This window comes from Spinacia oleracea, chromosome 6 (assembly GCF_020520425.1).
Source record: "Spinacia oleracea cultivar Varoflay chromosome 6, BTI_SOV_V1, whole genome shotgun sequence".
Classification (NCBI taxonomy): Eukaryota; Viridiplantae; Streptophyta; class Magnoliopsida; order Caryophyllales; family Amaranthaceae; genus Spinacia; species Spinacia oleracea.
The window spans coordinates 87,471,181-87,543,269 of record NC_079492.1 but is presented as its reverse complement, the minus strand read 5'-3'; the positions used below and the strand labels follow the sequence as shown (position 1 = coordinate 87,543,269).

General features: G+C 38.6%; 2 protein-coding genes and 2 long non-coding RNA genes across 9 annotated transcripts; 3 read left to right on the top strand and 1 right to left on the bottom strand.

Annotated features, from left to right (window-relative positions):
* Positions 1–33,234: 33,234 nt before the first annotated feature.
* Positions 33,235–40,411, bottom strand: LOC110798575 (uncharacterized). Of its 2 annotated transcripts, XR_008924640.1 has the most exons (8): positions 35,829–40,411; positions 35,537–35,762; positions 35,100–35,427; positions 34,865–35,014; positions 34,464–34,793; positions 34,226–34,375; positions 34,053–34,151; positions 33,235–33,971 (listed from the first exon to the last, which is right to left on the bottom strand). XR_008924640.1 is itself a non-coding variant. In XM_056833736.1 (7 exons), the coding sequence occupies exons 4-7, from the start codon at positions 34,650–34,652 to the stop codon at positions 33,912–33,914; spliced, it is 498 nt and encodes a 165-aa protein (XP_056689714.1). In that variant the 5' UTR covers positions 34,653–34,793; positions 34,865–35,014; positions 35,100–35,427; positions 35,537–39,834; the 3' UTR covers positions 33,235–33,911. The 2 variants fall into 2 exon arrangements, 1 of the variants encoding a protein (XP_056689714.1); XM_056833736.1 differs by having other exon boundaries at positions 35,537–39,834.
* On the top strand, positions 38,598–42,451 carry LOC130464266 (uncharacterized). 2 transcript variants are annotated; one of them, XR_008924641.1, is made up of 3 exons: positions 38,598–38,769; positions 41,225–41,291; positions 42,168–42,451. It is a non-coding gene; the product is annotated as an uncharacterized lncRNA (long non-coding RNA). The 2 variants fall into 2 exon arrangements; XR_008924642.1 differs by lacking the exon at positions 38,598–38,769 and adding an exon at positions 40,418–40,798.
* Positions 42,452–44,168: 1,717 nt separating this feature from the next.
* Positions 44,169–49,344, top strand: LOC130464082 (uncharacterized). 2 transcript variants are annotated; one of them, XR_008924385.1, is made up of 5 exons: positions 44,169–44,641; positions 45,513–45,619; positions 45,705–45,860; positions 47,774–47,860; positions 49,086–49,344. It is a non-coding gene; the product is annotated as an uncharacterized lncRNA (long non-coding RNA). The 2 variants fall into 2 exon arrangements; XR_008924386.1 differs by lacking the exon at positions 45,513–45,619.
* Positions 49,345–57,502: 8,158 nt separating this feature from the next.
* On the top strand, positions 57,503–68,671 carry LOC110798578 (uncharacterized). Of its 3 annotated transcripts, none has more exons than XM_022003763.2 (10): positions 57,503–57,628; positions 57,713–57,845; positions 60,103–60,154; positions 61,034–61,107; positions 64,096–64,194; positions 64,820–64,960; positions 65,755–65,806; positions 66,158–66,231; positions 67,161–67,250; positions 68,261–68,671. In XM_022003763.2, the coding sequence occupies exons 1-10, from the start codon at positions 57,613–57,615 to the stop codon at positions 68,271–68,273; spliced, it is 744 nt and encodes a 247-aa protein (XP_021859455.1). In that variant the 5' UTR covers positions 57,503–57,612; the 3' UTR covers positions 68,274–68,671. The 3 variants fall into 3 exon arrangements, with proteins under 3 accessions (XP_021859455.1, XP_021859453.1, XP_056688926.1); XM_022003761.2 differs by having other exon boundaries at positions 57,504–57,628; positions 68,256–68,671; XM_056832948.1 differs by lacking the exon at positions 57,503–57,628 and having other exon boundaries at positions 57,697–57,826; positions 68,256–68,671.
* Positions 68,672–72,089: the final 3,418 nt, after the last annotated feature.

The following is a 72,089-nucleotide window of genomic DNA, read 5'->3' as shown; positions in this document are numbered from 1 at the left end:
AAACCGATCTTAGGTTCCCTTAAATTAACTTTAAAGCAAAGTGGTCACAATACAAAGTAGAAATTCTATTTGTTCTAAATTCAAATCCACATAGTCTAAACTAGGGTATTTTCGAAAATGTTGTGTCACGCACTTGAATTATTTCTAAAGCACGCGGAATAAGCATCTCGTTCCCTTGCCCGGATCTCACCCATCCGTTTCTAAGATTTAATGCCTTATCCTAATAGAGTCATTTTTTGGTCTTTCCAAACGAGACCCTAAACAATGTTTGGTGGCGAATCCTTCAAAATACAAAAATACAAAGGTTCTAATACCGTCCCGTAGGAAGGGAAAAAGGCGACGAAAAAACCCTCTACAATTCTGGCGACTCCACTAGGGAGTTCCTGATTTCAACTTCGAAAATACGAGCAGACTTTGAGCAGCAAGCCACTGATCTGCTTAAGTTTTTGATGCCAGCACTGGGGCCAGGCGCAGGCCCCTGCGCCAAACGCCACTGCCTGCATCTAGCACAGTGGCTCACAGTGGCTTGTTGCCCATGTTGCTCGATTTTTCAAGTGGGAGTAAGTCTATTTCTGGATTTTGAAGGACGCTCCCAAACCTTGAGAACGAATGTCGAAAAACGAGCTTTTCAAATATAATATTCAAGTGCGATTTCAATTTTCAATTTCTAGGCATTTCATGCATATTTCGAAAACCATATTTGTGCAAAATGAATTTCTACCTTGCCCAAACGGATGTGTTCTACATTCGGGCTAGCCCCGGGGGCAATGAAATGGTGACTCTCCATACGGTTCCCGACCAAAGTGTGTGACCATTTCCGCGCCCACCGAAACTTGGCATTTGCTTGACATTCCCGATGTCAAGTATGGAAGTCGTCTGCCGACACACACGTCCCTTAGGTGGATGTGCAAGTTGTCGCCAGATCTGCCTCTTAGTCAAGTACCTTTTGACACCCAAAGCTGACCACTTGCATCATACAAAACTTAGACCGACCTTAGGTTGAGAACTTTTCATGTCGCATTCATATCCATGTTAGTGTGACAACATGCTATTTGTGCATTGTGTGGGCGTCTTTGCACGCGTGAATGGCTAACCTCGAGTTATAGCTTGCCAAAACCAATTAGCCTCCAACTAGGAAACCAAACCCCTAGGAGCATCATTCAAACTTCATGCATCCAAAATCGCCGATTTAAGGTCTTCTAGGAGTGCCACTCCATTTGATTCAAAACCCTTAAACACGCCTCACGCAAAAATGCCAAATTCAAAATTCAATCCAACGGCGTCATAATGCTGGATTTTCTAGTCCAAATTCCGAGTTTCAAATTCAAGTTCAATTCAACTTCTAGTCCAAATTTCGAGTTTCAAATTCAAATCCAATCCAACGGCGTCATAATGACGGATTTTCTAGTCCAAATTTCGAGCTTCAAACTCAAGACCAATCCAACGGCGTCATAATGCCAGATTTTCTAGTCCAATTTTCAAATTCAAAATTCAATCCAACGGCGCCACGCCGTATTTTCTAGTTCAAACATTCAATTTCCAAGTTCAAAAATTCAATTCTAGTTCAAGCATGCAAAGGTTAAATTCCATCCTTCAAAACCTCAAGTTTAAATCACCAATTTCAATCTCAAAACCTCAAGTTCAAATGTTCAAACTCATGTCGTCGTAATACCGACTTTTCAATTCAATTTCTCAAACCTCAAGTTCAAATCACCAATTTCAATTTCGAAACCTCAAGTTCAAATGTTCAAACTCATGTCGTCGTAATGCCGACTTTTCCATTCCATATTTCAAACCTCAAGTTCGAAATTCCTATATTCAATCTTTCAAACTTTAAGTCCTATACTCAAAATTTCAAAATTCCAAATCCGTGCCGTCATAATGCCGACTTTTCCATTCCATATTTCAAACCTCAAGTTCGAATTTCTAAATTCAATCTTTCAAGTCTCAAGTCCCATATTCGAAACTTTCCAATTCCAAATCCATGATGGCGTAATGCCGAATTTTCCTCATTCAATTTCAAATTCAAAATTCCATGATCAAGCACTTCAAAATTCCAAATCCACGGCGGCGTGATGCCGGGCTTTCCAAATTTCAAATCCAATTCCAAATTCATGATGGCGTAATGCCGAAATTTTCAAATTCAATGCCTCATGCTCTATACAAAAGTGCCTCTTTCCCATTTCAATGTTCAAACTTCGAATCAAATTCAAACTTCAAGCTCATCTTCAAGCTACAAAAAATCCTTGTCTTCCATTACTCTCAAATACAAAATTCCAAACATTTCCAATGGGTTGAAAATCCCTTGAAATAGTACAATTCCAATTTTCCAACGGGTTGAAAATCCCCAGACATAATACAAGATCCAATGGGTTGAAATTCCCCTAAAATATTCCAAGATCCAACGGGTTGAAATCCCCCTAAAATACTTCGAAATTCAACGGGTTGAAACTCCCCAGAAATAATACAAATTCAAAATTCAATTGAATGGGTTGAAATTCCCTAAAATATTCCATAATCCAATGGGTTGAAATTCCCCTAAAATATTGACGGGTTGAAATTCCCTTGAGACAATACAAAATAAATTCCCTTTCAATCGGGTTGAAACTCCCTTGAAATAATACAATATCCAATCTCCTAAAATATTTCCAATGGGTTGAAAATCCCTTGAAGCAATACAAGTCCAATTTTCAAATTCCAATGGGTTGAAATTCCCCTAAAATAGTCCAAGTTCCAATAAGTGAAAATCTTCCTTTTCAATATTGCAAGTTCTAGTACAAGGAGTTAACATCCACAAAAGAATGAAGTCTCCTCTCAAATATTTCCAACGGGTCGCAAATCCCGAACACCAATACAAAATCCAAAATCCAAAATCCCGAATCTTCGGAGTGGCACTTAGAGTCAAGTTTAGGTCTCATTCATTGCATGCGTATCATATCGTGTGTCGGGAAGTTCAAGTTCTAAATCATGTCATGTGTCCTAACTAGGAGTCCAAAGATCCTGTGGGTTCACCGAAGAGGAGAAAGGTTGAAGAGAACTCCATCAGCCCTAGCCTCCCTCATAGCCGGCATCGAACAAGCAGCCAGTTCACCTTCTAAAAATCAAACTTCTAGTCCCTTTCAAGAATCAGTTCAAATTGTCACTGTCGATCAAATCACTCAGCCTATGGCCGCCGTAGCCAACCTCAATACCAACCTGGAGAAAGTAAGCAACCGCTTGGGTGTTGTGGAGCAGGCCGCACCCATGGATGACCTAACCAAGAAGATAGAAAGCCTAGTTAACAAGGTTTCCAATCAAGAGAACTATTTCGATAACTCAATGGAGGACAACCTCAAGGGGAAGGCAAACCTGCCAGAAAAATTCTCTGCCAATAACATTCCAAAATTCAAGTCGACTGACAATCCCAAGTATCATCTCAAGAACTTTAGAGCTACAATGGCCATTAAGGGGGTCGAACTCGAGCTATACCCCGTGGTATTCCCTATGTCTCTAGAACCAGTCTACCAGAAGTGGTATTACTCACTCAAAGAGCATCAAACCAGTACATGGGAAGCAGTTGCTCGAGCATTCATGGAGCAGTATCAGCCCAATATTCAACTTCAAACTACTCAGCGAGAATTGGAGGTTCTCAGGCAAGGACCCCAAGAAGGTTTCACTAACTACCTCAACTGGTGGAGAGAAATGGCGTCCCAAATGGTGACTCGACCCTCCGAGAGAGAATTGGTCAAGATCTTTATTGCTGGACTTCTTCCAAAATACAACACTCACATGAAGTACCTAGGCTTGGAAAGCTTCAAGAGAACATTTGACATTGGGGTCGATATAGAAGATGACCTGATGAAAACACCAATAGCCCCGGTTCCACAAGATGAAAAGTAGAAGGGTAAGAAAGCCGAAGCAACTCACAAGGTCCACGAGGTCAACGCCCTAGAAGCTCCTCAAGGTCCGAAGCCGAAAAATTTCAAGAATAGCACCAATCAGCGAGACTTTCAAGGGAGACCACAAAGGGTCTTTACTAACCTCGGAATGTCTTATAGTGAAGCATTTGATCGACTGGTCGAAAAGCGAGTCATTACCCCAATCGGCCCTACACCCGATCCTCCAATCGACAAGAGATCCAAGAGCTGGGATCCTGCAACACATTGCAAATACCATCAGGGGAAGGGCCATGAAATTGAAGACTGCTACAAGCTTAAGCATGTTATCCAGAACATGGTCGACAACAAGACCTTACCCCTACCTCCAGGAGCCAAACAAACCCCCTCGGTGCAAGCCATCTCCTATGATTGTGAAGACGAAGGAGAGGATTTCCCATGCAACCTAATCTCTACAATATAAAAGCCAGGTTACGAGGTAATGGTTCCATGTTTCTGCCATCTCATTCCAAATGCTCAAAACTGGGTGATCCCCGAACCTAGGGTAACCACCGACATTCAAGAAAACATCTGTCCCCTTGCCACCCTGAAGGCTTTGGGCTTCTCCGATTATGATCTCATGCTAACTACCCAGAAGACCGTCCAGCTCCAGGGTGTCACATACAAAGTCCTGGGGGTCCTCGATTTGGTCTTTTCCTTCGACACATACTACAACATTGCTGAATTTCTAGTCATCGATGTGCCTGCCGACTTCGATCTACTATTTGGAGAGCCTTGATTCGAGGAGATATTGGACGGCCCTGCCTGTCTCACCCTCAAAGGTTCGAGCTTCCATGACACTTCTATCAAGCAAAAGTCGGCTCTACGCCAGGAAAAAGATGAATGCATCCAAGGATACTACCACAGGTGGAAAATCTCTGCTCGTACAATCAAGCCTGAGCTGCCAGAGGGCAAAATGGTGAGAATGTTCCTCTTAGGGCTCAATATCTCATGCAAAGGTTGCTTCGCTGCATTTCCCTACAACACGTGGGACCAAGTCTGGCGTCAAGTCCTGCAGATCTGTGCATGTAGCCCCGGCTATGATGATGATGCTGATGGCGTGGACGTCTGGGAATACCCCGAGAACTATCTTTATGATTAGTGTCTTTGTTCAAGTCCAGAGTCTGTCTTTCAATTTTTGAGTCTAGTAATGAGTCTAAGAGTCTAGGGCTAGAGTCTTGCATCAATCAAGAGCCTCTAAAGGCCGAACTTCAAGTCAAAATTGTCGATGTAAGATTGCTGATTTCAATAACACTTCAATTTCCTCTTACTCTTCAAGTCCAAATTCAAAACACACTTCTAATTTAAACAACTTTGTTTCACAAGAAACTGACTTTAAAATACTAAAAGCTACTGAAAATCATGAAAACAGGATGCCCATAATTGAGGAAACAGAAAAGGTTAACCTTTCTAACAACAGTGATCCAAAACTAGTTCAGATTGGGCTAACTCTATCTCAAGCAGAGCAGGATGATCTTATCAAGCTACTTTCAGAGTACATAGACGTCTTCGCATGGTCCTATCATGATATGCCAGGGGTTGATCCAAGCATCGGTCAGCATACAATTCCCCTCATCCCAGGTTCAAAACCCATCAAGCAGAAACTCGGTCGCATGAAACCGGACGTTTCCCTTAAAATTCAAGAAGAGGTCTCTAAGCAGCTAGAGGTCGGGTTTATTCGAGAAGCCAAATATCCGGAATGGATTGCTAATGTCGTCCCAGTTCCAAAGAAAGACGACAAAGTACGAATGTGTGTGGACTACAGAGATCTTAACAGGGCCAACCTTAAAGACGGTTTTCCAGTGCCTCCCATCGACATCTTGGTCGACAACACCGCAAATCATGCCTTACTCTCTTTTATGGATGGTATGCAGGCTACAATCAGATTTCCATGGCAGAGGAGGGCATGGAGAAGACAACCTTCATCACTCAGTGGGGTACATATTGCTATACAGTTATGCCGTTCGGACTGAAGAACGCAGGGGCAACCTATCAAAGAACAACCACATCTATCATGAGCGATATGATTCATAGGGAAATTTAAGTATATGTCGATGACATGATCGTCAAGTCCAAAGAGAGACATGAGCATACCTCAGTACTCCGGAAGTTCTTCGATAGGCTTAGGCAATACAATATGAGGCTCAATCCTCAAAAGTGTGCATTCGGGGTAACGTCAGGCAAGTTACTCGGATATGTCATCAGCTCCCGGGGCATCGAGGCTGATCCTTCGAAAATCAAGGCCATTCAAGAGATGAAGCCGCCAACGAATGAGAAAGAGTTTCGCGGGTTTCTCGGCAAGCTGCAATATTAGTAGGTTCATTTCAAATCTCACTATGATCTGCGAACCGGTATTTCGAAAGCTCCGCAAATGCGAGCCCAAAGTCTGGGACGAGGATTGCTAGCATGCATTCAATACTATCAAAGACTACCTTTCCAACCCGCTAGTGCTAAAGCCAGCCATGCCAGGGATTCCCCTCAGGCTTTACCTTACAACAACAGATTCAGCAGTTAGGGCCATGCTCGCCCAAGAAATTGAAGGCAAAGAAAACGCCGTATACTACATCAGTGAAAAGTTAATCCAGTACGAGACCAGATACACTCAGCTCGAGAAACTCAGCATCGTCCTGGTTTGGGCCACAAAGAAACTACGGCACTACATGCTCTCGCATACAGTGTATGTAGTTAGCAAAGCAGATCCTCTCAAGTACTTGTTCGAAAAACCGGCTCTCAACGGACGATTGTCCAGATGGTTGGTCATGCTAGCAGAATTCGATCTCAAATACACCCCTCAAAAGTCTATCAAGGGTTCAACAGTCTCGGACTTCCTAGCCGACTGTCCTGTCGAGGCAGAAGAGGAGGATTACGACTTACCCGACGAGAAAATCTTAATGACCAGTGATGAAAGTTGGTCGATGCATTTTGACGGTGCTTCAAATCAGAACGGATGTGGAGTTGTAGTAATTCTAGTAGCCCCGGACGGGACCCACATTCCTATATCAGCAAAACTGCAATTCAACGTCACAAACAATGCGGCAGAATATGAAGCATGCATTATGGGACTGGAAGCCGCCTTAGCATTGGGTGTCCAGAAGCTTCGAGTGTACGGGGATTCCTCCCTAATCATGAATCAGATTTCCGGCTAATGGAAAGTAAGGAGCGAAAGCTTGGCCCCATACCAGTCCTATCTTGAGAAGCTGTCTAAGCAAGTAGAAGATCTTCGCTATACATACCTCCCGAGAGAGGAGAATCAATTCGCTGATGCACTAGCAAAGTTGGCTTCAATGATCAACATTCAAAATGGCAAGGCTGAAATTCCACTTACAATTTAAATACGTCAAGAAGCAGCATATGTCCATGCTATTGACGACCTCGAGCCTGACAGAGAGGAACCTTGGTTTACAGACATTCAAAGGTATCTGCAAAACTCTGAATATCCCCCGCACTTTTCAAGCAAGAGTCAAAGGGCTTTACGATTACAATCAACCAATTTCGTCATGGAAGGCAGTGTTCTATACAAGAGGTCCCCTAGCGGCCCCAATCTCTGATGTGTTGACAAGCACGAAGCTCAAAGAGCCATGGACACCCTACTTGCCGAAGTCTGTGGTACCCACATGATTGGGAAGATGTTGGCCCTTAAAGTCATCAGGGCTCGATATTACTGGACTACCCTCGAACGGGATTGCTACTTCCTTGTCAAGAAATGTCCTACCTGCCAAAAATGTGCAAATCTAAAGCACATTCCCCCATCCTTGATATATTCTCAGTCATCACCATGGCCATTTGTAGACACCTACTTTTGTCCCCATTCCCGAAAGGGAAGGTTCGATGATGAGAACATAAATCTCCACTTGGCAACGCATCTCCTATAAAATAACAAATCTCAATCACCCTTTTCATTTCACCCGAAACTTGCTATTTATAGAAACCTACTATTTATGGAAACCTGCTAAAAATAGTAACTGCCGTAATGGGTAGTTGTTAAAAGTGGCAAGACATAAAAGATAGAAACCTGTCAGAATTAGGTGTTGCACTCCAACATAAATCCTAAAAGAGATAGAATTTGCAAGAGGAATCCTATTCCTAGTATGATTCGAAAATAAGAGTTACGTATTAATTAAAATCCTAACGAACCTAGAGTTCGTAACGGGCCCAGACGCATTCCGTCACAAAGTTAATACGCACTAAAAGATTCGGATAAGTCTCAAAACACTCTGGATTCTAAGAGTCCAAATCTGACAAAGAACTCGGCCCAAACATCATTTTCAACGCCCAGCCCTGGGCGCTGAAATTGCCTGGATCCGATTTTCAACGCCCAGAGTTGGGGGCCGAAATCTTTAACGCCCAGCCCTGGGCGCTAAAAATACCTGTGACGTGTTCTCTCCTAATTCTTCTTGGATTAGAGCTCTACAATTCTATCTTTCCACGAACTCTTCCCTATAAATACAGCCCCAAATTCGACGTGAAAGACACAATCAATTCTTCTGAGTATTGACTCCAACCCCTAAGCCTAAGCCACAAGCAATTCTTCTGCGAAATTGATCACGCGTTCTGTCGCAATCGATCAAAAAATCGAACAGAACGTATCCTGTCCCGTAGTTTGAGATTCGTTAAATAAAAGGAGAAATAGCAAAGTCAAAGTGGTTAGTTTTCTGAGAACCGTGACGCACCTCTCAAGGGTGCGTCGTAATGTGCCCCTTCGCATGATTTAATTGCTTTCCTCGCCCTTTTATGAACTGTTAAACTAATCAAATCTGATTGTTCTATGACGCCTAATAAAGATAATATGTTGGGAAATTGGATTATCATGCTAGGTCCCTTGAAACAATCTAAATCAGATAATCGCGATCGATCTAGTATTATATGTTGCATATTGTTAAAATCAACTCAGATTAGTTTAATAGTTAACGCGTGTCCCTTCAATACTTTATGCTGAGCTAGTAAGGATATCCTGCCTCTGGAGTTATCGAAGAGCGAGTACTCCTCTCGGTAGTTACAGTCCCCCGAACCCTCAATCTCTACCTTGCGGGTGTATGTTGAGAGATCCCCACACCAGGGATCACAAGGGAACCTACGGCCGTCGTGGTCAAACATAATTGCACTCCCTTTATGTCACGATAACCGGGTTTTGTCAGTTTTTCTCATTGTCGTTAAAAACTGAATGGCGACTCCTATATTACTAGTCAATTGGGTGTAAACTCACAGGAAATCCAATTACACTTGATTTGACAAAAAGAAACGTCACACCCACGAGGGACGAGGTCACGCATTAGCCTCGTGCTTTTTCGACCCCCTCACACCATTCTCAGCTTGGGGTATCGACGTCATTGGCAAAATCACTCCAACAGACACCGGGGGTCCTGGGTTCTTACTGGTCGCAATCGACTATTTCACTAAGTGGGTCGAGGCCAGATCATTCAAAGTGTTGGGTTCCAAACAAGTGGCCTAGTTCATACAAGAAAACATCATATGCAGATACGGAGTTCCTCACGAGTTCATTAGTGACCAGGGAACCCACTTTCAAGGAGATGTGAAGATCTATTCACCGAGTACAAAATCCAACATCATCGTTCTTCGCCTTATCGCCCGCAAACTAACGGGATCCAACAAGAATGTAAGACTATCATCATGAAAATGACAACCAATTACAAAGACTGGCCCCAAAAGCTGCACTTCGCATTGTGGGGGTATCGAACTTCAATTCGCACTTCAACTGGTGCAACCCCATTCTCATTAGTCTATGGAATGGAGGCAGTACAACCTATCGAGCTGGAGATACCTTCTCTAAGGATAGTCCTCGAAAGAAAAATGTCAGAAGCTGCATGGGTACAAGCAAGATATGATGAGCTAATCATGCTCGATGAGCGTCGACTTCAAGCTGCTCACCACGTACAAGTCTATCATCGCCGAGTGGCCAGATATTTCAACAAGATGGTTAGAACCCGAAACATCAAGGAAGGCGAGCTTGTCCTGAAATCCCTTTGCAAGAGCGTCATGGACCCAAGGGGAAAATTCAAACCCAACTGGGCCGGACCATACATTGTCAAGAAAATCCTCTCCGGGGGAGCAGTCGAATTAACAGATGTCGATGGAACAGAATTCCGATCCCTTACAAACCTCGATCAACACAAGAAGTTCCATGTCTAAGTTTTATGTTCAAATTCAAAATACAATTCCAAAAGTCCTGTAAGGATAGAACTACGTTCGGCCTGATTCCTTAACAGGACACGTAGGCAACCTCATTTCGAGGCCCGACCACTTTAATACAAAAAAATTCAAAATTTCCTCAATTGAGGGAATCCTAAAAATCAAAATCAAAATTCAAAATCCAATTGTTGTTGTCTTTATTCCAAATGTGCCAATTCAAAGCAAAGCATGTTCAAGCGGAATTTAACACAATAACTCTTTATTTGGCTCTAAGGCCTTCAAAGCTAATTCAAACACAAGGTTGGGATCAAGTGAATCAAAGTTCAAAAGCCTTTTCACTTCCTAAACACATTTTCTAAACACATTTTCCAAACACATTCTTAAAACACAATTCCTTCCAGTACAACATCAAACACATTTAGCCTACAAAGATCTAGGGTCAGGCGACTATGCTCTCGAGTCTTGGCACCTTGAGTACTATCCCCTGACTCTTCCTGCAATCAATCATCAATCTTTCCCTTGCCCAAGCGGCGGGAGAAGGAACTTGCTAGTCTTCCAAGACGGGAGGATGATGAACCTCCTTTGGACTCAGATCGGTTAAGCACCGGAAGGGACACACTCCCGTCACCTTCCTCATAATCAGTTGATGCAGGGCGTCTAGCCCTAGAACCTCAGACTCTAGCTGGTCCGAAGAGAGAAATGCCCCACTGGCTTGGGCCTTTCATGCATACAATATACCCCGCAAATAGAGTAACTGGCTCAGGTGGGAACTGAATACTCAAGAATGGTTTGGCGACCCAATACCGCCTCCAAACTTCAAGTCGATTTGCATTCAACGCAACAGGTTTCGGGTTCTCTTCAGCACAATCTGGGACTTCTTGTTTCAAACCATGTTGTCTCATCACTCGGGCAGGCGAGTAGAAGACCAACATTGTGAGGCTTGGTACCCTCAAAGCAGTAGAGCCGGGTGCATATCTCATAGCAGTAATTCCCCTCCAAGGAACTACGCACCTTATACAAGATTCAACCTCAGAGAGTGCGCATGTCCACTCATCCAATGAAAGCCGACCATACATCATGGGCCGCACAGTGAACCCTTTTCTATTATAGCTTTCCATGTTCTCCGGTGGTGCCACCAGCATGAGCCTCTCAATAAGCCAGACCTTGGGGAGTATACAAGAAAAGCATTTCAAAATTGAACATTCAAAATTCAACATTCGAAATACAAGTACAAATTCAATATACAAGAAAGCTCCAGATCCTTACTTGGAGTAATACCGGACTTCCCGACGGCAAAGAAGAGGGGTCCGACTTCAACGTATCAAGGCCCATCAATGTCTCGCCAATAACCAGCGGCATTGGGTCCCGGTGAAGGAAATAATGCCCTTGGTCCAAGTATGCATTCTATGTTAAGTCTAATAAATGCGGTTCAGTATTAATTAACAAGTTAATAATTCAGTGAGATCAAGTGAGCTGAATGCCTAGCTAGAGGCCGCTTCAGTTCAAGTGGAATTAATGATATTAATCCACAGCTTACTCTTGACTGAACCCGTAGGGTCACACAAATAGTACGTAAACGGATCAAGTATTTAATGGCATTAAATACTCCATCTATGAATATTCGGAACCGACGGATCTTGGTTTCAGTGGGAGCTAAGATCGTCACAGGCAAGAAATGAATACTCCGGAAACGATGATATTGCCGGAAACGGAAATATGGATCGTATCGGAAATATAAATATTATCCAAGTCGTAGATGTTGCCGGAAACGGAAACATGGTACGTATCGGAAAATATTATCGGAAATGGAAATATTGCCAGAATCGGAAATATTGCCGGAAACGGAAATATTGTCAGAATCGGAAATATTACCGGAATCGGAAAATAATTCCGGAAACGGAAATATTAAATATTTGTTCGAAACGGAAATTAATTCCGGAATCGGAAATATTAAATATTGTTCGTATCGGAAATGAATTCCGGAATCGGAAAATTTAATCGGAAGCGCATCGTACGAATAAGCATCGGACGAGGCCTGCCGGACGAGGCCCAGCACGAAGCCAGGCCATCGCCCAACAATCCAAGCGCGCCGCACAAACAGCCACGCCAGGCCCAGCGCAAGGCCAGGCCCAGCAGGCTGCACAGCGCGCACAGCGCGCACAGCACGCGCAGCGCGCAGCGCGCGCGGGCGCTGTGTGGGCTGCTGCTCGCGCGCACGCATGGGGCCCATCGTGGCAGCCGTGCGTGTGTGTGCAAGTGTTTGTGTTCGTGCACGTTTCCTAAAACATGCAGAGTTCGGTTAATGATTAAATTCCTATTTCTATTTGATAAATTAATTAAATTAGAGTTCTTGTAGGATTCTAGGTTTAATTAATTTGTATCTGAATAGGATTTCGATTCCCTTTCCATACCCCTATAAATATGAGGCTAGGGCTCACAATTTATAACAAGTTTTCAAAGTATTCAAAGTGAGTTTTTGAGAAAAAATTCAAACACACATCTTGCTCAAATTACCAAAATTTTCTAGTACCTTAAGGGCGATTCTAGTTGGTCAATCTTAAGGCGGATCCGGACGTGCTGTGGACTATCTACGGAGGGACGACACTTGGAGTCCTAAAGACTTGTTCTTGTTCGGTTCGGGCGCAGCTAGGGAGGGCACGCAACAAAGAGTATGCATCTAAATTATGCTATATGATTATGTGTAAATAATATGTTGTCCTGGGTTAATGGTTGTTTCCGCATGATCTATGTAATATCATATGTATCATAACCTAACAGTGGTATCACGAGCCCCTTATTATTTTCATAATCTAAATTGCATGAACATGGTTAAATATTACATATTTGCAAGAATTAAAAGGGGTGATTAATTTTCGTAATTGTTAATTAATTGCAAATTGCGTTTATTTAATTATACGTACGCAGTTTTTCGGCAGTTTCTTCGTTACTCATCCAAATCGAGTGATTTTTGTGTCAATTCCGCATGTAAAAGGCATTCTAAAATTTTGACAAAAAGAGTATTTTTCTGCCGAACCCAGAATTCTCAAATTCGAAGCCTAACTATGACTTTTCGAAGGTTTTAGTTTTTCGAATGCAAAATTTCGTAAATTTAAGATGTTAAATTAAATATTTGCGATTCTTGTTGATAAATCTTGAATTTTTGATTGACCTACTGCATATGTTTAACAAGTTTGAATGCCTAGTCTTGTTAATTATGCAATCTAATTTGTAATTATGATTAATTTGTTGAAAATTAGAATAATTTAGAATTAATTTGATTTTCATAATTAATTGTAATTTAATTAGAAACCTATGATTAAAAACCACCATAAAAATTGTAAATTTATGATAAATTTTAAATTTTTATGACCTAGACTTGAATCCATAACAATCGGAAATCAATTGGATAATAAATTTTCGATTTTTTCGCCCTAAAATTATGAAATTAATATTATTTATTAATTTGTCATTAATTTTAAATATAAATTTTAAATTTTATGCGATTCGTTCATAAAACTTGCACGCACGAAGCAATGGACGCTTCGTGTTACCCTTAAGGGGTGTTGTATAATGCGGGCATGCGACTACGAGCAAGGGAGCTCGTCGCCCGTGCGGCACGAATGCAATAAGCAAGGGCGTAGTGCACGAGCACAAGGCAGCAGCCCTGCCTTGTGTCGTATGCCACGAGCAATGGACGAATGGGCATGGGCGAAGGGCGAGCCAAGGCAGTCGCGTGTGGGCAGCAAGCGAGCTGCGCCACAACGCGCGCTGCCTCGCACAAGAGCGTGCAGCCTCGCGCGCAGCGAGCGCAAGCTCGCGTGCCACGAGCGCTGCGCCCAGCATTACTCGCGCGCACAGCGACCGATGTCGCGCGCCCAGCGAGCGATGTCGCGCGCGCACTGCGAGCGATAGCTCGCGTGCGATGAGCGCTGGCGCGCACAGCGAGCACCAATGCGTGCGGAGGCTTGCGATGGGGATGCAGCAGCTATGCGACGAGCGCATGGGCTGCGCGCACATGGCCAGCAATGGCTGTGTGCGTGCGGCCCATGGGCGTGCAACGCGTAGGGTGTTTGCGTTACGATTAAAGATCGTTTTGAACGTTTAATTTGAAAATTCCAGTTCAAGTAATTTTAATTAATTTTAAAATTAATAATTTAAATTATTTTCTTGGATTTTAACTTTGAATATTGTAATTATAATAAATGTTATTTATTCTAATTATCTTACTAAAATTAAAATCATGAATTAATTTAAATACGACTGAAATTAAATTAAACTTTTTGGATTCAATTATAAATTTATATGAGCTTTAAATTTTAATTAAATTTGTATGTTTCCGGTTAGACTAGAAATACATTTTTATGTTTAAAATCAGTAAAGCATATGAATTTATTGGTTTAAGTGGGAGCGCTTTTTAGTCATAAACTCTTGATTAGGTCTACAAATCCTTAAGGTTAAAACAACTTGATTAGAATTAATAAGGACTGAATAATTGGTAGATTATTGGTGCCCTTGATTAATTGCTGCAAATGTTTACGTGATGCATAATGTGTTTTACTAACCAGCTATGTGGGCCATTCATGATAATGAATGGGTGAATGGTATATATTGTATATGTACTGTTTTGCAGGTTATGAAGTGACTAGTATGGCCCAAATAGGATAGAAAATATGGTCTGCGTACCATTAATTTGAATGTAATTGGTCTAAAGTACCAAAGTTATTTTTCAATTCAAATATGGTCTGCGAACCATCAAATAGTTGTAATTAGTTATAGCTTATCCTATTTGAAGAAAATGGTGCCTCCCACGGAGATTTTCAAGACGGACTTTGAAGTCAAAGCTTCAAGATGAAGTCGGGCCATACTAGATCACAAATATCTTATGCATGTTTTAAGTTATTTATTGCTTTTAAATATGTCTTAAAATGCATGAGATCAAAAGCTTGATTATGTTGCATGATTAAGGATTTTAGTTCACTTAAAATCTAACCAACATAGTAAGAGCCTTAAGTTCCAAACTTAAAAATTGAGTTAAAAGGTGCCATGCCAAAATATACACTTGCTTGGATATCCTTTACATCAATCTAGTAATAGTTTTCGCTCAGCGAGGTGTTACTTATTGGTCCTAAAGGGGCAAGGTACACAAATAATTGTGAGTACATGTTAGTTTTGGTGAAACTCAACGATATAAGTAAGGAGTCCTTTTATGTCGTGGCAAATTCGATAGGTTTACCTAATAAGTTCTTAGACGTACCTATCAACCAAGAATAGTTTCTAGACTATTAGCAAAAGGCTTTTGCTTACCTAAGATGTTCTAGGATTAAGTCGACAAACTGTGCTTAGTTCTTCAATGATTTTAGGATCTTGGAATCATTTTATTCACACCTGCCGGAACACATAATTTGAATAAAATGCTTAATAAACATTGAATTATGCATGTATGCTAGAATTTAAGTTTATTAAGAGAAACTGTGAATGGTTATTTATTTGTTTATTCTTTTCAATTGTAGTATTAATATGGCAAACAACAATCAAAACATCATCATGGGTTCTGAGCTTATGGTCAAGCTGAACCTGACAAATTTTCTTGAATGGGAAGCTAAGCTAGTTGAAATAGTCAAACTCAATGGACTTGAGTATGTACTGTCACATCCCATGCCAAGCTACTATGCCAGAGACATGACCCCTGAGAGATTTTACGCCTGGGATGCGGATCTCAAAAAGGTTATGAGTCTCATGCTGAACAATATCCCTGATGATTGGGCTAAAAGGTTTGTAGCCTATGAACCTTTTACGTTCATCAAGAATCTGAGGGATATCTGTCGTGGAAGTACGGAGGACAGGGACCTGAACGTCCATGAGTTGATTGAATCAATGTCTGGTCTAAAGGTTAGTTCTCCCAACAGGTGTTATAGGATGGAGGTCCAAGAAACACATGTTCAGCTCCTTCGCACTAAACAGAGGGTAGGCGTCCCACTGAGGTTCCATGTGGATCTTATGTGTTAATATTTTGATCGCCTAAGTCTACTAGGAACACCAATAAGCGAAAGGATGGCAGTCTCTGTCTTGCTCAATTCACTACACAGTGGGTTTGGTCGCTTCAAGCAACTATACCTAAGTGAACCAAGAGAAGAAACAGTTGCAGAATTTATTCACCTTGTCAGAAAGGCTGAAATAGTACTGGACTGTGAAGCCAAAGATTTACTCAAGGCTAGAAAGAGACCATTCAAGAAAGGTGGAAAGTCCAAGGGCAATGCTAAATCAAAGCAGGACAAGTCCACATCAAGCTGTCTTTATTGTGATGGAATAGGCCATTACAAAAGAGAATGTCCAAAGCTAAAGGAAGATCAGAAGAACGGAACAGTCGTTCCATCTTCAGGTATTTTCGTTATAGACTGTATACTTGCTAATTCAACTTCTTGGGTATTAGATACAGGTTGTGGCTCACACTTATGTTCCAATCCACAGGGACTAAGAAGAAGTAGAAAGTTAAGGGTGAAGTCGACCTACGAGTGGGAAATGGAGCACGGATTGCTGCATTAGCCGTAGGAACTTACTATTTGTCGTTGCCCTCCGGGCTAGTTTTGGAACTGGAAGAATGTTTCCATGTTCCAAGTCTTACTAAAAACATCATTTCAGTTTCTTGCTTAGATGCTAAGGGATTTTCCTTTTTAATAAAAGACAATAGTTGTTCGTTTTATTTTAAAGAGATGTTTTATGGATCTGCTAGATTAGTCAATGGACTTTATTTATTAGATCACGACAAACAAGTATATAACATAAATACCAAAAAGGCCAAAAAGGATGATTCAGATCTCACCTATCTGTGGCATTGTCGATTAGGCCATATAAACTTGAAACGCTTAGAAAGACTTCAAAGGGAAGGAATTCTAGAACCATTTGACTTAGAGGATTATGGTAAATGCGAATCATGTTTACTTGGAAAAATGACAAAGCAACCTTTCTCTAAAGTTGGAGAAAGAGCAAATGAACTATTGGGTTTAATCCATACAGATGTATGTGGACCAATGAGTACAAATGCTAGAGGTGGTTTCAGCTACTTTATCACTTTCACTGATGACTTCAGTAGGTATGGTTATGTCTACCTAATGAAGCATAAGTCTGAATCCTTTGACAAATTCAAGGAATTTCAGAGTGAAGTAGAGAATCAATTAGGCAAGAAGATTAAGGCACTGCGGTCTGATAGAGGCGGTGAATATCTGAGCTATGAATTTGATGACCATCTGAAAGAATGTGGAATTCTATCAGAATTGACTCCTCCTGGAACACCACAATGGAACGGTGTGTCGGAACGGAGGAACAGAACCTTGCTAGACATGGTCAGGTCAATGATGGGTCAGGCCGAACTTCCATTAGAATTTTGGGGACATGCACTAAATACAGCTGCACTCACTATAAATAGAGCTCCGTCTAAAGCTGTCGAAAAGACTCCATACGAATTATGGTTTGGAAAGCCTCCAAATGTGTCTTTTCTTAAGATTTGGGGATGTGAAGTATACGTCAAACGATTAATTTCAGACAAACTTCATCCAAAATCTGACAAATGTATCCTTGTGGGCTATCCAAAGGAAACAAAGGGGTATTACTTCTACAATACATCTGAGAACAAAGTGTTTGTTGCTCGAGATGGTGTCTTTTTGGAGAAGGATCACATTTCCAAAATGACAAGTGGGAGAAAAGTAGACCTCGAAGAAATTCGAGTCGAACAACAAACTCTAGAGAATGCTCAAGATGACATTCAGGATGAAACTCAGAGATCTTTAGAAGAATCTGGTGAGAATCATGGTCAATCTAGAAATGTTACCTCGCGTAGATCGCAAAGATATAGATCTCAACCGGAAAGGTACTTAGGTATTTTGACGAACGAGAGCTATGACGTTCTATTACTTGAAAGTGATGAACCTGCGACTTACAAACAAGCTATGACGAGCCCTAGCTCCAAGCAGTGGCAAGAAGCCATGCAATCTGAATTAGACTCCATGTCTGAAAACCAAGTATGGGATTTGGTCGATTTGCCAGATGGCTACCAAGCCATTGGAAGCAAATGGGTTTTCAAACTGAAAAAGGACAAGGATGGGAAACTTGAAGTTTTCAAAGCTAGATTGGTCGCAAAAGGTTACAGGCAAGTCCACGGTGTGGATTACGATGAAACCTTTTCACCAGTTGCAATGCTAAAGTCTATTCGGATAATGTTAGCAATCGCTGCATATTACGATTACGAAATATGGCAGATGGATGTCAAAACTGCTTTCTTAAACGGCGTTTTAACAGAAACTGTGTTTATGACACAGCCTGAAGGTTTTGAGGATCCAAAGAATGCTAAAAAGGTATGCAAGCTAAAGAAGTCAATCTACGGATTGAAGCAGGCATCCAGGAGCTGGAATATACGTTTTGATGAAGCAGTCAGTGACTTTGGTTTCATCAAGAACGCGGACGAATCTTGTGTATACAAGAAGGTCAGTGGGAGCAAAATTGCTTTCCTAGTATTATATGTCGACGACATATTGCTTATCGGAAATGACATTCCTATGTTGAACTCTGTCAAGATTTGGCTTGGGAAATGTTTTTCGATGAAGGATCTAGGAGAAGCACAGTACATATTGGGCATCAAGATTTACAGAGATAGATCTAAAAAGATGATTGGACTTAGTCAAAGCACTTATATCAATAAGGTACTTGATAGGTTCAAGATGGCGGACTCCAAGCGAGGCTACCTACCCATGTCTCATGGAATGACTCTAAGCAAGACTCAGTGCCCAAAAACACTTGATGAGCGTAGACGAATGAATGGGATTCCATATGCATCATTGATTGGTTCAATAATGTATGCTATGATATGTACACGCCCGGATGTTGCGTACGCACTCAGTGCTACGAGCAGATACCAGTCAGACCCAGGAGAGGCGCATTGGACTGCTGCCAAGAATATTCTGAAGTACCTGAAAAGGCACAAAGATGACTTCCTGGTCTATGGTGGAGATGATGAATTAATTGTTAAAGGCTATACGGACGCAAGTTTCCAAACCGACAAAGATGATTTTAGATCACAGTCTGGGTTTGTCTTCTGCCTCAACGGAGGAGCAGTAAGCTGGAAAAGTGCTAAGCAAAGCACCATTGCGGATTCTACAACTGAAGCGGAGTACATTGTTGCACATGAAGCAGCAAAGGAAGCTATATGGCTAAGGAAGTTCATAGGAGAACTTGGTGTAGTCCCCTCCATTAAAGGACCAATAGCCCTGTATTGTGATAATAACGGAGCTATTGCACAGGCAAAAGAGCCTAGACACCACCAGAGAGTCAAGCATGTACTTCGTAGATTTCACCTTCTACGAGAGTTCGTTGAAAGAAAAGAAGTCGAGATAAGAAAAATTGGAACTGATGACAACATATCAGATCCATTAACTAAACCTCTGCCGCAGGCGAAGCACAACTCGCACACTGCAGCTATGGGAATCAAGCATATTGGAGAATGGCTTTGATGTCTCTGTTTAATGTTTTAAAGTTTTAGAGTTTAAATCTTTGGAAAACATTATTGGTTAATCATTCACAATAAATGAAAAGAATTCATTTTTCCATTTAATTTGTTCAATTTGACGATATATTCAAGATAGACTGTCAGGACCAGTCCTGTGACTAAGAAATGTCTATCAAGTGAACTTGAATGTCAAAGGTTGAAAATGGTCCCTAATCGGAGTTTTCTATAAAATTGGACGCATAGAAAACGTTAGACGATTAGAATGCAAGATGACTAGTAGTTCTGTTTCTTGAACTATGTGGACATGGCAATGTCATAATCATTTGCATAGATACTTACTTTGGGAAGACTAGTATCGGACAAGACCTATGAAACTTTACTGTAAGAGATGAAAATCTGTCATAAGTAAATTTCATTAAATTATTAGACACTAAATCCTCAATACCTGAGTGATTTGAGATTACTTGTTTGAGAACTGGTTGCTTTGACGTTGACCAACCGTCGCACCGTAAAAGGAGGCTATAAAGGCAACGCTCAGGTAATCACCTATCAAACGAAGTCTAATCTCAAGATCGCAAGATTGGGATTGTCCTCCCATAAATCGGGATGAGATGCTTAAAAGTTGTACAAGGCCACTCGGAGAGCTAGAAACTGTGAAATGCATGGCCGTGCTCGGATGAATCATAGGCTATGATTATCTGTTTATTTGATCAGTTGAACTCTGAAACCGAGGAACACCTCTGGACATAATAAGGATGACAACTCTTACCTTATGTTCAAGAGCAAGCATCGAGCGACAAAGGAATTAGGAAATGCACACTTGTCCCTAAGGACAAGTGGGAGACTGAAGGAAATAATGCCCTTGGTCCAAGTATGCATTCTATGTTAAGTCTAATAAATGCGGTTCAGTATTAATTAACAAGTTAATAATTCAGTGAGATCAAGTGAGCTGAATGCCTAGCTAGAGGCCGCTTCAGTTCAAGTGGAATTAATGATATTAATCCACAGCTTACTCTTGACTGAACCCGTAGGGTCACACAAATAGTACGTAAACGGATCAAGTATTTAATGGCATTAAATACTCCATCTATGAATATTCGGAACCGACGGATCTTGGTTTCAGTGGGAGCTAAGATCGTCACAGGCAAGAAATGAATACTCCGGAAACGATGATATTGCCGGAAACGGAAATATGGATCGTATCGGAAATAAAAATATTATCCAAGTCGTAGATGTTGCCGGAAACGGAAACATGGTACGTATCGGAAATGGAAATATTGCCAGAATCGGAAATATTGCCGGAAACGGAAATATTGTCAGAATCGGAAATATTACCGGAATCGGAAAATAATTCCGGAAACGGAAATATTAAATATTTGTTCGAAACGGAAATTAATTCCGGAATCGGAAATATTAAATATTGTTCGTATCGGAAATGAATTCCGGAATCGGAAAATTTAATCGGAAGCGCATCGTACGAATAAGCATCGGACGAGGCCTGCCGGACGAGGCCCAGCACGAAGCCAGGCCATCGCCCAGCAAGCCAAGCGCGCCGCACAAACAGCCACGCCAGGCCCAGCGCAAGGCCAGGCCCAGCAGGCTGCACAGCACGCGCAGCGCGCAGCGCGCGCGGGCGCTGTGTGGGCTGCTGCTCGCGCGCACGCATGGGGCCCATCGTGGCAGCCGTGCGTGTGTGTGCAAGTGTTTGTGTTCGTGCACGTTTCCTAAAACATGCAGAGTTCGGTTAATGATTAAATTCCTATTTCTATTTGATAAATTAATTAAATTAGAGTTCTTGTAGGATTCTAGGTTTAATTAATTTGTATCTGAATAGGATTTCGATTCCCTTTCCATACCCCTATAAATATGAGGCTAGGGCTCACAATTTATAACAAGTTTTCAAAGTATTCAAAGTGAGTTTTTGAGAAAAAATTCAAACACACATCTTGCTCAAATTGCCGAAATTTTCTAGTACCTTAAGGGCGATTCTAGTTGGTCAATCTTAAGGCGGATCCGGACGTGCTGTGGACTATCTACGGAGGGACGACACTTGGAGTCCTAAAGACTTGTTCTTGTTCGGTTCGGGCGCAGCTAGGGAGGGCACGCAACAAAGAGTATGCATCTAAATTATGCTATATGATTATGTGTAAATAATATGTTGTCCTGGGTTAATGGTTGTTTCCGCATGATCTATGTAATGTCATATGTATCATAACCTAACACCCGGCCACTAGCAAACTGCTCTACAATCTCTATTACGGAGGCATCACCATTGCCAAACCCGTGCTTCGAGAAGAAGAAGTGAGCAAAGATACAAAAACTCAAGGCCCTCAAGCGGAAAACCTTGGGAACATCAAGCCCAGCAAAATAGTTGACAAGGAGGGACAAAACCACCCCTCTGCCATATACAAAAACACTCAAAAGTGGGGGCTTTAAGCCCAAATATCTTTCAAAACCCAAGAAAAAGTGTTCTTCAACACTAGGCATGCATGGCTCCGGCATAATGGGCCACCCCAATATGGCACTAAACTCTTCAGGGAGGGGACATACCTCATTATTTCCAAAGTGGAAGACATGATGATTCGAATCCCAAGCCTCCAGAGCAGCAAGAATGAAGTGCACATCAAGCTTTACAAACCGAAAGGAGGCGAGCACCCCAAGATGCATGCCATCGAGCTCCCTTTTCTCTAATTTACCTAGCGAACCAAGCCAAGGGTTCAAGGCATTTCCAAAAGACATGGCCATCTGTGAGGGGGTCGAAAAAGCGCGAGGCTAATGCGTGACCTTGTCCCTCGTGGGTGTGACGATTCTTTTTATTCAATCAAGTGTAATTGGATTTCCTGTGAGTTTACACCCAATTGACTAGTAATATAGGAGTCGCCATTCAGTTTTTAACAACAATGAGAAAAACTGACAAAACCCGGTTATCGTGACATAAAGGGAGTGCAATTATGTTTGACCACGACGGCCTTAGGTTCCCTTGTGATCCCTGGTGTGGGGATCTCTCAACATACACCCGCGAGGTAGAGATTGAGGGTTCGGGGGACTGTAACTACCGAGAGGAGTACTTCGCTCGTCGATAACTCCAGAGGCAGGATATCCTTACTAGCTCAGCATAAATAATTGAAGGGACATGCGTTAACTATTAAACTAATCTGAGTTGATTTTAGCAACATGCAACAAATAATACTAAATCGATCGCGATTATCTGATTTAGATAGCATTAAGGGACCTAGCATGATAATTCAATTTCCCAAAAATATTATATTTGTTAGGCATGATAGAACAATCAGATTTAGTTAGTTTAACAGTTCATAAAAAGGGCGAGGAAAGCAATTAAATCATCGAGAAGGGGCACATTACGACGCACCCTTGAGAGGTGCGTCACGGTTCTCAGAAAACTCACCACTTTGACTTTGCTATTTCTCCTTTTTATTTAACGAATCTAAAATTATGGGACGGGATACGTTCTGTTCGATTTATGGATCGATTGCGACAGAACGCGTGAACAGTTTCGTAGCGTGAGGCTTAGGCTAAGGGTTGGAGTCAATACTCAGAATATAATTGTGTGTTGTGTGTCCTTTCACGTCGAATTTGGGGCTGTATTTATAGGGAAGAGTCCGTGGAAAGATAGAATTGCAGAGTTATAATCCACAAAGAATTAGGAAAAAACACGTACCCAGGTATTTTCAACGCCTAGGCCTGGGCATCAAAGATTTCGGCGCCCAGCTCTCGGCGTTGAAAATAGGATCCAGGCAATTTTAGCGCCCAGGGCTGGGCGTTGAAAGTGCTGCTTGGGCCGTTTCTTTGTCAGATTCGGATTCCTAGAATCCGGAGTGTTTGAGATTTAATCGAGTCTTTCATTGCGTATCAATTTTATGACGGAATGCGTCTGGGCCCGTTACGAACTCTAGGCTCGTTAGGATTTTAATTAATACGTAACTCTTATTTCCGAATCATATTAGGAATAGGATTCTCGCAGTTTTCTATCTCATTTAGGATTTATGTTGGAGTGCAACACCTAATTCTGACAGGTTTCTATCTTTTATGACTTGCCACTTTTAGAAGCTACCCTTTACGGCATTTACTATTTTTTAGCAGGTTTCTATAAATAGCAGGTTTCGGGTGAAATGAAAAGGGGAATTGAGATTCGTTTATTTTATAAGAGATGCGTTGTCAAGTGGAGATTTATACTTTCATCATCGAACCTTTCCCTTTCGAGAAAACCCCCTTGTTTTTATGGGACGTAAAACGAAGAAAAATCCAGCACATCGCTCTTTTTGGAAAAAACGGAAAACTAATCCTTTTAATTTTTGGAAAAGGGAAAACCAGAAAAAGTTATCGCTGCAGCGACTAAGGACCTGCGCGGTTAGTGACGCAGACCCCGCCGGCTAAAGATGGCGAGCCTGTCCGCTAAGGGTGGACGCCCCGTCCGATAGAAGTGGACGAATCTTGTTTTTTGAGTTTGAAAATAAGGACCTACGCGGCTTGTGACGTAGACCCCGCCGGCTAAAGATGCCGAACCTGTCCGCTAAGAGTAGACACCCCGTCCGATAGAAGTGGACGAATCTATTTTTGAAATTTGTTTTGTGTTCATTTTTGAAAATAAGGACCTACGTGGTTTGTGACGTAGACCCCGCCGGCTGAAGATGGCGAGCCTATTTTGAATTTGAAGACTTTATTTTTCGAAAACTGAGGACCTGCGCGGCTAGTGACGCAGACCCCGCCCGCTGAAGGTGGGCGAGCCCTTACCGCTAAGGGTGGACATCCCTGAATTCGTTTTTTCCTTGTTTTAGAACTTACGTGGTTCGCGGCGCGATCTTGCCTAATTGAGGCGGGCAAGTCTCTATTTTTTGTTCATTGTGATTTCTCTTTTTTTTTTTTGAGAATTTCTTTTGTTCATTCTTGCAAGAGCGAATTCTTTCGAGGGATGCTCGAATTTAGTTGTAACCTGAGCGTGGGCTGACAACGTGTTCAGACGGACCTTTGTCTTGCGACCGTCTGCTTTCGTGGTTTTAAGCTAGTCTTTATGGCTCGATTTTTGCCACTACTTGGCCTTTGATTATGGGACTATGTATAAGTATCGACTGCGACCTTTGTCTTGAGGTCATAAACTGGTTTTATTTTTTTGAGACATCCAAACACGGGACTTCGTACAACGTAGTCTGGGAATATTGTTTTAACTTTTCATACTCTCTTTTGAAATATATATTTTCTTTCGAGCCCCCAAGCACTCGTGCTTGACGGTCATTTTTTGTCAAAGAGGTTCTTACGCATTTTGTAATGTCTTTGATCGTGTTTGGGATCGTGCTCGTAAGTGCAAGCGATCTTTGTAGTGGTGTGCTACTTTGACAAAGTCGTGAGGTGCGACTTTCGGCAATTTCCAAGTCGAATGAGTATGGCAGGGCCCACTAGAAGTTAGGGCCTTTTTTGAGCCTGGGTACATTTTCGGCGCCCGGGCCTGGGCGTTGAAATAATTCACGCCCAGATGGGGCGTTTGAAAGTGTTGTTTGGGCTGGTCTTTTGATGACACAGTTGGCCTCTTGTTCATTCGTTTATTTCACTTGGAAGTTCTATGTATTCTCTCCTCTTTTGTTTTTTCTTTATTTTTAGAACGTGATGATTTTCTTGAGAAGCCGTAGCCGATTGGTGGACTACGGTGCTTGTCGCTTTGGGGCGATTATTTTAAGGAACTGTTGCTCTTAAGGCGTACAGTTATTGTGATAGTTGGGCGAGTCTATATGGCCCGAGGAACATACCTTGAGGCTTAAGACTTTGACCGCTCTTGTTGTTGTATATTTTTCCTTTTGAACGCGTTCGTGAATGTTTGATACTTAGAATGATGATATGTATGTGCGAACGAGCGTTCATAGAATGGCCGTTGTGTGCGGTCCATTAATCAGTTTGCTTGAATCATATTTTTTTTGAGCAATGACTGATTTTGAATAGTTTGCTTAGAAGCTTGATAGGGTTCAGGCCCATTCATGAAGTGGGCTCAAGCATCGTGCCCTTCTTGATCGTTCAAACACTTGCTTCGAGTTTTTTTTATTTTGCTATGTTCGTTTCGTAGCTTGGAGCCCCCAAGTATGCATGTTGGGATGCTTCCTTTTGGCGTACGATTTTTGTAGGTTCTTTCGAAAAAGATGCCTTGGGGTTCCGCTCGTGTAGGTGCGAGCTATCCCTTTCGTGGTAGGTAATATTTTGCTACCTTTAATCCTTAATGTAGAAGTCGTGTGGCTTGCATTTTGAATTTGGGCGATAAGTAGTCTTTGCCTCTTTTACACATGCTCTTTGGTCGTGCCCGCATTAGTGCAATATGCCTTACTCTCTTTTTTAGACTTGTACCGTGGGATGGTTGAACTCATGGTGCGACGTAGGCTTGTGTGGCCTACCAACATGTTTTAGAACATTTCTCCGGGTGTTGGGATATCCTCATTATTTTTTGCATTGGAGTACCTCATTACGCCTCGTTCAGGTGTTCGAACAAATGTAGCATCTTCTGCGTGGGTTTGCACGGCTTATTACTTCGTTCGATGCGAGGATTCATAGGTGTTTCTTCCCTTATTTTTATATCTGGGCAAAACTTGGCTAGCAGAAAGATTCAGCACCCAGGCTGTGGCGTCAAAGATATCGGCGCCCAGCTCCTGGCGTTGAAATTGATTTCTGGGTATATTTTGATAGTTCTTATCCTTGATTTTTTTCTTTCGCTTTTGCCTTGGAACGAGGTAAACTGTGTAACGGGCGCTTGTAGGGCGAGCGTTATGTGGAGTAGTTTGATCGGAGTTTTGGTGACTCGCGATTTTCAGTTACCCTTGTTAGTGGGGTGACTTTTATATATTCTAAGTAGCGCTTAGAATTTGGGAGGGGTTGTAGCCATTCTAAGGTTTGTTTTACGCGATTAAAGCTTAGGATTGTGCCCCTATGACATATGTATAGCATTAGCGTCGAGAATTTGCGATGAAATCGTCATTTCGAGCGTTTTTAGAGTGTTTTTCTCAAGCCTCCAATTGTAGCTACGGGATTGGCTTGGTGCTATAATGCCTTGCATACGTTTTTATGCATTCATGGTGACACGGATCATGAATAGTTTGAACCAGACTCGTTTAGTGCGAGGTACGTTCGCGTAGTGATTTGCTACTTCTCTTGTAAATGTCGTATTGTGCGACATTGCTATGGTCAAGGTAGGCACATGTTGAAGTGTGCCTTGACCAAAAGCTAGGTGCCTTTCTTTACCCATAATCATATTCAGAAATTTCTTTGACTCACTTTGCAACATCGAGATAAACACATACTTAGCTTAAACCAACGTCACTTCATTATGTTCGAAGAAATTATTTGAAAATTATTTGAAATCCGAGTCCTACTGTGCACAATCCGAGGTGTCCTAAGTAGGTTGACTTATAGAAGGGTTCGTACAGGATTACATGAATGAATCAAAATACTGTTACGATTTTAGGAATGCTGTCTAAGGATTTGCTGGAAGCCGGGGTGCAGACATCAAGATATACTTGTGCCCGTTCGGTATATGCTTTAGGCTTTTAGGGCCATCTTTTACAGAATTGCGGGAATATAAACCGTTTTCAAATTGACTTAGATTTACTTGGTGTATGTCTTCACAAAAGGTCAAGGTATACTTAGTTCTTTCCCTAGCTCTTTCATTTCAATTTTTTAGCCCCCAGTTGCTGTTATGTCTTCCCATTAATGATGCTTTCAAATTTCGATTTTAGATGCCCGTGTCACATGTCTGAGTAGGGTGAGCCTTGGTTAAGTGCCAAGTCCTATATATTGACAATGTCTGATTTTTTTCAAAGGGGATTTGCAAGTATTTGAATTACCATGAACGGGTGCCCTGAGTTCGAAGGAACGATGGGGCGATGCCGTAAAATAATCCTCTTTATTGCAAGTTTTACTGCCTTTACTACTTGTTGGCGATTATGACCGTGTCTTGTGGTGAAAGAAGGTCTTTAAGCGAACGACTATGTCTAGTGGTGAAAGAAAGTCTTTAAGTGAGTTAGTTCGCTTTAGGGAGGGTCAAGTCGAGTACTTTAGAGGTCATGGACGCTTGCGCTAGCCCCCATTCAATTGAGGCAAAGCGATCTTTTTGAGTCTTGGCTAAGTGCCTAGGAGTGTGAGTGCTCCTTCTGGCAAGGGTACATGCCCATATTATTTTTCAATGTGTGCTCATTTTGGCATCTTGATGACTTGGATTCTTCTTCGTGCTTTCAATTTTTCTTTCGACTTGGATTGCAAGTAATTAAATTTCAATAAGGGACTTCTATTTTTATTCTTGTTTTTCTATAGGCTTTAATATTGGTTGGACCGAATCATGGATTGCCTACGTATCCGCCTTAAATAGATTTAATTTGGAATCAGGTCTTGCGTAGTTCTTGGCCTAGAAAATGGTTTCTTAGAATGCTGATTTTAAACAAGTACGTTCTGAGGTGGAAACATATTATTTGAAACGGTGGAATAAGTGAAGTTTATTATTATTTTAATCTGCTGCCTTGCCATAAGCCAAAAGTTTGTTACATATCATATTTTTTTTGAGTACATGTATTTTTTTGGTGGTACGTATATCTGAATACGTGATGTACCCCTCCAAGTGTTCGTTATTTTTCCGTGCATGTGCGGATAAAATGACGAGCACTTCTGGACAAAATTTTAGCAAGCAGAGAGATTCAGCGCCCAGGCTGGGGCGCTAAAGATTTCGGCGCCCAGCTCTGGGCGCTAAAAATAATTTCTGGGCGGATCTTTTTTGGTGCGCTAAATGCTTCTTTCTTTTTAGACTAACTTTAGAGGCGCTTTGCAAAGTTTGCTTTTTTATTATTTATTGTGTTTTTTTTGTACTTTTCATTTGTCTTCTTTTTTGTTTGTGACTCAAGACGGCTTGAAAGATGGGTTGAATGAGATAGGATAATTTGTATAGGTGTTGGCTCACAATTTGCAGCTTCGTGCTAGTGTCACGAGTTTACATCAACCGAGGCCAATGAATAGCATGGGGACAGCACAAGGGTATGGGATGTATCCACACAAGTTATATGGTCATTATGCTAATGGTGGCGTAAGAACAGGTTTGGGCTTTGGAAATAACGGGTATGACGCACGTGTCAGTGACCGTGTGTGGTTTGCGGTTGACAACAAGTTCAAGAACAAGAGTCGAGGTAATGGTTTCTTGGGTTATGGCAATGAGAACATGGATGGGTTAAATGAGCTGAACAGGGACCCCAGAGCGAAGGCGTCTAAGAACATAAGGATTGGAAAGGGTAGACGTCGTAGAATTTTATGATTTGGATTGGTTGACTTAATTCTTTTCTTCGTTTGCTTGGGTAAATTCCGCACTTTGGGAGGTACGGGCTAACTCAATTCTTTCCCTTTGTTTACTTGGGTTAATTTCGCACTTTGGGAGGTACGGGCTAAGTATTTCATGGCTCTTTTCGCTCTCCCTTTTCTCTTTCTCTTTTTTCTTTTCGCTTGGGATTCCTCCCCAACATAAATCCTTCAATCAATTTTTTGTTTGGGCTAAAAGGTAGATGGTTGTGGTCTTTGAGTCACGAGGCGAGACTGAGTGAGCCTCGTCTGGTAGGCCTATAGTGGACCTTTAACTTTAGTAGGCCTAGGGTGGACTTTTAGCTTTAGTGGGCCTAGGGTGGACCTTTTAAATTGTCTTACTTAGCAAGCGTATTTAGTCGTTTCTTAAAATGTGCAAATAGCGTAGATTCAAAATGATGTTTTTACCTTATTGAAATTTAACGAAAGAATTACATAGAAAATAATCTTTTTTTTGCTTCTTTTCAGATTCCAGTTTTCGGGATTTAATTGGAAGTTGTGATTTAGACTCAAACTTTCATTAATCTTTCTGATTATAACCCGTGTATGAATACAAGGAGGTGGCCTAGACTCAAAATAATGACGTGGCATAAGCCTATAATACTTGACCAAGCGACTCTCAGACTTAGGCTAATTGGACCATAACTTTTGTTGGTTGACACTTTAGATTTTAACCCCTGGGTGTTCATTTGTCATGCGCCATTTTGCTTAATGTTGGCAAGGTAGTTAATTAGGGAGATCGAATTTTTATTTTTGCAAGACTAGAATCATTAGTGCGGCTTCTCTCTTAGTGTGTATTGCTTTACCCCAATGGTAGCCTTATGGTATGCCGATTTGGGTATTTTCATGGTTGGTCATGTTGCATTCATGGAAAATCTTTTAGTCCGTACTTAGTAGTATTTCAAGGAGCGAGTGACTCGAGAGGACTATGATAGTCGTGACCCAATGTTATTATAAGCCTTGGGGCCATTAATTTTTCTTGCCAATGGTATTGACACCTTAGGTTCACTTTGGGGGTTGTGCGACTATGGGGGAATGATTTTCATAATGTGACCGTTTCCATTTTGCAAATACGTAACATATTCTTTTTATGGGTGAGAGAGAGTATTGAGGCCGTGGATTCCTAGCAAGGGATGACAATTACATATGGGTGCTCATTGATTTAAATGTTAGGAGGGGAGACTCAATATGGTTTAACCTTTTAACTTGCGGAACGACACCAAGCATTAGGACCGATTCTATGGGTAAGACAACTAAGACTTAGGATTTGGATTGTATTTTGGCAAAGCCTAGTCTAGACTCAGATTTATTTGAACATTTATTTTTTTCTTGAAGACTTTATTCGAACATTATTTTTTGAATATTTTGCCCATTTGACATTCAAGGTCGTTTAATTAGCATGCTCGGTTTTGGAGCCGAACATTGTCGTCATAGGAGGCCTAACAACGACACAAAGAGTTATTTTATTTTTTACAAGTCGCTTTTAGAATCGAGTGCCTTTTCATACGCCCTCGCAGCAATTTTTTCGAAAAGTTTTTTTTTTGCTACGTATATTTTTTTTATGAGCGGGCACCGAGGCTGCTGTGCCTGACCAGAAGGCCAAGCAGCAACTTCAGCGCCCAGCGAGGGGCGTGAGAAATTCTGGCGCCCAGCCAGGGGCGTTGAAAATGCGTCCCTGGCTAGTTCTCGTTTTCTGTTTGTGTCTACTTCTGTTTATGCGACTTCGATTTGCGTGCTTGCCTAATAACGTCCTTTACGCGTTGTGCAGCGTTTGTGGGATTCGTTACAGGCCATCCCGAGCGTCGCTTATTTTTGTGGCGATCGTTCGGGTTTGCGGAACACGTATTTTGGTATAACTCTTTGGCCAATTGGTTTATGAACGTTTGGGCAACTTTTAAGGTCGTTGGTTTTCCAGCATTGTTTGTCACACACAATCACATATTTCGCTACACATAACTAACATTCATCATGAGGCGATAATAACATGTCATGTAGTTTATGATAGGCTTCTATGGGTAGTTATTTGCGCCTGGCTTGGTACCGCTTCTATCGTAGATCCAACACATGCCCCGGTCGAGGTAGTGTCTTCAACAGACGAATTTCGCTCAAGAGGCCGACCCGCAAGTGCAAGCCAAGGGGGCATGCAGGCGAGAGGGACCTAATGAGCGAGCGATTGGGTTCGGGATCGGTGTACTACCTGCACAAGTACCGAGTGGGCAACATGCGCGGCGTATGCACCCCCCTATTGGCGAAAAAAGGTATCCTTAGTCCCAACTCCCGAGGGAGCCGAGATTCGTTATGCGGTTCTGCCCGTTCACATTAACATGCTGATTTTCAGGTCGTCCCAACTTGATTGGGAAATAAACGCGGGGTAGGATCGTTTCACCCTTCGGCTATTTTGATTACCTACAAGCACGAGTATTTCCTTCACTATCCCCAGTGGAGTCGCCACTGTGAGGGGGTCGAAAAAGCGCGAGGCTAATGCGTGACCTTGTCCCTCGTGGGTGTGACGATTCTTTTTATTCAATCAAGTGTAATTGGATTTCCTGTGAGTTTACACCCAATTGACTAGTAATATAGGAGTCGCCATTCAGTTTTTAACAACAATGAGAAAAACTGACAAAACCCGGTTATCGTGACATAAAGGGAGTGCAATTATGTTTGACCACGACGGCCTTAGGTTCCCTTGTGATCCCTGGTGTGGGGATCTCTCAACATACACCCGCGAGGTAGAGATTGAGGGTTCGGGGGACTGTAACTACCGAGAGGAGTACTTCGCTCTTCGATAACTCCAGAGGCATGATATCCTTTCTAGCTCAGCATAAATAATTGAAGGGACATGCGTTAACTATTAAACTAATCTGAGTTGATTTAAGCAACATGCAACATATAATACTAAATCGATCGCGATTATCTGATTTAGATAGCATTAAGGGACCTAGCATGATAATCCAATTTCCCAAAAATATTATATTTGTTAGGCGTGATAGAACAATCAGATTTAGTTAGTTTAACAGTTCATAAAAAGGGCGAGGAAAGCAATTAAATCATCGAGAAGGGGCACATTACGACGCACCCTTGAGAGGTGCGTCACGGTTCTCAGAAAACTCACCACTTTGACGTTGCTATTTCTCCTTTTTATTTAACGAATCTCAAATTATGGGACGGGATACGTTCTGTTCGATTTATGGATCGATTGCGACAGAACGCGTGAACAGTTTCGCAGCGTGAGGCTTAGGCTAAGGGTTGGAGTCAATACTCAGAATATAATTGTGTGTTGTGTGTCCTTTCACGTCGAATTTGGGGCTGTATTTATAGGGAAGAGTCCGTGGAAAGATAAAATTGCAGAGTTCTAATCCACAAAGAATTAGGAAAAAACACGTACCCAAGAAAGATAGAAAGGAGTGTTTGAGATTTAATCGAGTCTTTCATTGCGTATCAATTTTATGACGGAATGCGTCTAGGCCCGTTACGAACTCTAGGCTCGTTAGGATTTTAATTAATACGTAACTCTTATTTCCGAATCATATTAGGAATAGGATTCTCGCAGTTTTCTATCTCATTTAGGATTTATGTTGGAGTGCAACACCTAATTCTGACAGGTTTCTATCTTTTATGACTTGCCACTTTTAGAAGCTACCCTTTACGGCAGTTACTATTTTTAGCAGGTTTCCATAAATAGCAGGTTTCGGGTGAAATGAAAAGGGGAATTGAGATTCGTTTATTTTATAGGAGATGCGTTGTCAAGTGGAGATTTATGCTTTCATCATCGAACCTTTCCCTTTCGGGAATGGGGACAAAAGTAGGTGTCTACACCATCTTTTTCTCTTCTTTTTCGTGAGGAAGTAGTATGCAAAGGAAAGCAGGGAAGGATTGATGCAAAGAATGATCCGAAAAGCTCCATATTTATACAAAAACTGGATCTCAAGACAGTACGCCGGCGCCAGGCGCCGAGGCGTGCGCCAAGGGCAGGGGCCTGCAACGAAGGACGAGGCCACCGTCCCCTTTATGATTCCGAGTACGCACTCTTTAGTGCTTCGGACAGCAGAGTACAACCTCAATTATTCAAGATTCCAAAGCCGCAAGCCGCGCAATTTCAAGCAGTCCGAATCAACACCTCGAGTCGATGTCGGGTCAATCTGTTCAAAATTCAAGCATTCTAGTCCTAGATCGGCGTCCTAAGTCGAGTCTGCATATGCATAAGCAAAAGTTGAATATACTTTGACTTGCGCTTTTTCTAACCAAAAAACCTCAGTCAAAGTGGGGGCTTACAGTGGGTATGTACACCCGAAAAAATGGGCAAATTTTTTTAAAATTTTTGCAAATTTTTCATGCATGCATATAGCTACAAATTTCAAAGGCACACACAACGCATACAAAATTCAATTTCCAACTGTACAAAAACCAATATTCAGCCATACAAGATCCACAATTCCAAACCTTGCAAAATTCAAAGCCATACAAAAGTTCAAATTTCAAATTCAACCATACAAATCCATACAAATACAATCCATACAAAATCAACCAAGGCAAGCTGGAACTCGCTACCATGCAGGGTCAGTCCGAGTCATCATCAGCCGTAATGTCAACCATAGGATCTTTGTTCCTGTTTCGGCTCCTAAGGCGCTCCAAATCCCGATCCAGCTCTGCCCTAGGGGTACCAGGCTCCTGCTCCGAGATACGAAGAGTACTGGGAGAGTGATAAGCTCTCTGCTGAGGGGAAGGGTACTGATAAGGCTACGACATCGCCGTGAACTGACGCTGCGCCTCAAACATCTGGGCCTGACGCATCCTCTCCATCTCCTGCCAGTAAGTCCAAGGATTTGCACCCCAAGGCTGAGAGCCGCTCCCTCCGAAGTAATAACCGGGAGGAGGAACAAAAGGCCTCAAACTGCTCGCACCCCCAAAAGATTGCCTGGTGGGATCAACATATACAAAAGGGGCAGCTCCCCTATCAGCATCAGAATGCCTCTGATAAGTACCAGCACCGGACCCCTGTCCCAAATCCAAGCTCGGTCCATCCTGCCTCAACGAAGTCTCCACCTGGGGCTCCCTGTCAACGGAACTCTGCGACCTCGACGGCGCTCCTATACAAAATACAAGTTTCAAGAATCAGACATCCAAGTTCAAGTTTCTAGAGTACAAAATTTCGCAGTCAATGAAAGCACCTCTCTGTCCCGGCCAGAAAGCTTCTTGGTCAGATTGGCACAATGCCTCTTCAAAGAATCAATCAAAAGCATCCAGCGACGCACTCTCACCCAAGGCGCCTGCATACAAAATTAAAGATCAATCTCCAGATACAAGATTACAACCAGTTCCAAGGAAATACAACAGTACTTACATCTGCATAATGCTCCGGTACAACATCATACGACCTCCGGTGCGGAGGAGAAGCTACAGGAATGGTCACCTCCACCTGCTCCCCATCCGAGTTCTCATAGCGGACAACCCTGTCAGCATAGGGAATGTCCTCGGGGTTGACCTCCTCCTCCTACAAACACTCATACAATGATTCAAGAATACAAGAATACAAGAATACAAGAATTCAAGAATACAAGATACAAAATTCAAAAGCTCACCGGCAGTACGAAGCGTACAGGTGGAGCAAGCCTCTTCAAAAGTTCCTCACAATGGCCCCTCCTATCTACAAATTTCTCCCAAGGGAAACAAATAACATCGCCCCTAGCATTCAAATAGAGTTGGGCAAGTTCTTCGTCTGGCGCTAGCATGGACTCCAGTGGGTCCTTAGGGACAAGCCTGCCCCCCATACTATGCTGAAGGGACACTCACTCCCCCAAGTACCACATATGGCGATACACCCCCGGGAGCAAGACCCGCCTCCCGGACAAGAAGTGGGCACGAGTAGCCGGGACAGGTATAGGCGCATCAGCAAAAGGACGCCAAACCACCTACAGAGAAGACAGCTCAGGAAACTATACAAGTGCAAATACAAAAGGACAAAACAGTACAAAAGGTTTACCTCATCAACGGGTAAAACCCGCCAAGCTTTGCGGGAGGCCGCTAGAGGCACCCTTCTGCGCACCGCTCCTATCCAAGAGGCAGCATACGGGTAAGCCGCATCTCTAGTACGAGCTGGCACCAAAGTCGGGAAGTGCTCGTATATCCAAATCTTTCAAAAAGCAAACAAAGCATCAGTCAAATTCAAGATACAAACATACAAGTACAAGATACAAAGAACAAGGAGTCTCGAATACCTCCAGCACACTCCACAAAGCAGCAATACTCGGGTCACTCTCCGGCGAAGTCCGGGAGGCCCACTTCATCTCATTCAAAAGGTGGCTATATGCCAGACCACCCCAGTTGTAGCTCGAAACGACCCTCAAGTCCTGCAAAGCCGTGAGGAAGCCAATATGCACCCGACTGTTCCTGCTCGGGGCCATCACTCTACTCATTAGAGCCAAGAGGAAGAGCCGAACCCTCTGCTCCGCAGATACGTCCACGCTACGGATCGCAGCCATGATCACCGTCACAAAAGCGTGGGTGTCATCATCCTCCAAGTCAACAATAGGGCCGAGTAAGTTCCTAACACCAAACGAGTGCCATGTCAGCTCAGAATAAAAAATCACGTTCCTCTCAGAGAAGGGAAGACCCGTAATCATTGCAAACCCGAAAGGGGTAATGGTGATCTCACCCCATGCCATATGAAAGGTGTTGGTGGTATCCCACCACCGCTCCAGCAAGGCCTGTAGCCGGGGTTTGATGCACGTTCTCCTATGAGTATCTCCCATGGCACGCCAGAAGTCGACTAGGCCCGTCTGCAACCAGATCTCCATGGCCTCCTCATCGGCACGAACAGCCGGGAAAACTTTGTGAAGGTCCGCCAAGGACCAAAAAGTGCGCAACGGATCTTCATCAGCCTATGGATAAGCCGATCAGTTCAAAACCTATACAAGTTCAAAGATAAAGCACAGTACAAGACTGACCAAACCAGCGCGAGGCCGCTGATGCAAATGAAACTCCGGTCGAAACACTAGATCGGAAGGACTCCAACCAGTGCCAACGAAGGTGGGTACTCTCCGGGAAACCATGCCCTCCTCCGGCACGTTTGTTGCAGCTGCATCATCATCCGAACCGCACCTTTCAATTCCGCACCTTTCAATTACGCAATTTCAATAACACATTTCAATTCCGCACTTTCAATTATGCAACTTTACTTGCCTAGTCCTTCTAGGAAATGTGGTTTCCCACCTAGTCCATTTTTAGGTGGTGATGTATTTTACTAATTCCGCACTTATTTTCTATTGTGATGTTGCTTTACTTGTTTATTGCTTTCATCACCTCACATGATAAATACAACAAGATACAAGGTTACACCACTCTTAACAAAGATAATTTCTTGGACAAACCGAACTTAGGTTCCCTTAAATTAACTTTAAAGCAAAGTGGTCACAATACAAAGTAGAAATTATATTTGTTCTAAATTCAAACCCACATAGTCTAAACTAGGGTATTTTCGAAAATGTTGTGTCACGCACTTGAATTATTTCTAAAGCTCGCGGAATAAGCATCTCGTTCCCTTGCCCGGATCTCACCCATCCGTTTCTAAGATTCAATGGCTTATCCTAATAGAGTCATTTTTTGGTCTTTCCAAACGAGACCCTAAACAATGTTTGGTGGCGACTCCTTCAAAATACAAAAATACAAAGGTTCTAATATCGCCCCGTAGGAAGGGGAAAAGGCGACGAAAAAACCCCCTACACAAGCGCTTCAGGGAATGGAGTTGAGCCAGTAGGGCATGATTTTTCATCAACAACTCATTATTTTGCTCAGCCACAAGAAGACAATATATCAATTCAAAATATTTCTTAGAACCTTTCTCTCGATACTATGTCTGCAGGACAACATTGTTTGCATGAAAAGTGGAGTATGTTTTTTCTAACATATCTGCATCAGTAATTTTCTCTCCACATAATTTCACTTGAGAAGTAATTTTAAACATGGCTGAGTTATATTCACTCACATATTTAAAATCTTGTAATCTCAAATGCAACCAATCATAACGAGCCTTTGAAAATATTACAGTTTTCTGGTGGTCATACCTTTCCTTTAGGTTGCTCCAAACGATTTGTGGATCTTTAACTGTCAAATACTCAGTTTTAAGTCCTTCATGGAGGTGATGGCAAAGAAATATCATAGCCTTAGATTTATCTTGACATGTTTCTTTATTTTCTTCTTTTATTGTGTCACCGAGCCCTTTTGCATCTAAGTGTATTTCAGCATCTAACACCCATGATAAATGATTTTTCCAAGTAATATCAAAGGCCACAATCTCAAGCTTTGCAAGGTTCAACATAATTCCATATATAAAATAATGGTACTACAAATTGGGACTTGAAAATTATAAGTAAAAATATCCATACCAAGTTGTAATTGATAAATGGTATACAATGAGACAAACGTCTACAGATTAAATAAGTTTATCCTTATAAGTTGATTATATGAAAATAAAACAACAGAAGACAATAAAGTTTACGGAAGTTCGATAATATATGAATTAAAGTATTTGAATGATGACAACAAAGGAAATTATGATATATATTATCATCATGATAATATCATCACTCACGGATTTAAAATCAAAGGAATTGAAAAACATAACGGAAGTTCGACGGATTTTAAACATGATGATAATATATGAATAGCAGTACAACAAATTATAATTCAAAATATAATATAATGACAATAACACGGAACAACAAATACTTTGTTTGTTTGTTTGTGTATTTACGCAATTAAAGAAGTTCAAAAACATACTTGCATCATGATCAAACGCCATAACTGCAAATAATCATAATAACCGCAAGTAATTCCAAGGCCATAACCGCAAAGTAATCGTGCTTTATTTAATATAAAGTACTTGTGATGAGAAAATTGAATAAAGTTTCAGATAAATTAACTTAAAAAATTAATACATGTCAGTGCCAAGAATAAGAGTATATTTATCATGCAAATCCAAGATTCCAAATCTAACAATTACAACATATAATTAATAAATACTATGGAGTAATTAATCTATATTATCATAAGGGTTGCGACAAATACCAATACTAATAGACTAATGCAATTAAAATATAATAAAGTTACCACGATTCACAAAAAAAGAATGTCAAATTTTGAATAATCAAACAGTTAAAGTAAACTCACATGAATGTAGAAAATTCACTTTATTTTTCGTTTGTAATTTGACCCCGTTGCTATTTTCCGTTGATTAGCGATGGTGCTGATAACGTATTATGAAAGTAGGGAGAAAGGGAGAGAGAGGAAGAGAGAAAACCGTCAGTTAGGTTATATCAATAGACATAATATGTACACATACATATATAAATATATGGTAAGGATATAATGGGCATCCACACTAACGTATGTTTTATAACACTAATATATAAAGTATTAGTTTTGTATAGACGAGTGACTTATTAACCGAAAATAGCACTAAAGAACAACATAATTAACAATACTCCATAGTATATATTATATTTCTCTCACAAGTAACAATAGTAAACAAAGTTGGAAAGGATTTTAAGTACGCAATTAAAAGTTAAAGACATTAAACTATTTTACGACGTCGCATTAAGTTTGACAACGAGAAATTAAAATTGAAACTATGGACTCTAACTACACTTCATATATTGGAAGACCTATAGTATGAAGTATGTTAACCTCTCTTGGTCTCCTTCTCCTTAGAAGCAGAATCATCACTCACCCTTCCCAGAAATCGCAGGAGAGATAAAGAGGAGAGTCGCAACGCAAAAGAGAAGAAACCTCACCCTCGCCGGATATCGTAGAAGAGATGAAGAGGAGATTCGTACCGCAAAATAGAAGAGAAGAATAGCGTAGCTGCACTTCCGTCGCCCAAAAAGAGAGGTAAGCGTTAATTGTTTTTAATGCGTGGTACCGCACATAAGTTGCTTGGCTGATATAATGGTTCCACACATAATATGCATGGTTGACAAGGCGGTGACACATATCATACGCGGTACCACCGTGTGTCCGTGTTGGCGACGCACATTTTGTGCTGTAACACGCAAGTAAATTTTTGTTTTGTATTGATTTCAGAAAATGTTTTTATGCTATTTATATATTTATTTAATTTTCGTTAATTATTTCATTAATGTTTGTCTAATGCTAGTAAATGTCATAAAATTATTGTATAATGTTGTTAATTGTCATGAATGTGTTTGTAACAAAAATACCGAATTAAATTATACTTTGCGTCAGACCACCCTACCCACGGGTCTCTCGCGGGTCAAGTCAGCTATCACGGGTTCAAATCCGATTCTTTCCGCCTCGCGTATAAAACTTTCTTTTCCACTTCTTTTCTTCATTTTCAAATCAATGTTATACTGAAGAGAGAGAAAACACTTGGCTTCTTCAACTGCTTCCATTTTGAGGAGAGAGAAACCTTCTTCTCGTTGATTTTCTACATTTTCGTTCAATTTCTGTAATTTCTTTTGTAGGGTTATGAATAATATAAATATATAATTCATGCGGAAATACCATAAAGCCAGGAATCCAAATTGATTGCCACATAGTCAATTAGCATAACTAGTATACATACAATGTGATGCGTGCCTTCCCTATCTGCTCCCGAACCGAACAAGAACAAGTATAGGACTCCAAATGTCGGCCCTTCGTAGATAGTCCACAGCACGTTCGGATCCGTCTTAGATTCAACCAACTAGAATATTCTCTAAGGTTTTATGTGCACTCGGGAAACTCACAATGGTAATAGACAAGTATTAAATTCTCCCTTGAATTTAATGTGCTAGAATAGTATATTGAATTTGCATTATAAATTGTGATCATGAACCACATATTTATAGGGTGGAAATAAAGGAGTTTCAATCCTAATAGGAATCGATTAACTAAATTCATTAGGATTCTAGTTAATTAATAACATTAGAATTCTAGGGACAATCAAACACTAAGTATTTCGGATTAACCCTAAACATCTAATTTTAGTAGATTTAGGAAAACACAACTTTACTTGGTTCGCAAGCAACGGGCCGGCCAAGGGCTTGCATCGTGTGGCCTTGAGACCACGTTGCTGCTGTGCTTGGCGTCCAGCAATCAGCACGCGTCCCACGGCTGGGCGCTGCTGCCTTACTCGGCCCATGCTGTAATAACCCGCATCTTTTAACATTACTAATAAGTATTACCTTATTATAATATCTTACTTTGCCATGAAAATATTTTATAAAACATATTTTACTAAAGATAATAATAAGGTTGTTATTATTTTATTACTTGATAAACTTATCAGAATTTAAATTGGGCGGAAAATATTTCCATCTTATTATCTAACAAAAGCTACGGTTATAGATTTTGTTTCCATAATCTTAGAACAAAATCTCATACTTATCATAACCAACCTCTACCTCATTTTCTTATGATCAAACAAAATCTCCTACTAATCATAACCGATCAAGATTCAAATTTTCACCTCTATCTTATTTTGCTAGTGATCTTATCACCTCTATCATCTAACAAAAGATCATACCAAATCTCACCTTATCATTTCCATGCGGACTGATTCAAACTAACTAAAGATAAGGGTTATCACTTCCTAAATCTCACGCTAAATAATAGCAGCTCATCCCAAATTGTATTTCACTCTTCATCAAACTCTTGGGTTGCACTACTTATAAATACACCCTCTATTGCTAACCTACAAGCTTTGCAACCCTAAATACTTATTCAGAAACCATTGGAGATCACCGTACAAAGAAATCAAACTCAATAGTCGATCGCCGAAACAACTCCAACCAACCTTCGGCACATCCGAATCACCATCAAATTGTACCGGAATCCACCGCGAAAAACACCAGCTCCTAGTCCTCACGACCCTCTTCGTAACCGAACTTTCATCTCTAAGAACCGTCGATAATTAAAGGTGCGGTAAATAACCTAAGTTGGCTGCTTGTTTATTCATATGTCGCACCGTATATTATTTTGTTCAACTAAGTATCTATGTTTTGGTAACAACATTCCACCTTAATCATGATCCAAATTCCACGTGTAGTACATGATCACAAATTCACCAATTATCTCCTCTATTATTTTATTATTCTTTTAAAGTAGTTGTATTTTGGTAAAAATAAAGGTATTAATACTAACAATATTGCTAATGACATTTCTTCTTATCAATCTCTTTTTTTTTTTTAAAAAGAACTAGAGAACACCTACTTCGTATTATAATATAATATAATATAGTTTATTGTTTTAACCTATATATATACTCTTACTAATATATGTACGTTTAGTGTACTAGAAATCCTAGATAGATAGTTACTAATATACAATGTATATATGTTTGTAGAGTCCGTAGAGCGGGAAGATATCTACTAGTGTTCATGTGTTTGATTTGTGAAGCTAAGCTTAATAAGGTAAGCTACTACGTTCACCACTTTACTAAACCCTGTAAAGAAATATGGTTTTGACGTGAATATGTGCGACATGCTATTTGTATAGTATATAAATATGGAAATTATATATATGATATGTGGTTCGTATAATTACATGATACATGTTTTATTGATGGGGTTTGATAAACAATGACAGTAGTCAAATTGGTGATTTACTTATGAGCTATACTCCTAGATTTAATATATTGCAAGTACGTAATTTGGAATGTGATGAATGTTTAAAAGTGGTAGCAAGCTAACCCTCCCTTGCGCCCACCTTAATCATTCAATGGAGGATAATAAGTGGGTGATCTTGGTTTTATGATGATACGATGGAATTATTAAGCTAGTTGTTCGTATATAATCACCGGCACTCCCTATTAAAATATAAGTACTTAAAATGTAATACACTTGGTCGGTAAGACATCTTAGGCAGGATCCCCTAAGGTGATGAACACATTGGTGGTATGACACATTGTGTCTTAATATTATAGTCGGAGCTAACTAGCACGGCCTAGGCTTATTCTACTCCTTTGAGTTAAAAACACTCACTGGGGGGTGTACACACTTAAGGAATAAGACCTATTTTGGTGGTTACACCCATTGGGGTGGTAGTCTCGAACTACAATTATGGTGGAATTATCTTGTTCTCTTACCTCTAAAGAATTAATTAACTGTTATTTATGGACTGAGTGCGTGTGCCTGTTACGTGCTATTTGTGCATGAAATGTTTTCAAGATAAAATGTTTTCCAAAGTAAGAAAAAGGTTTTCGAAAATGTTTTACAGGGTGAAATAGTACTTACTCAATTTCCACTGATTTGTGGTTTCCTTTCTGTATATGTTTTTCCAATTTACAGGTATGCATGGCACGTCCTGAGCGACCGTTTCCCAACGACTAGTAGCAAGTTATTAATAACGTAGATCACCTAAAGACAATCAGTTGTGTTTTATTCAATTCAGTTTATAACAATATTTTGGGTAGTTGGTTTAAGTTATTTAATTACGACAATATTGGTTTATTTATAAAGGTTGGATTATTGATGGATAAAATAGCCTTACATTTGGGTTGTAGCCTAAATGTGGCGGTAATACCCTTAATTTATTGTTTTATGCTTCCGCTATAATTCCTAATCAGGTATGGAAATTAGGGGTGTTACACATGCGCGCTTGGCATCCAGCAGCAGCACGCGGCCCATGCGATGGGCGTTGCTGCTTTGCTCGGCCCAAGCCTTGCTGCTCCGCGAGGGCTTGCTTGGCGCTGGGCCTGGCGCTTGTGCTGGGCCTTGCGTCTCGCAAGCTCGTTCGTCGAGCATTCGCACGTCGCGCTTCCGATTCGTTTTCCGATTCCGGAATTCATTTTCGATTCGAACAATATTTCCGATTCTGGTAATATTTTCGTTTCCGGCAATATTTCCATTTCCGATAATATTTTCCGATACGAACCATGTTTCCGTTTCCAGCAACATCTACGGCTTGGATAATATTTATATTTTCGTCATGATCCATATTTCCGTTTCCGGTAATATCATCATTTCCGGAGCATTCTATATTTTTCCTTTTGACGATTTCAGCTCCCGCTGGAACCGAGATCTGTCGTTTCTGAATGTTCATAAATGGAGTACTTAATGAGTATTTAATGAATAATATATTCACTTAAATACTTGACCCGTTCACGTACTATTTGTGTGACCCTACGGGTTCAGTCAAGAGTAAGTTGTGGATTAATATTATTAATTCCACTTGAACTGAAGCGGCCTCTAGCTAGGCATTCATCTCACTTGATCTCACTGAATTTATTGACTTGTTTAATTAATACTGAACCACATTTATTAGACTTAGCATTGAATGCATACTTGGACCAAGGGCATTATTTCCTTCATCTTTCTCATTTTTACTTCTTTTTCTTTGTTCGTCCTTTCTTCGTACTAATTTTGTCTTTTTTTTTCGATCTAGGGTTTCGTAACTGCGGTTTGTGATTTTCTCGGTTCTTCTTCAATTTTTTTCCAACATTGTGAAAGTTCCTTTTCTTTTCTTCTTCTTTTTGTTGATTTTTTTCATAATTTCATGTCTATTTTTGTTGTTTACTGTATTTGGTCTACTTTTAGGGTTTCGTAGCTAAGATTTGTCGGTTCTTCTTTAATTTCGTCAAGATATTGTAAGTTCCTTCTCATTTCTTCTTCTTTTTGTTCAATTTGTTCATAGTTTGATGTTCTTTTTGGTTTTTGGTCTACTTTTAGGGTTTAGCCTAATGTTTTGTTCATTTTAGGTTTTTGCTTTTGGTTTTCTTACTGTTTTAAGGTTTTCGTCGTTTTTGTTGTAATCGGACTTCTTTTTTTTCTTTGATTCTACTTGTTTTTGTTCGTATTTTTGTTCGCTTTCATTTTTATTTTAATTTAGATTTTAAAACTCTTTTCCGTTGATTTTAGTGTTTTCATCTGCTCAAACTTGCTTATGTTTTCACTTTTTCGTATGATTTTATCACTATGCAGTTTTTTTAGTTTGGAATTTTGTGTATTTAGTTATGATATCAGTAGTTTTAGTTTTGACCTGTTTCATACCTTCCATTTTATTCTTCTATAATATCATGTATGTATTAGACTGTAAAATATTAACAGTACACATGTATTAGTTACGTATTTATTCTTATTAGTTGAGTATTGACATTCACCAGTTAAGTATTTAAACGAATTAGTGAATTATTTAACCTATAAGTTTTCAGATCAAATAGTTACGTTTTTAAACCAATTAGTTCATTATACAACCCATTTAGTTAAATATTCTAACTAATTAGTTTAGTATTCAAAAAAATTAGTTGCACACTAAAGTTGTTTTACGTTGGATTTTGGTGCAGTCACTAGTGGAAAAAACCCCTGTTGTAGCCCCCTTGTTGAGGGGGGCATATATAAGTGGGCCTCAACAACCACTTAGTCAACACGGGTCAAAAAATTTACTAACAGGTTGGGGCGGGCTTTTTTAGAGTTCGCTTCAATAGAACTTGTTGGAGGGGGCTTTATATTGCCCGCCTCAATAGATACTAGTCTAAAGGGGCGGGCTTTGTTTTGTTCGCTTCAACCGATATTCACGAAATTTAAAACAATAAAAACATAGCTTCTCATCGCCAAACCGATAAAACAATCCCTTCAAATCTCTATATTCAAACAAAGCAAGTACGCTTCTAGTGCAATCTGCAGGCGAGTTCGCACCGCTCCTCACCGCGCGCCTCCACCACCACCACCACCTTCCTCGCCTCCTCTTCCATAGTAGTCGCCCCCGACCGTCGTCTTCCCTATCTCGGTTGACTCTGTTTCACACAGTGACGCAATCTGTCAAGGTGAGCTTTTAATTGATTCTTGTTTTGCTTGGTCTTAAAATTCAGTTTCCCTTCAATTAGTTGAGCATAATGAGTTGATTATGCAGAAAGTTTAGGCTAATGTTCCAATATTGGATGAATTTACAAATTAGGGTTTGATATTTGTGGTTTTCTAGTTCAATTGTTAGTTTATAATTGATTCTTTTTTGTTTTTGTTCTGGCCGGGGATGGGGATTGGGTGGATGGGGTCTTCTTTTATTACTGCTTTTTTTGTATGATGAGATGATGGTAGTTGTGGGATTGACTTATCTTACTTTCATTGGCCAACTCGGTTGGGTTCTTGATACTATCGTCTCCCTTTGGGTAACACTCCTCAAACTACTCTACTTGTTTCAATCTTCTATTTCAAACTTTGTTTGTCCATTATTTTGGGTTTAGGATTGTTGTTTTGATGTTAATCTGTCTGATGAGTATTTGATAGTTTGTGTCAGCGAGTTAGCGGTTTTGTTGTTCGTTTGCGTGAGATTGATCATTATCGGATATGAATTTCACTTGCGTGACCCGCGTTGACAAACAAAGTCATTCTTAGTGGTTATGAACTTATGTGCTTGTATATGTTCAGAATAAGGTGATCATTGACTAGAACTGATGCTGCCAGGAAAGTTTTGTAATCCTACCAGTCTAGAGTATATTAGATTTCATACAGAAAAGAGAAGGTTTTGACTTTTCATTGATTTTGTTCCTTAACCACTTATGTACACTTTAAGATGGTTGTTATGGTCCATTCGGGATATTAGGTATGCTGTATTGCTGGATTGAGGTTGATTGCATGTGCAACACAGTTATCCTTTTTAAGGCACTAAACTAAAGTTATGTGCCTTGCTATATGCAGTTTTTGGCTATGAGCCTCATTCGGTGTTGCCAATTGGTGTTGTTTCTCTTGCTGATCTTACAGTTTTTCTTCCTTTCTCGAAAATTAACGTCTTTGCTAGTACTGTTGTAAGTCCTACATGCCTAAGTCCTAAATTTTCTGACCTCCTATTTTTCTCTCTTATCATTAGTCTTACCTCTTTCTGATGGCTAGATATTCTACACTCCTTTTTTGAGGCATATATGGACATGGTTGGGTCTATCTCCAGCAACTAGAAAGAATTTTAAATCTCGTCTGGCTTCAGGTTACAGTTGTATCATAGTGCCTGGTGGAGTACAAGAGACGTTCCATATGGAGCATGGCTCTGAGGTACGTTATGTAGATTATCTGATTGTTTTTTGTAATCCTGGTTGTGGAGTTGTCAACTTGTGTGAGATTAGACTTTTGTTGTTCGTGTGTGTGACATTGATCAATATTGGATATTAACTTGGAATTTCTTGTCGACTTGCCCATTTTGAAATTTGAATCCATGGTTTTATCTTGTTTTTTTTATTTTTGTCCGTTTTAACTTTTTGTTACAAATTGCGAGTTTGTTCCTTATATATTTGGTGGTCTGTTGAGTGTTTTACTAGCCTATTGTTTCTAGCAATACATATTTTGTTGCTTTCACGTTTGAACTTATAGTTGCTCCAATGCATCAAGTTCTAGTTGGCACATATGATAAGTTACTCTTTTGAACAGATTTGACCAGAAGTTGTTGTTGATTGGTATAGGCTTCAATCCCGAATTTCAAGTTAGTCCTTTTCATAGCCATTACTGCTTTTTAGAGATTCATGTATGTTGCAGCTTTCATAGCCATTACTAGGTTGTTCTATTTGTCGTGCTCACATTGAGTATTATACTATTATGGGTTGTCTGGTCGTTGAGTCCTTTTTCTATTTGGTTCAGGCGGGGAGGGTATCACCGATGGTTGTGAAGATCTTCAAAATTGCCTCTATGTTTGCATTCTTGTGTTTGGTTAAGGATATTCTTTAATCTTCTAATTAACATGCTTCTTCTAGATGGAATTATATGTTTACACTGGCCTTATTTTGTTGATTTAAGGTTTCTGATTTAGACTTGATAGGCTGAGGAGTGAGGACGAGATACTGCAAGGTCTAGCCTTTTGCTATTGTTTACAAATCAGAGTCGTGTCTCTGGCCAAATGAACAATTTAATGAAATCTAAATATTACTACAGTACTATTCCTACTAATATACTACTAGAGACTAGAGACCTATATATTACTACAGTACTACTCCTACTAATATATATTCACAGGAACTAAATGTAACAATTTAATGAAATCTTAATGTCACCAATAATAATGTTATCCCATGTTTTATTTTTATTTATTTTTCTTTAGAATTTCACTTTTTCTCAGTTGAATTCCAATAAGTTCAGTTTAACTTAACACTACTATAACCCATTTTTCGATAAGTTCAGATTGAGCAGTGATGTATAAACGTGCTCTTTCATTTTGCCTTATTTATATTCCTGAATAGCATTATTTATCAAGGTTCTGCCTTAATAATGCTGGTATTGAAGTCTGAATGGTGTATGATGTGGAAAGACGTCAAGGGGTTTCTTTGGGATGGTATATGATGATGTGTTGCTGTTGTTTCGATCTGATAAAATCGAAGTAGTTTCTTCTTCGATCCGTTTTCTAGGTTTTGTTAAAACTTTGGACGTATTGCAGAAAGCAGATCGTTATTTGTATGATGTGATTAAGTGTATTCATGTTGGACTTGTGTATTTCAGAGCGCTAGTGTTTTCTGCTGCTTGAGAACTATAGTGCAGAAAATGGGTTTGCTCTTACATTTATTGAAGGAAATTATTCTGTGTGTTTGTTGAAGTTTCCTTTGCAGTAAACAGCTAGTTCTTTCTAATCGAAACCTGTGATTTAGGACATTAATGTTGTCTATTGTGAGTGAGGTTATGTTGCCTCAGCTGATCTCAAGATATACTGCCGGTGATGCCCACGTATTCTGGTGCTAAGTATAGCAGATTGGTAAACTATAGCAGCAAAGCAAGGAAAAAAAATATTATCATTTTGTGTGCTAACTGTTTCCTTCGTACTTGCTTGGTCCGTCATTGTGTTGAATTGTTTTATCTGTTTGAATTTGCAAAATTGTAGAAATCAAATTATATGGCAGCCTCCTCCTGTTTTCTTTCTTTTTCTCATTTATTTCTTTGTTTAAATTGAGGTGGTTAAAACATGGCAGTTTTTGTTGTTTTTACAGCTTGTTTTGAGTACTGGAAGCGGTGTTAATGGTTTCACTCTAGATCCATCTCTTGGAGTGTATATTTTAACTCATCCAGACATCAAGGTAAGGACACTTTAGCTTCCTGATTAGAACTAGCTAGAACATATTGTTGTTACAGTGGGGAATCTATTTACTTAGCTCGTTATTGTCTTGGATAAATTGTTTTTTACCATCTAAAAAACTAAAACTTGTATTTTACCACCTAATTTTTTTAAAAAAATTGTTTTTTACCACCTGGAAAATAGGAAAATAGATGAAAATGTTATGTGGGGGGCACAATAACGGTAATATTTTATATATGTTCTTTTCTTCCACTATTTCATGTAATTAACTCTATTCTCTTCCTCGCTTTCCTATTTTCCATGAATTCACATAATCTTTCAGCTGATGCTATAACATGCACTCTTAGGTCATAAATCTCATTGAAATTGCTGTCATTTTCCATGCTTAACAGTAGAACACGTACACGTATCCGATGTCGAACTATTGGACATTGGTCTGCAGGATTACTGTATTCAGCTAGCTAAGTGCAGAATCCATCTAGAGTAGTTTATTAGACTAGAAACTAATGTTGGAACTTATCTCTGAAAACAACATTCTCCTAACAGTACACTCTGATTAGTTGTTTAATACAAATTAGTATTCTGATTAGCTGTCAGTACACTCTCACTTTGTAATCAAATATACATTTATATAAAGATTAGTATTCTCATACTCTTCCAATAATTTGGATTAGGTATGAAGACAGTTTCCGCCAAAATCATTGATCTACTGATCATGTATGTTTCTGAATAACTAATTGTGTTCAGATTTTTTATCTAATACTGACAGCGATTTCACAGCACAGTCAGTCCAAGGAAGTATGAGAAACTTCGGGTTTCATATATATCATCATCAAATTTTGGTTGATAGATTATCTGTTAGTCACTTTAAGTTTTCTGAATGTACGAACCTCGAATGAATGAGACCTTTAAACGTAATAGTATCAGGAAGCTAGCAGTATTATTTGTTTGCCGTCTACGTTAAGGAAGGGCTTCACTTGGGGGCCCTAGATTTACAAACCACGACATATTCAAATTAACCAACTAATCATGGTTTGACAGGCATCAGCTTTCGTGGACACTTTAATGCTCACAGAGCAATTAGAAGTACAGTTTAGCTGCATGGTTTTGAACAATTTAATTATCTCTATAGTCTGCAACTATATCTTTTTATGATCCAATGGAATGTAAAGATAATATCGTTAGTGTAAACTTTGGTACTCATATATTTTCCTTCCATCTTGCAGGGATCGAGTCGATTGGAAGAAAGTCAACACGGCCTTAATTAAGGTTTGTAATGCATGATCTAAAGGGAGCTAAGTGGCCAGATTAGAGAAATTTGTTAGACTAGCTCTCTAGCCTTTTGTCTTTATTTGTTAATATTAGTTTTAATTTGTTAGACTAGCTAGCTAGGTGTTTAAAAATTGTAAACGTACGTACTATACGCTTTTCTCTATTGGGTTAATATAAATGAAGTTAATTTAATGATTTATTAATAAAAAATAAGCAGATTCATACCTTTGCTATTCTGGTGTTGATTGGTGTACAGGTTTCAATACTCAATGGTGTATATATATAGATTTGGTTATTGCCACCTATTTTATATTTTAAAAGAATTTGGGAAAAAAAAAATTAATGTTGTTGAAGGGGGCTTTTAATGTACGCCTCAACAACATATGAATTTATGGCGCAAAAATAAGGACCTGTTGAGGGGGGCATTTAAGAAGTGAGCCTCAACAGAGGAGGCTGTTGAGGCGGGCTTCTTAAATGCCCCCCTCAACAGGTCCTTATTTTTCGCGTTTTTGTAGAGGTTGTTGAGGCGGGCTTTTGAAAGCCCCCCACAACAGATCACCTGTTGAGGCGAACAAAGCCCGCCTCAACAGATCACTGAGCTGTTGAAGCTACGTCTGTCGCAGCGGGCCTTGTTCGCCTCAATAAACCCAAAATGCCCCCCTCAACAGGTATTTTTTCCACTAGTGAGTGTTTTTCTTGTTATCTATACTGATTATGTTCACAACACCTCTTTGATTTTTTACTTTTACTTGTTTTTATGCATTGCAATGTATTTTAACTTCATTCATGTGTTATTTCAGTTTCAAAAATGCGGACAAAAATTCCAAACAAAACATCTGACTATGCTGATGCTGTTGGGAAACGTCCTCAGGAGGATGTTCCTCAGCCTTCTAAACCATTCAAGAAACGACCTGTCAAACAGAGTGAAGAGATTGGTGCTTATATAGGGATTGATGTTGTTCCGTCTAGAAAAGAGACAAAGAAACCCAAAGTCAAATTGGAATATATGGAGGAGGACGGGGACATTGTTCAGTTGGATAGGTATAAATGCTACCCTCTTTGACTAATATATGTCCTTATTTAACTACTTTACTTCATTGTTTAACTAATTGTTTTCTCTGCTTCACTAATTGGTTCATATACTTAATCAATTAGTTAAGATTTTAAATTAATTAGTTAAGCCTAGAAAATAATTAGTTAACTTGCCATTCAATTAGTTATGGTCTTCAACCAATTATTTCAGCATTGAAATTAATTAGTTAGCTCTTCAATTCAATTAGTTAAGATTTCTCAACATTAGTTACATTGAGAAAGTAATTAGTTGAACATGCAATTGAATTAGTTATGGACTAGCACCAATTAGTTCTGCAGTAATATCAATTAGTTAAATCTTTAATTGAATTAGTTTAGATGTGAAACAAATTAGTTAACATTTCACATCAATTAGTTACATTTTGAAAGTAATTAGTTCAACTGTGAAATCAATTAGTTAACCATTTCAAGGATTTAATGTATCTGTTTACTTTATTAGTTATCATATTCTTTTGTTTTAAGTTCTTCTCTTTTTTTGTAGGGACTTCATTCCTATTTATTGACCAGAGGCTTTGATGAATTCCTTCTCGGTGTTAAAGCAAAAAGAGGAGAAACCGAAGGCCATAATAGAGATTGGGTTTGCGGGCCTGCTATTTGTACATCTGTACGACATTAACAAACAACTTGTTTCCTGGCTTTTGGAGAATTAAAATGGTGTTGGTCAAATGCTGCAATTCGGAAAAGGTCGTGAATATAATATTCAATTATATGACTATGACGTCTATGATGTTTTTGGGCTGCCTTGGAACGAGGATGTTGATGTTGAGGAAACACCCCGTAAGCGGGTTGAAGGAGATGCCACCCATAATATGATTCAAAGGTGATTTACTAGTTATAATAAGAAAAATACCATGCAAGCTCCAGCTTTGATGGAGTTGGAGTCGTATTTGGTTCATACTTATGATTCTGGAGATGAATTTAAACATGCTTTTGTTATTTACGTGTTAGGGGTATTTTTGGCTCCTACGTCTAACGGGTTGTTAGCCAATAAACTGTTGAGGATGTATCACGGATTGTGAAACAAAACTGGTGCAAGTATGTGCTAAACCATTTGGGTTTGGCTGTTGATAGGTGGAGGGAGAATATTAAGAATGACAGAGTTGGTGGATGTCTTTTATTCTTGGAGATTATTTATCTTCAGATATCTCTATCCAAGGGTCAAACCCCCGGAATGGAAATCCCACTTTTCCAACATTGGACTGTTGATCTAGTGTTTGAACGTGTAGTTAAAGAGTAGAAAATGGTTTTAGGGTAGCTCCAGTTGATCTAAAGAGCTACCCCTTGTCTAACACTTTTGCTGATTTATTAGGGGGTCTGAACCCTGCTATAGTTGAGGCTGCTAAAGTGGATGATGAACTTCCTCATTCTGCACCGAGTCCTTCAAAACTTGATCGAAGTAGGATGATTGAATTTTCTCTTCCGGAAGGCACTAAAACAGATGCTGAAATTGAAGAGAGCTGCAATGATGTAAGTCATGATTGTGTTCATTTGTATTTCTTTTGTTCTGTTTAGTTAAGCAATCTTACCTATAAGTTATGACCTGAAACCAATTAGTAAGCGTTTAAAGGAATTAGTTAAACACTCAATATAATTAGGTAAGCTGTGACAGAAATTAGTTAAGCCTTTAAAGAATTTAGTTATATTGTGAAATTAGTATATTAAGAAATTAGTTAAACCAATTAGTTAACTATTTACAACAATTAGTTAATATTTTAATGCAATTAGTTAATCATTTAAATCAATTAGTTCCACCACTTCATTGAATTCATTTAAGTAGTAAAAACAATTAGTGACATTGTGTCAAGTATTAGTTAAGTTATGAAACCAATTAGTTACACATTGTCTATTTTTATGTGTTAGTTTAGCTAACTTGTTATTCTCCTTAACATTCTCTGAATTTTTGTGTGAAGGAGTTGCAATCGGCGATGAGAATCTATTGTCGTGATTTATTCGTTGTTTCAATTTATCATCAACAACGTATAAGTCAGTTAAAGGCTAACAAACGACAATTGTCCGATAGTCCAGGATATGGTGATCCAGTATTTTTGGAGATTGTTGACTCCATTGTTGCTTATGCTGAAGATTTGAAGAAAGAAAAAATTTCTTTTAATGATTGTGCTGGTGGTGGTGGTTCTAAGGGTGATAGAGGTATTTTCCGTCGTTGAAAGAATACACCTTAATCAAACAAATTTTATAAACTTCTAACTAACCGGCTATGTTGACTATAGCGGCAAGCATAGGGATCGTCCCAAGAGAATGAATATGTTTGGCTTTTCAATCTAATGTGTTCAAAAGCTAGTTCGAATGAAAAATGAGTTTTTGTATGAATCTAATGAAAGCAAGAAAAGTATGAAATATGAACAAGTAAAGAAATTCTAGAGATTTCGGGAATCGGCAATGGAAATTGAATTAAGGAGAAGGAAAAAGGTCAAAACACAATGATTATGCAAGGACTTGACACATAGGGGAAAAGAAACTAATGACGAGCTCGCCACCTCTCAGATAGAGCGCGCCAAGTCCTCTAGTCAAGGAAAAGCTCTCGCATGATCCTAAAACTAGACAACTCACGATTGAGACCTACTTTTCACATGCATCATAGAGATTCACAATCTCTTGCCAAATCAAAATAATGCACTCCAATCAATCCTAATCAACTAGTATTTGCAACTACTAATTCATTAGTCATGGAAATCCTATCATCAAATCAAATTTAATTACAACATCAATATGAATTTCCCTATAATTTCCCCAAATTCATTCCCAAGGCTTCAACCTAAATCTCTAGACTATGAACTACTCAATAAGCATGATTATTATCAAGATTAAACTAAAACTAATCCTAATCATGAAACTAATTGAATTAATGAAACTAATTGAATCAACAAAAATCAGAAAATTCAATTATCAAAATTGGGGGAAAAATCAAGAAAATTCAAAACATGAAACTTAATCTAAGATTCAACAATGAAATCAAAGCAAGAACGAAATTAATGAAGCATTTAAAGAATGAAAGAACAAATCAAAGAGAAAATTAAGAATTATACCTTGAATGATTGAAGTTGCACCAAAATTGAAGAACACAATTGAAGAAAAAAACTCAAATGAAAGAGAAAAAAAATATCAAATTTAGAGTTTGAATCCACTAAGAATTGAAGAATATCCTACCCACTAATCTAAGCCCCAATCTTATTCTCTCTCTAGAATTCTAAGCTAATCCTAAAAATTAAAATCTAAAAATGAATTACGTAAAATCTTCTTTTTCGAAACAATGCTGCGATTTTCTTTTATGACTTCAAACCCGCGCAGCTGTGTGATCAAATAGAGGGTATGTTCTGTCGCACAAGGTTGAGTTTGGTCGCACAACAAACCAGAAGCCACTGTGAATTTCTGCCCATCTGTGCGACCACTCAACCTAGCTTTGTGCGACCGCACAGAGCTGTAGCTGTGTCAGTTCTGCTCGTGCTGTTGCTGCTAAGCTTGTGGATGATCTGCTGCGCTATTCTGCCTGTTTATTGTTGTTGTCCTTGCCTTGCTAACCTCCTTTGTTGCTGCTGTCAAGACACTTCAAGGCTCGTGGAAATTAGTCCACGAGGCTGCTGTACTTGAGTGTACAAGGTTGTTGTTTGCGCGCGCTATTCTGCTTGCTTTGTTGTGGCTGTTTGTGCACTTTGAGGGCAGCAACCAAGTTAATTGCTTCGTGTAGCTGTTGTACTTGCTCGTGCATAGCTGCACATTACAAGCTCGTCGCTGCAATTAGAGATTGTAGAGCATATTATCAAATCGCAAAGCACGTTTTTAATAATCGAAAATCGTATTATTAATTCGTATCGCAATTTTCCAAATCGTAAAATCATTTTAAACATCGTCAAGCTGCATAGTGACACAATATTAACACGTCAATACTCAAAACGACCCTTACGCAATGAGAATGCGCACAAAAGGCACGTTTAAGCAAAAACGACTAAAATCTACGCAAGACGAGAAAATATTACGATTAATGCAAAAATGCGATAAACGAACTAAAAACGATAAAACTAAGCAAAAATAATAATAAAATGCTAATAAAATGAACTAAAATCCTAAGCTAAGAGCGACATAAATGTCGCTCATCAAACTCCCCCAAGCTAACCCTTTGCTTGTCCTCAAGCAAAGCTAGAATGAGAAACGGGTAGGAGAATGAGCTTAATTATTCAACAATCAAAATTACGAAAATAAGAACTACAAGAATGCACACTAACTCACTTTCGTAGGAATCACGGTTGCATTTAAACGCATGCAACAAGCTCTTTAAACCCCACAATCGCTCATGAGGGGGAGTGGGATCTCGCAAGGGTTTCCAAAGAGAACCACCCATAACTCTTCCAAAAACACAATCAAGGCAATACCTAAAAGGAAAAACAAACGAAGAAAAAGGGAAGAAAAGAAAAAGGAAGAAAAGAAATAGAAAAGAAAGGAAAAGAAATAGAAAAGAAAGTAAAATAAAACTACAAAATTCAAGAAAAAGGCCTTTATTATGGAACGAGCATGAAAGAATGCTAATATTACTAACCAATGTCCTAAGTCGAGTGAAGGATTCAAATGCCAAGCAAAGAGAACTAAGGGTTGCACTTATCTATCCCCCTGCAACTGAGCATACCGCGTCAAATCTCTAGATCCCATCCACCCTTAAGAATAGCTTCTCATGACGCCGCGAAGGCGCCGGAAGACAAGAATTTCAAGGGGGAAGAGAAGGTTACTCGACATCTTAGCATGACAATCCCATTCCATAAATTTGATCAAATCCTCCCTCCACCGACAATGACTCAACTCAAATGGGTCAAAAGGACTTTTTAGGGTGTAACGTATAGGCTAGGGGTAAGGGTGTGGAACGAATTTGGAAATTGGTGCTCAATCCTAAAGTGAAGCGCAAAAACTGAACTTACTCAAGCAAATCGAACCACAACAAACTCATACCACTTATTTGGGGTACCCCCAAGCTTATTCAACAACAAAACTATACTAAAACCCTTTTTGAACTTTTCTTGATTTGATTTTCTCTTTTTTTAGTTAGTTTTTTAAACCAATTAGTTAACTTATTTGTGCTAGAAGTTTATAGACTTTAGTAACTGAACATGTTCAACGTATTATTAGTTCATTTAAAACCTGAAATCAATTAGTTAGGTTTTTGAAGACATTAGTTACGTTTTTAAAATCAATTAGTGTATGTACAAATGAAATTAGATAACAGTTCTTAGTAAATTTGCTAGTTCAACATATTAGTTTAGTTAACAAATGAAATTAATTAGTTACGTTTTTTAAGAAATTAGTTGAGATTTTAATCCAGTTAGTCTACATATGAATGCAATTAGTTAACAGTCCTTAGTAAATAAACTAGTTCAACATATAATGATTTTAGTTAAGAATTGAAATGCATCAGTTAGTTTTTTAAAGCAATTAGTTAGCAGCTTAAACTAACCCGATTCTTCAAAGTTTCTACAAGAACAAGCAATGGAATTCTTTGTTAGATCAAATGCTACATGTTTGGCAGTATGCTCTGGCCAAGATTCATGTTGTACTTTGTAACCAAAGAAATTTTCATTGATGTAGTCAATAGTTGAGGTGCAACCAATTGCTTACTTGAATTCCTTTTCAAAATCTTTAAACAAAGTGAGTGCGTAAACAATTGCTGCGTGTTTAATCATTCCAACCATTGGAAACTCTTAGTTAGGCAAAGCATTTCCACAATCAAATTCATTTTGATCTTCTTGATACCTCCAATGGTCTATAGTTGGCGTAGTGGATTTGTTGCATTTAAATCCAATTGCATGGTTGGTTCTCTCACTCCTTTGTAACAAGAATAATATTCAATTAGTTAAAAACTATACCAAATTAGTTAAGTTTTAAAACCAATTAGTTATCTTTTAAATGCAATTAGTTAACTGACCATAGTAAATGAGCTAGTTTAACATATAATCATTTTAGTTAAGAACTGAAATGAAATAGTTATTTGTTTAAAGCAGTTAGTTAACTGACCATAGTAAATGAACTAGTTCAACATATAATCATTTTAGTTATGAACAAAAATGAAATAGTTATGTTTTTAAAGTAATTAGTTAACTTACCATAGTAAATGAACTAGTTCAACATATAATCATTTTAGTTAATAACAGAAATGAAATAGTTATGTTTTTAAAGCAATTAGTTCAATTAATAAACTAACATTCGTGAAGACAATATCCCAGCTGAAAAAAAAACCTTGTGCAAAGCTGTACACCATTTTTCTTTTAATGTATACAAATTTGTAAACCAATCATGATTTTGAAGGTTTATGAATCATGTCAAACCAAGTGGTTTCAAATTCTTGTTCATTGAAACAACCGATTAAGCACTTCTTGAACGTGTCTTTGAATGTCGTGTCATCTCTTAAGTCTCCAAATCTTGACACAATTTTTTTTTAAGTGCCATAAGCATAATCTATATCTAGTATTAGGAAACACCTACGGAAATATTCGCATAATATTATTAGTTAAGCATTCAAATCAATTAGTTAAGACTTTAAACTATTTATTTAAGTTAGAAGACTTCTGAAAAATGGTTATCAATTTAGTTAAACCTTTTAAGTGGTTAGTTAAATAGCAAAAGCAAATAGTTAAGAACTTTAAGAAATTAGTTAACTATAAAAATCAATTAGTTAAGATACTCTTACCTGTTCAATAGCATTTGCCACTGCCTGATCTTGATCAATAAAGATAGTTATAGGTTCTTTTCCTCCCATAGACTCCAGAAATGCTTTCAATAGCCACGCAAAAGTATTTGTCTTCTCATCAGCAATAAAAGCACAAGCAAACATCACATTAGATTTAGCTTTTGTTTATCAAAGCGTGAAGTATTGTAGGATCAAAATTTATACTTAACTTTTGTTTATTAAAATGATAACATTAAGCTTAGGCTAAATTTGGTTTAACATGTTTCAGATTTCCCGGGTCAAGTAATAAAAGGTAATATAGACTTATGATTTAAGTTACTTTTTGGTCGGCTCAATGACAAGTCACGTGGTCAACTGGTCGGGTAAAATCGGGTAATAAGTTTTCACGGGTCAGGTTAATAACAAGTTGCATCATGTTATAATCGATTTCGGGTTGATACTGATTTTGATTTCAAATCAGGTTCATATTATTGTCCGATTGCTAGGTTATGGATACAAGTCGGTTCAAGTCGATTTCTCGAATCGAGGTCAGTTTTTAACAGTTTTACCAGACGCGTTACGTGCGGTCGATGCGGAGGAGGAGGGCAAGGAAATCCCACGCCCAAACCCGGAAATGTATAAGGAAAATAGGAAATTAACTCTGACAGTCGTATCTAACAAAAAGTGGTCAGGAGTGGAGCAAAACTAGCGAGCGTGGCAAGAGCATGTCCTCTTGTATAAGTATGATGTAGATGTTGACTGTTATCCGTAACATATAAAGCTTAAAGTTACAAAAATGGTGATGGATTCCTTGTACGAATTTAGGTGCGACAATGGCGAATTCTTCAGTCATGGTGTTGAAAGCAGCCTTCGTAGCATTGGGGAGCGTGATGGTTGCTACTCTCATCTACACTCTCGCCATTGATGGATTGCCATTCCGTAAAGACCTCCTTACCCCGTAATTCTATTCTTCACTATATTTTTCTTAATTTTCAACTTTATGATTGCTTATGAAATTTGAACTTTTAGCAAGTTTGATAGCGTGATTGTTGTTTATGATTGTATTTGTTGCTAATTGAATTATGAAGTTGGCATTGGTTTAAATGATTGGTACCATGTTGTGTGATTTGAACTAGCAATGAGACAACTAATCGAGACGGAGTGATCATTAGGAATGGAGTTGTTAATTTCGTTGGAGTGCATTATGCTCTATTTTGGCAAACCTTAAGTAAATTAGTAGTTGAAACTTGAAAAGGTAATTTGATTGTGAAGGGCTGAAGGCTGATATTTGGCCTTGTTACAAATGGCTTTTGGCCAATTGTTCAAACAACTAAAAAATATGTCTGATAAAATGGCAAATGAAAAAGTCGGGGGATGGCTTTATAACCGGCCTTTTCAGACAAAAATAGAAGAGTAGGAGCATAGTGTTGAGGGTTCTGGTGTAATGTTTCTAACTTGATGATCAGATTTCTTAATGTCATATGCTAGGGTTCATTATAATGGCCCTCTCCAATAAAGTAATGAGTTTTGCATAACTTTCATGCAGAAGATCATGCTGAAATTTGAGGTAAATGGAAGTCACTCTTATAACCGTGATGACCAACCAGAATTTGCTGATAGAGAACCTTTTAGTGTAATATCCTGGATTCACGTCATTCAACTTCTGGAAAACCGATTAGGATATGTATATTACATTGCATTATGATTTCCGTGGAGTGTTGCTTGGTGATTTCTATGGAAGTTGGACATCAAGTTACAAGCCAAGATGGAGATAATTGATAATGAATTTTCTTTTTCTAAATAAGTAAATAGTAGATGGTTGGTTAATTGGGTTTTAGGAAACTTGAGATAAATGAATTTGTTGGATTATAATGTTACCACTTACTAGGAGGCACCTTACGATACCCTTGATGGAATTCTAAGTTCTTCAGAATTCAGAAACTGAACATATTGATACATTGATGGCATACAACTAAATTTAATCTTTTGATAAATGAATAAGAGAGAAATAAGAGTAAAATAATTGTTGTAGAGAAAACATTTCAGTGTAGGATCTGGTGAGTGACAGGGAGATATGTATACACCATGAGAGGATTGGTAATAGATACTATAATAAGGAAGAACATTTTTAGCTAAATCATCAAGACTTGTATCAGCTTCTTAAAGATGAAGAATACCTCTAAACTTCTTGCAACTAGTCAAAAATAAGTTGATATTTGGGCTACTAAACCACATGCCCTGCCATTTGGTAACTGCAATTTCTGGCCTAGATAGCCGCTAAGGAAAAAACAAGTGAACATTGGGCGTCCATTTGAGTGTCAACTCCTTTTGTTTGGACACTTCTCCATGAGAATTTTTTCTACCCTCTGAAATTTTTCAAGAGAAAAGTAACAAGAAATAGGAGTTCAAGAAGAATCTTCTCTGAATCAGGCTTTTAGCATGTAGGCATGCTGCCATAGCATAATGAAAGTATGTTTTAAAATTTGCAACCATGCTCCATCCAACAATAATACAGTATTATTTACCCCTCTCCAAGTCTGCATGCTTCTACTAAGCTTGTTTATTTCACTGGCTCATGAAATCCAGTTTTGTTGCTCCAAAAAGATAAAAGGTATATGAATATTCAATGTCGTTAATAAATCTTGCATCAATTTCTTAAGAAACGAACTTTGTGGATGTGCAGTACTATCTCCCAAACAAGGGCTTCCCCACCAAGACCTAGCTAGATCAAATAACGGCTTTGATAAGTATATTGGCGTCCTTTACAAAATCATCTATTTTGGTGCATTTTATGATAAAGCAGAGATTTTATTATATTGACTTTTGGATAAAAATGGAATAATGTTTTGTTGTAACTGTCTACACATCTTGTACATTTTGGAGTAGTAAAGGTTCGTTGTGTGTCACATTAAGGGTCAATAGATATTGGCCTCTTTAGGCTGCGTACATCCAACCCCCCTTACCATGCTTAGGGTGGGAGTGTTTTTAGACGTGTTGGGTAATATAATTGTTAGCTTTTTCAGATGCATCAGAAAATTAGTTACAAGAGGCGGCATTTGCTTCAGATGCTTGATTTCCCTTTGCTTGCTTCATTTTATTTGTTCGAAAATCTTGTGCAATTGGATTATTTTCATTTCCCCTTTCCCCTGTAGTTGGGCAGGCAACAACTGTATCTGGTGATAGTTGCCAATAATCATTTTTGTGATCTTCTGCAGGTGGATGACAGCAACTTTAGTGGACTTCTATATCAATATCTTTGTTTTGGCGGTATGACATATACATTTCATCACTTACTGTGAATTAGGGTTAAACATCACGCCATACATTATTGATTTATTGATATTAGAGATGCACATGAGATCTTCTAGAAAGTTAATTTGTTGTAATTTTCGTTGTCATGTTTAGTCAGTTTTCCTTTTCATCGATGGCACTGGATCCCTTGTGATTTTAATGTTCTTTAAATATATTTAAGGGGCTCGTACTTTTGCAGTGACAGAAAAGTGACGTGACTTTTATGGTATCTGGAGTTTTGGGCTTTACATAAACTATCTGTGTTTTATTCTAAACTAGAGCATTAAGCTTCTAGACTACTTCAACGGACCTGGTAATGTGCTCAACGAATATGCTGGTGTTGCATGACAGGGATGTTGTTTGATAAGAGTATACTGAGGTGCACATCAGCATTAATCTGTGGCAGGTTGTGGACGTACTCATGAGTTGCATATACTCTTAATTCTCAGTGGAACCTTTTTACTGTTTTATCCTCCCATCGGATTTTGTTATTAGAAAATGCCAACGTTTGATAATGGGGTGCCCCAATTGTTTGAACTTCACCCTCCTGCCTCAAGGAATAAGGTTTTTGGATCAAATTACATTACTAGGGTATTGGTGTGGTGTTTTCTCATCTCGGTCATCTAGCCCATTGCCAACAAGCCTCTACATTATATACATAAAGCTAAAGCATTTTTGATTATCCAACACTTATAAACCACCATTATACAGCTTCCAGGAAAGTTGAAAGTATGTGTAACTCGAATTTCCTTGTCAATGCACTACTTATGCTAAATATTTGCATGATCTAAGAGATTAAGGACCTCTTTTCATTTAGTATGACAACTGCTAAACCTCCATGTTCTATTGAATCAGGTATGGGTTATCTACAAGGAATCAAGTTGGCTTGCATCAATCATCTGGGTAATTCTTCTGGTATGTTTAGGAAGGTATGTATCAGTACAGATTTGCTGTTCTTCTCACATACTTTGCCAAATAAAGTTTCAAAAGAAAGCCATGATTAGGTTTCAAACTTAGCATTCTTTCAATATAGTACTCTTTCCATACAATTTAAAATGTCTCCCTTTTATTTTGAAAGCTTGCTACTCCAGTTGTTTTCATTGTGATAGGTGACACAATCAGAAAGATAAAACACACCAAAAAAAAGCACGATATTTTAAGTAGAAAACTTTCTTAGTCTAGATGTCTTTGGAGGCTGGGTTTTGGGAAGTGTAAGATGTATGCGGCCTTAACCGTAGTTAGTAATTCAATATAAAACAATAGAGAGAGGGGATTGAACCAGAGATGAGTAAGAACTAAAAGCAATGTGTACCAAGGAGAAACTTCAGTGGGATTTCCCTCACACTTATGAGCAATCTCTCTCATATCCAAGAACTAGATTAGGTCCCGTGCACGCACGGATATTTGAAAATTATTATTTGACTATCTTTTCTATAAAAAAATTAATTGAATTATGAATCCCTTAAATCTATTGTGTAATTAATAATCTCGAATGTACTCATTTTATCATATTTTAACTTACTACGTATTATATATTTTATATGTTTAATATAATGATCTGACTAAAATATTTGATATATTTAATATGTTAATTTGGCCAAAATATTGAGTAAAAATATTTTTTATTATTGATATGACAGTTTGACTAAAATATTTCCAAAATTTTAATAATGGCATATTTCATAATCCTATATTTTTTTTCCATATATAAACATTTATACAAAAGGAGAGAAAATGAAAAAAGAAAAGGAAAATGTCTTTTTAGGAAAGAGTTTTTGGCGGGAAATTTTTTCACCGGGAAGTGACACGTGTCATTGCTGGTGTCTCTTTTAGTATATAGTAATAGATATGTGCGTTAAACCTAGCAAAACCCATATTCCTTCAAACAAGTGTAAGGAGACAAATATCTAAAATATTTAAACATCAGAAAATCGGAATTGCATGGTGCAGCAAACCACTCCCTAAACACTGCCACGCCGAGGGATAACCCCGAGTCTGTCGTTTTCTCTAGATGAGCATGCACACCAAATCTTGTACTAGGCCAGAGGACTGTCTTGGTGTTAGATGTTCAATATCAACTTTTGTACATGTTCTATTTCATTGTTTCTTAGGTCTTTTAAGCCATGGTTATTGGGTACTTCGTGTTGACTTTTACGTGTGGTCTGGATGGCTACTGAGCTTGTGAAAACTTACACTAGATCTCTGTAGCTGTATTGTATAAAGTGGGAAAGCAGTATTTGATGCGAGAAGCTTGATAAAATTGATTAAGCATTGTTGTGGGGGATATTGACCATCAAAAGCCTTCACACTTGGTCAAACTTTACTTAGCACTTGAGTCAACGAGGATTCGATGTTATTCTTGGTCACTCATGTTACTCCAATATTTATTCCTTTTAATTGATACCTTGATGCTTTCAAACTAGGTGCTCACCTGAAAGTCTTCTTCGAATCACAAGCCACTTTTTCATTTGTGCCTTCTAGGCACACTCAAATTTGCTTGGGAAAGACTTGCTATCTTGTCGCCAATAGGCAAGAGTGCATTGCGCAACTGATCACCAAAGAGTCGGATCGTGACACTTTAATAATGCTCTGGAGACTCTGGATTTCCAGTTACTCTTGACAATAAGTTTCGTGAGTATATGAACTTAAAGACTAATCTGGATCAAAGTTATGAGGAATTGATGATAGAGACCTTTCATTTCTTTTGTTTTGGTATAAGCCGTATAACCGTCAATAGCAATTGGTTTTTTTTTCCTGCTCTGCTCTTTTTCCCCATCTTTGTTCTAGAGGGATGATATTATGAGAACTTGAAAGTTTCATTACATTGGTAAAACTAATAACTAATCATTATTTTCTCTAGCATAGACTCATGGTAACTAGTTTCCAGAAAGAAACATGTTGTCAATTTGTCATAATATCAGATTGTGCACTGGTGTCTTTTTTTTCAGAGAGTTGTGACCTTTGTTCAAGCATATCAAAAGCTAAGACTACTGATATAAAAATCCTATAAGACTGGTAAAACCTAAATGATCAGCCGTCTAACATAGACACCTCCCACTTGTCTTTGTAACTCTGGTGTTTCTTATGGAAAAATTTGTCCTCTAGTAAAAGTAAATGGCAAAAGATGTTGAAACTGTAATTAAAGCTTTCTGTTCATCTCTGACAAGAGAGGAAACTGTAAGAATGTAGGGAGCATGAGAGCAGCTCCATGTTTTTTTACTTTGTTAAAGCCTTGTTCAGTCATTTACTCCTTCGAGTATTCATAATGCATAACTGTAGGTCTTTTTCCCCTGCTTATGTTACTTGATAAAGAATTATTTCTGTGGTTTGAATTTGAAGTTCTGGTACACTTGCTTTGATGCTTGGTTTATTGGTTATTAATGTAGTCTTCTGGTGTAAATGCTTAGCCTAATGTATTCTTCTGATTTAAATGCTTAGGCTGGTGTTTTCTACAAAAGTAAAACGAAAATAATCAATATAATTTCATTTCTCAAGAAAAAGGTCCGGGACTATATTACTCTGGCAATTTCAGGTGATCCTTTAATTTTCCACCAGGACTTGTGCTGCTCGTTGTAGTATGATGTATAATGTATAATGAATGTGACTAGGGTGAAACTCTAGAAGATTTATGTAACAAATTTCTCCATGGGGGATAGTTTGGGTGAAGCTAGTAATTTATCATGTAATCTGTAAAACTTCCCATGCAATTTACTGCTCCCTTTGCCTCAAATGTTTAATCCACTTTGAAATTGGTGACTCATAATATTTAATTTTGATGAAGTATTAAGTTTGGTTGTTTGTTTCTTTCAATTTTTTTTCAAGTCTTTCCATGAAGTTGTCTTATACTTCTGTGCTACTCCTGTAAATAAGCTCTCTTTTAGAGATGGTATTCATATGCTCTTGTTTTTCCTTTTCAGTATCACAACTTGCGCATACATTACCATTCAACTATTCAAGCTTTCAGCTGAAGAATCCTCCGATCCTATGTATCATCTTCTATTGCGAGACCAGGATAAGTGAGCTGGGTCTTTAATTTTCTTTTACTTTGCAGGTTATATGTATTTCTTTCATTACCAGAATCCATGGGTGTATCCATGTATTATCTGAGGTTTCATCGTCCAACCACTAGTATTAACTTTGGCTCCAGAGTCCAGAGAGAGTTTCTATAGTTCTTTTAAGATATTGACTTTTAGTCCTTGCTTCACTTTTTATTTGTTGGCTCTATTTGAACTCATGTAAAGGGTGTTATTTCCAGACAGCTATTATTCATTTGAATACGGACATCAGTTATCTATGTTGCTTCGTCTTATCCGCACCTAGATTCTATCATATCGCATCTGCATTTGCTTTATGTTAATCTGTTTTTGTTCTCCATCCCCTCCCTTTCTCTATCTTATATTATCTGCTTTAGTTATGTTTTCTATTCTTAGACAATTTAGCTCAGGTATTAGATTGACTTCCTTTAATAGTTTAAGTCTAATTTTTATGATGAATATTCTGTGATACCATAAGTTACGCAATGAAGGAGGTGAAAGTGCGAGTAGTACTCCTATGTGAAGTTGTGGCAGATATTTTTCCATATCATTTACTGGCTGAGAACAAGAAATAAACTCTCTATGTATGGGTTTTTTCCCTTGACAGGAAGGATGCGTATAGTGGGAGCGCCATTCAACTGATCTCTGCAAAAGTTATTTTTGGTTGTCTAGGCTGTCTCATGCTTGGTACCTTGGTTTACACTATCATCACTCACGGTTCACCTTTCAATAAGGAACTTTTAACACCGTAAGCTCTTATGATTCTGCAAATATTTTCTCTAAATGGATGTTACTAGTATATATGAGGTGTCACCTAGTGAAAGACTTGGTTTACTAGTTACTGGCAGTTTCTTCATCTTTGATGCTATACCAGAAAGACTTTCTTGGTCAACAAATTTTGAAATGGTTAAGTTTGTTACTGATGTGAAGGTCAATGGAGTTTATTCAATTTATCTTTCTTTTTTGTTTGGAGGGTGGGTTGGGTGAGGGGGGCGAGAATATAAGACATGTAACGTTTCTTCTTAACATTAGGAGCTTTCCTAGAAGAGAAATCCTCAAAAGCAGCACTATAAGAACCTGTGTAGTTTTCTATGCATTTAAATAATTTACTTCTAGGGTTATGCCTTATACGTCAATAGTCAGTGTCAGTGGAACCTTTATCTTAAGCCGTTTGCCTTTGCTCACTGACGCTGTTGGTTGTTTGGTTTTCTAATTATTATTACTTTATTAGTCTATAGGTTTGCTTGATCATCTTGTCAGTTTAGATCCATTCCTATATTTTTGACATCCTCTATTTCTATGGCTTCTATGCTTTCTTCTCGAATCTTGGCAAAAGGGACTTAAGTTAAAATTTAGTTTTTCCTGCTCGTAGCCTATTTAATTTGGCCTATAATTAATGATAAGGAGCTTCTTGTAAAATTTAAAACTTGTGTTGGCTATTTGATTTGATATGGAGTACGCAAAATTTTATTGAAACTGTTAACATCTGTAGACATCTGTCGACTGTCGTTGACTGATTGTGGAAATATAATATATATGCAGGTGGTTGGTAGCAACACTGATAGATTTCTACATCAATGTTGCTGTTTTATCAGTATGTTAAAGAGTTTCTTCATCTCCTCCTCTATAAATGTCAAATATTTTATATAATTTCCTCTTGCTTTATCTTTAAAGTTCCAATTTGGATTCAATAATGTTGTGCTGAATGATGCTCCCTGTATTTAAGGGACTGATTTCTTAACTGTTAAATTGATGCTAGTTGGGTACTTGAATAAGTTATCACATGTGACTGGGGAAATTATGCCAGTTCTACAACTTGGAATAAGTGATAGAAAGCATTTAGTATGTCCTTCCTCTGTGGATCAAAGGAAAAGTTGATTCCATTTGTCAATAGCATTTTTCTAAGCAGAAGAGTAAATACCACATCCGCTTCATGTGATTGCAGGTTTGGGTCGGCTACAAAGAACCAAGTTGGTTAACTAGAGTGATCTGGATAGTTTTGCTAATATGTTTTGGCAGGTAAACTCTCTTAAGGTGCTTATTTTCTTAGAACATGTAGCTCCAATACTGTTACCAAAAATTGTCTCTCTTTTGTGTTATGGGGGATGATAAGGAATCCTCACCTCCAAAGAGCCCCTATAATGGGGTTTGATCTCATGCCCTTGAGGTTATGAGGCCAAACTTTTACCACTAGGCCAAGCCTTGCTTGGTTAATTTTTCTTTTTAATGAATATATTGGTGATTCACATCAATTTAATCAGTAGTGTAATGTATTTCCGTAAGGCCTGTTCTGTTTTCTTTATAATAAATGCCGCGTGATACTTCTTCCAACAATAGAAACCATGTCTGGTTCTATGAATATAAATATAATAGTGTTGATTTGTAAGGCTCAGCTGGACTTTGTATTATTATTAAGAGAAGACAGTTGATTTTTGTATTGCTAAAGCTCCCTTGATGTAATTTATGATTTATTACTTTATTGGTTCATTTCTCCCTGGTTTAGAAAATGAGTACATTGTTGAGAGCCTGTTATGTTCAATAACCTCTTTTGTGTGGCTTCTTTCTAGCTTGGAATATCTTTCTCCTTTCATATTATCCTTCTTTCCATATGTAAATGAACAAGACATGTTGGTCGTATACCATGGACCATGCCCGTACTTAATTGTACCCCTTTTTTTATTTGGGTGAGGGCCAGGGGTCTGTTGCATAAAATCATTCCATCTTGAATTTGACCTTTGCTGTCATTCAATTATAGGTTATTATAATAACAAAGAATAATACAAGTGTTCAACCTCTGTCATTTATAATGTTAAAAACCCCCCTCGCTCCTAAGTATAACAATGTAAGTAGAATACTTGTAGCGTCTTTGTTGATATACAAGTCAAGGAATCTTGGGTGACTTAAATGAAATTTTAAGCAAGTAATTCTTTTTTGTTGCTGCTTTTCAGCATTGTGACCTGTGGATATGTCGTGCGGCAGTTTTGTCTGCTCTCTCCTTATGATCCCTTGTACCTTGTTCTGTTGAACAACCATCACAGGCAAGTCTAATTCTAATGTCTAAGGTCTAATGTCTATTTTTCATTTCATTTATTCGTGTTCTTGTGAGAACTGTGTAACATTAGTCTGTCGTTTGAATATTTTATATTAATGCTGTTCACATCATCCGAAATGGAATGTGTTTGGGTGTGACAGTAAGCTACCTTTGTTATTCTGTTTAATCTGAATTATGGAACAGGCAATTCGGTAGTGAAGATTTGTATGAATAATTGAATATCAATTACTTCAAAGGAAGGAAACTTTTCTGTTTAAATTTGTCCATAATGTTATCATATTTGGATAGTTGTGCACCTTTGCTAATCTGTTTTGTCGAATACTTTTAGTCGCTGGCATAATATGGAGTAATTCATTAGAAGCTACTGAAATTGATTGTGGAATAGTCTGTTAGAAACTGGTTCAAGGACAAACTTGGGTCTATATATTCTTGCAGCCCGGCCAATGAATCCTTCTCTGCTAGTCTCGAATCAGTCAAGCCTCTAACTGAGACTGGCTGTTAAAACTTAAAAGATGCTCCACCCATTCATTATACTCCTGCTTGCTAAGCAAACATTGAAATTCTTCATTCTTCACTCTTTGTTACTTGTGTGTATATTTATATCACCCTTTTTATGTGACATACTGGGCTCTTGTTCATGAAATACTAGGCTGGTCTGGTCTGGTCTTTCTCAAATGTAAGACAATATGTTCAGGGGTCGATATACCTTTGAACAGAGACATAATAATGCATGCTGCATTGTTGCCTAATTTACTCTCTACACTCAGCATTCCAGTGAATCTACTAGCAATTAAGCTGGATCAATAATCCACTAGAAAAAAAAATTAAGAAATATGAAGGAAACAGAAAAGATGCAGTATATATTAGATAGTGTGAAATTGAAATGATGCAGTACAAGAAATACAGGAAAGTACAGCTTAGTATATTGTCTCTGTTTCCATTGATTAGCAATGAACAGTAATACTAACTACGTTGAGGTTATTTGTGGCAGGGCAGAAAGCAGATATGAGACGACGACGACACCAACAGTTTGGTAAACCCAAGGTTACAGGCAAGCCTAAACTATCATTTTCCTGAGAGACCTCAGATTGATTTCCATTTGAATTCAATACTAGTAGTAGTGTGGATGTGGTACTCGGATTTTCAAAATGAGTAAATACTTTGCTTGTAACCAAACTATAATTGTACTCCGTAATTGTTTTCCAATTGAGGGCGTCAAAATCGCAGCCAGGCATGTATTATGAAATACATGCCATGGGCTTGTTTGTAATTTCCCAGCCATTTTGAAATTGTTGAATAGTCAACCCCGTTTGCCAACTTGGATCCCGTTACTGCCAATTTTGTAATATGAATACCATTTTAAAATATTTAGCACCATTTTTGTGATATTAATACCACTTTATAAAATTTAGTACAAAACGAGTACCATTTAAGGAAAATGAATTTCATTTAGAAAAAGTTTAGTACCATTTTTGTAATACCAATACCATTTTTCTAATGAATTGCCAACTCAGCAATGCCAAGTCAGCACCCCGTTTTACAAGTGTACAATACCGTTTTACATTTCCCCCCAAAAATATTTACCATTTAGATTTACCTTTTTATTTGGAGTTGGCATGTTTTTGCTAATACATGCCTGGCATGTATTTGGACTTCCTCTTTCCAATTCAATAATATGATTGAATTTATGAATGAATTCTACTTTTTGTTTTTCTTTATTATATCATCATTTAACTTTATAAAGGTGCAGAACTATCCAAATATGATAACAATATCGCTGTGATTATGGCCTTCTTCGACGAGGGGTGTATAGTTCTATTGTAGCCATGACAAATATGATTTACGTCTGATTCGTCTGATTATAGTCGAAAGATTGACCTCCTCTTCGATCCCGCACATATCTTTACCAAATAAACAACCTGAACTAAACTAAACACACAAAACTTAACTACAATTAAACCGATCACGGGGTACTTACTACACTGAAAAGATTTAGTTTTATTGAGATTTAACGCGAAAAAAAAAACAGAATTGAAGAGAAAGGGGCGAAAATAGCCATAAATTTTCTGAAATTTGGCTATATCCGCCCTAAAAAACCCTACTTTTTGTAACCCCTAAAAGAGAGAAGAAAAGAGGGAGAGAGCGAGAGAGAGCTCCGGTTTTCGACGGGTAGTTATATGTTATTACTTTTTCTTTTATCTTTTTGTTTATTAACTTAAACACTGTTTAATTATTTCTGAAATTTTAAAAAAAATATTTTCTACCAAAAATTTTTAAAAAAATTCTTTCTAAATGGTTATTTCTTTTTTAAAAAAATCTCCCAAAAAAAATTTCCGATAAATTCTGAAAAACAAAAAATTATCATGTTTATCAAAATTAAATTCTGAAAAATTATCCTTCCTATCTCTTAAAGATCCTTACAACCGCAGCTTGTGCTCTTCCTATGATCGATAAGAAGATTGTGAAGAAGGGGCATGTGCTTGATCACCATCATCAACTTCTCATGTGTGCCCCTGTCACTCCAGAGGAAATTAAAGGTGCCTTATTTAGCATGGACCCTATGAAGGCCCCAGATATGGATGGTTGCAATGTTCATTTATTTAAGGGGATGTTTGGTTCATTAAATTGGAATGGATTGTTATGGAACCTCATACCATAGTGGTATGGGTTCAAATTCCCATACCAGTTTGAAGTTGTTTGATTTACTCTTGCGATGAATTCTATATCCCATTCATATTGTTTGGTTTACTTTGGGGTGGAATACTACACATCCAACATAATACTCTCTTCGTCACGTAATACTCGAACCGGTTTGACTGACACAGAGCTTAATGTAATGTAATTGACTTATTATTTAATTAGATAGTAGTTGATAGTGGAGTATTTTTTTTCATAGATAGTGGGAAATGTGTCAACTTTTTGAAGGGGTAGTGGGAAATTACTCACTTTAATGTCTTTTTTAGGGAGTAGAGATATAGGTGGGTCCATAGATAAGTATAATATTAATAAAAGTTTGTCATTTATAGAAACGGTGCGAGTAATCTAGGAAGACTTTATAAATTAAAGAAAGCGGTGCGAGTATTCTAAGACGGAAGGAGTATATTTAATTTGTACATTATACAACAAATTTAATAAAATCTATATAGGTGTATACGAAGTGTAATTCTATGAGTAAAATGTTAAAAACAAAAAATCTCAAAAAGAATGAAGTGTCAGACGTGAGTCGCGACTACTGTCGTATAAGGAAAAAGTTTCAATGGCAAACTCAATTCCAGAATTTTAGGCATAAGAAAATGGAAAATTGTAGTGAAATTCAATCTCATTTTACTCTACCGATAACCATTCAATTACAACCCAAATCAATCTATCCAACAAATGAAAGAGGATACATTCCATCGATCTAAAATAACAACAATCACCCACGTCGTCGGTCAAGTCGCCAGAGAAGGAGAAAGGTCTGGCCGGTAATGATGGTTAGATCCGAAGTGGTGAGGTGCTGTCAACCTTGTTATGGTGGTGCTTTTGTTTTTGGAGTTAGGGTTTGGTTCTTGGGTGGAATGGATTATGAATCCTAGGGGGTAAGGTGGGTATGAGATTCTAGGGGGATGGATTAGAACCCCTTGGTATGAGATTTCATACCAAAATCTTTCAACCAAAAAATATTATGGATGGAATGGATTCTAACTCCATTCAAAGCCTAACCAAACACCCCCTAAGAGTACTTGGCATATTGTTGGCCCTAACATTACTAGTGTCGTACAAGAGTTTTTTGGCTTGGGTTTCCTTCCTAAAACTTTTAACTGTACTTATGTGACCTTACTTCCTAAAGTTGAAAATGCTACTTCTATCAAGAGCTTTAGGCCTATTGCGTGTTGTTCGGTGTTGTATAAAACAATCTCTAAACCCTCACTAACAGAATGCAGAATGTTTTATGTCACATCATTAATGAAAGTCAATCTTCTTTTGTAAAGGGTCGAGTTATTTTTGACAACATCCTTCGGAGCCATGAACTCATTAAAGGGTATGGTAGGAAGGGCCTTTCCCCTCGTTGTATTCTCAAAATCGACTTACAAAAGGCCTATGACTATGTGGAATGGTCGTTTCTCAAGTATTTGATGTTGGAATTAGGTTTTGCTTTTCAATTTGTGATGTGGATCATCGCTTGCCTATCCTCGGTTTCTTATTCTTTTAATGTGAATGGTGATATGACGATTCCTTTTGAAGCAAAGAAGGGGTTAAAGCAAGGGTATCCCCTATCGCCCTACCTTTTTGTGTTTATGCATGGAATATATACTTGAACAGGTGCTTGCTGAGCCTGAAGCACAATCCAAGTTTCATATTCCATCCTCACTGTAAAGAGGTTGGATTTGACTCGCGTTTGTTTTGCTGACGACTTATTACTATTCACAAAAGGTAATATTAATTATGTTAGATATTTATTATCAGATTTCAACCTCTTCTCTAGTAATTCTAGTCTTCGAGCTAACCAAGCTAAAAGTTCCATTTATTTTGGTGGTGTCCCTGGTGAGGTTTCTGGTATCCTCATAGAGTTTAATTTGGTTAAGGCGCAGTTACCCTTTAAATATCGCAGTGTTCCTCTCTCCTCAAAGAAGCTTTCCACGATGCCGTGTCAGGCTGTCAGCCTCTTATCAAGCAGATTATGTCTAGAATTGATAGTTGGGCCTCTAAACTGTTGTCTTATGCTGGTAGACTTCAGTTAATAAAATTTGCCATTACTATTATGCAAACTTATTGGTGTCAAGTGTTCTTGATTCCACAAAAGGCGTTAAAATTGATTCTGAGAGCGTGCACTTCCTTATTATGG

Coding starts and splice junctions, on each gene's coding strand:
- LOC110798575 (XM_056833736.1), bottom strand. CDS start 34,652: ATGGGGGGCAGGCTTGTCCCTAAGGACCCACTGGAGTCCATGCTAGCG. Junction 34,376..34,463: donor CTGTACGCTTCGTACTGCCG/GTGAGCTTTTGA, acceptor GAGTGTTTGTAG/GAGGAGGAGGTCAACCCCGA. Junction 33,972..34,052: donor TTTCTGGCCGGGACAGAGAG/GTGCTTTCATTG, acceptor TATTTTGTATAG/GAGCGCCGTCGAGGTCGCAG.
- LOC110798578 (XM_022003761.2), top strand. Junction 64,961..65,754: donor AATAAGGAACTTTTAACACC/GTAAGCTCTTAT, acceptor ATATATATGCAG/GTGGTTGGTAGCAACACTGA. Junction 65,807..66,157: donor TCAATGTTGCTGTTTTATCA/GTATGTTAAAGA, acceptor ATGTGATTGCAG/GTTTGGGTCGGCTACAAAGA.